This window comes from Vigna unguiculata, chromosome 8, assembly GCF_037176805.1.
Source record: "Vigna unguiculata cultivar grain cowpea cultivar isolate G323 ecotype 2 chromosome 8, ASM3717680v1, whole genome shotgun sequence".
Taxonomy (NCBI): domain Eukaryota; kingdom Viridiplantae; phylum Streptophyta; class Magnoliopsida; order Fabales; family Fabaceae; genus Vigna; species Vigna unguiculata.
Window position 1 is genome coordinate 5,613,955 of NC_140799.1, and position 72,089 is coordinate 5,686,043.

The following is a 72,089-nucleotide window of genomic DNA, read 5'->3' on the forward strand; positions in this document are numbered from 1 at the left end:
AAAATTTACCTTCACAAATGATGGGAAGGAGGAGAATGATGCTAAGAATTGTCAAACGAGCCATTGCAGAGATACACAAAATGCAAGCTTTGATATTGAAATTCTTTTTGGATTTGTTTGACACTGATAAGCTGCATTATTTATAGGTCACAAATTACACTCAAAGCAACATATAGAGTCATAATAAAGAAAAAACGTACAAGTTTTTATGATTCCGTGGAAAGCAATCACAATTAATGCGAATTGATTGTTGTAAAGAAAAATCCAATGGATTTGTGTGTCTAATATTAATATTGATAGTGCATTAATAGAAAAATTATTTATATAAATTTAAAGCCTAATTAATGTACACAAATAATACCATGTTCTAATTTGTGGCTCTTTATTGTTTCATATAAGTTAAATAAACGTACCAACTAAAATCAATTTTAACTGATATCAATATAGAAAAATCCTTATTAATATGAATTCAAAAATTTGATGAACTTCAACAGATAAATGACACTAATTAAAATCAATTATAACATTATTGATATTAATATTTTTAATTTATTAATAATTATTTCATATTTAAATAATTTTTTTACGTTTAATGGTAATAAATATATTTTTAATTGACAAAAAAAAAATTAAAGTATTTCATTTAAATAAAATATTTTAAAAACTAAATAAGATTAACATAAATCAATACATTTAAATATCATTTATTATCATAATACAAGGTTAGTTTCTAATATATTCATATATTTTTTTTGTGTAGAATAACATTATCAGTTTTAGATGCTATAATGCAGAATTTCTTAGTTGATGATAACTGAGGCACGATTAAAATTATAAGTTTGAGAAGTCAAAGATCATTATAAATGAAATTTTTGACAGCTTTAAAATTATCGGTGAGACTTACATATGTCAAAAATAATTTATGGCAAAAAAATATTTGATTGTCAATAATATTGAACAAGAAAATAAATCACTAACGACTAAAAATAGTTACAAAATTTTATTTTATTTTACGATATTTTATTATATTTTGATGGTTAAAAACATAATTTCATTGCATCAACAAATATTGAAAAAAATATTTTGTGCAACTCAAATGCTATTTTTGATGCATTTTTATCTCACAAGGCCACCATTGTGATTTGGCCTTATTTTGAAGATGTTTTGTAATTTCTTTATTTTCATATCTTATATAAGATTAACATAACTTCAATTAAATTAATAAACATTAAAATATCCAAAAAAATATTTTGTGCAACTCAAATGTTATTTTCAATGCATTTTATCTTATGAGGCCACCATTAGAATTTGGAGCACTTGTTAAGTCAGTTGTCAAAGCAATGGAAAACATATTTTTGACACTAATTATTTATCAAATTTGAATAAAACATAGTTAATGAAATAAATAAAGTGTCAAGATAACATTCTTACAAGGCATTGCAAAATTATGACCATAAATATTAATGGTAGCTAATTATGAGCAGTTATGGACAATCTTCAACATTAATCTTAATAATGAGTTATGCCATTATGCAAGGATTGTATAAAGTGTAGAGGCAAATGTTCTTACCAGGATTCAACCTGTAAATTTTTGGACAAGTGGCAAGATCTGAATGGATTGGAGATGTATGCTACGGAGGACTGAAACACAAGGAAAGATCTACCAACAAAAAACTCTCTGACGCTCAAATGAGTACGAGAGTTTGGATCTTTAAGAGTAAGATCGAATGAGTATGAAAGGATGTGTTCCTTGGAGAATACTATATGTATTTATAGGGTCTTTGGGGCTTTGATCCATGTGATAAAACAGGTAATGTAATATCAAGCAATATCAATAAAATAACGACTTACCTCAAATAAAAAATAATAATATATAATAGTAATGTGACACCTTACCTGATATAAAATTATGTTGTAAATATTTGGTATAGAGGAATATCAAGACGTAATCAAACTATCAAAATTTTTCATAATTACTATTAATATGTGAATATTTACCCCGATAAATATATCTTAGAATATTTTGTAGTCTTTTTAGTGACAAGGCTAATTGGACCTTATTAGACAGCATTACTTAGCATCTTTTATTGGGCCGGGTAGATCCAATACTTACTTTTAGTAGTGTTTTATATGTTATAACTTTTTACTTCATATAAAAATATATAAATATGTCAACTACAAAATTTGAATCAAGTTATTCAGAAATCGAGCATAAGAGAAGTTGAAGGTTTAATTGCATAACAAAGAGGAGTTATGAATAGATTTATAAAATAGATAAGAAAAATGAATTAGAAACACGAGTGAATACTCTTTGAATGAAGATAAGTTTGATTCACAAACTCGTGATAACAACTAAAAATATATAAAAAAGATTAAACAGATTAGTTTTATTATATTTTAAAAAATATTAAATAAAATTAATTTCGACAATTTAATAAATAATTTTATATAACAAAAATTTGAAAAATAAATTTTAAGTAAAAAGTCTTATTCTTAATTTTATTTCAGCTTCCCAAATTTTTAAATCGTCCAAAAAATAAAAGAGAGATCATGAAAAAAACGAAACCAACAATGCAAGTTTTGCGTAAGGGTCTTCATTGATCTATGGTGGAAGGACGAAGGAGTGTATTAATTGACCATTAACATCAACTTTATTCATAATATCGGTTAAATTAATGATATTTAAACATTTAAAAAAAAATACTTATCCAATTAACTTATCTTCTTTTTCCCTCTTGTAATGTTTGAGTTTGAATCAAACATTGTGTCATCTGTTATATAAATAACACTGTATAACTGAAAACCAAAATAGTAGATTTTTTTCATGAGCATAACCCTACAAATTCTTGGGATGGTGCCCTTCGTTAAAGTTGGTTCTCCCTTTATCAGAATGGAATTTCTGTCACTGCTTTGGTTGTGTTTTGTTGTTGAATCAGGTGGACCCATTTAGTAACAGTCTGAGTCTGCAAAAGTTAGCACATGTTTTACCTTTTTTATATCAGTCTATGTATACTCATGCCATGAATCCATTCAACAAATGAATGTACACGCTGAAGAAGAAACAAAATTATTTCTGCTGTTTTTCACCAATGCATTATTCTGGTCTAACATTGCAGCTAGCTGAAAGCAATAACAGAACTGTATTTTAATTCAAGTTGCTTACACTTTCTTTCAACAAATTCAAATGATAGTTAAATCCCAAATTCGTGTTCTGAGTTTAATTTCCCACTAACAATTTGGTGATATAAAAAGTAAAGGTTGAAAAATTGTGGATTTAATTTTTCTATTAACGAGTACTAATAGGGATGTTAAAAAGATATGTATCTGCGGATAAAATCTGCAATGGGTAGGAAATGGATATTGAAAATGTATACTCGTAGATAACGGGTACGAGTATTTTTTGTACCCGCATGTTAACGGAACATGTACAGGTATCATAATATACGTTCCCGTAGATATCTTTACCCACTATACTCTAATTTAAATTAAAAAATGATTAAAACATTAATACATTGATTTTAAATAGGTCATTTTTTATCAATTGATTTTAAAATATCTTCATTTATTTGTTAATTGTCATTCAACACTATTTATTAAATGATTTATTTGCACTTTGTTTGATGTTATGTATTGTATTTTTATTTGAAATTATAATTAGAAGTTGTGGTTAAATATTATTTTTTTTTATAAATACTCGTGAATATTCGTAAATATTCGTAGATGTTAAAAAATTATGCAAATACTCTCATAACGAATACCCAAACATATATGAAACATATATGGTAGGGAGCGATTTTTGTATGGCAAGTAAAATACTAACATTATAAGAGAAAATTACAGTTAAATCCTAAATTCGTGTTGAAGTTGTTAGTTTCTTGTAATATAAAATCCTCGTATTAAGTGCATTTTTTTAAGATCTATATAACACTTAAAAAAAACATGCTGCGACCCTCTAAAAAATTATCATTGGTATTTTTTAGGAACTTAGGAATTACTGTAATTAATATTTTGATTCTTAAAACTAGAATTTAGTAAATCTCATTGATGTTTACATTTATTTCTTTTTCAAAGATAACTTTTAGTGTTTATTTCAAATAAAAATACACAAATTTTATATTAGCTAATAATCAATTTATCATCTTCCGTGGATACTAAAAGTTAAAAGTTAACATTTTTTTAACAGAGATATCCTAGTAACATTATTTGTTTATATATATAAATGCAATCTTTGCTTTTACGTTGAAATTGGTACAAAAATGAGACATTTGAGGTTGTCGTAATCACATTTGAGATAGTCTAACTTAAATTGAGAGTGTTAAATATTCTGATGTGAAAAGAAAATATACAATAAATAAAAATATTAAAAAATAATAGAAATATTCAAATGTGAGACATAAATATTAGATTGACATACATCATTTTAACATAATTACATAAAGGTTAAGATGAAAAATATATTGGAGATGCGAATGAATTTCATTGACAAACCAAATAATTAGAAGAAAAATAATAGAATATATATATATATATATATATATATATATAAGGTTAATTAATTAACTGTGAATATTTTAATAATTTAAACAGAGACGGAAATATAGCCGGGACGGGTATTATGGCGGATATGAAGACGGGGACGAAACGGATATGTACATCCCTATACCCAATCAAAAAAGGCCAATAAAAATGTGTCTCTTTATATATTTAGTTAGTGGATTATTATTATTATTACTATAATTATTATTATTACTATAATTATTATTATTATTATCACTACAGGATATTATTATAATGGTATTATTATTATTATTATAACTACAGGATATTATTATTATTATAATATTATTATTACTATTATAGTTAGACACACATCTTAATTTTATTTACTACAAGACCATATTTCAATTAGTTGTCATTATTAATTGTTTTGTTGCTGATGTATATCTTTATATATAATTATAGATTATTAGTATGTGAACATTAATCTTGATATTTGCATTGACATTAATATTTATAGCATAAAAATTATTATCATTATCATTTGTTTGTTATTATTAGTATCATTATTATTTTTATTATTATTATTACTATTCATAGTGATATTATTAGTATAATTGCTTTTTTTAATTATAAAAAACGTTATTATGCTAAATACTTTTGCTAAATAGACTTTTAATTTTTTTAAAATTTTAAAATTTTATAATTTATAATTTATATTAATATTATTATTATTATTAATGGTAAATAAATATAATAACAATAATATTATTATTCTAAACATATTTGAAATAAATAAAAAAATGGGTCATATACTGTTATAATTATTTTGTAAAATCAATTAACTGCACCATATTGTGATATTAATTTTATTTATTATATTTTAAACTGAATGTACAACTTCATTTCATTAATAATAACATTTACAAAAATATAATCTAATTTTCATGATATTTATTATTTTATTTTTATATTATTTTTATTATTATCAGTTATAACTCTAATTATTGTTATTATTATTATTATCAACTCTAATTATAATAATAATTATTATTATTAACTATAATTGTTGTTATGAAAAATAATTATTACGATTAGTATTACTACCAAATATAAGTATTATTATTATCATTATTAACTACAATTATTTCTATTATTATATTACTATTATTATTACTACTACTATTATTAATTAGAACTATAATTAGTATAATATTTATTATTATTTTTATTATTATGGTTACATACACATTTTATTTTTACTTATTATGTATGAATATGTTTCAATTACTTAACCCTTTTATTTGTTTTGTTGTTTAGTTATCTTTTAATTCAAAAAAATAGTTACTAAAATTAGTAAAATAATAAAAATGAAAAATATTTTTTTATTTTAAATAATTATTTAAGTTTAAAATATAACAATTAAGAGGATAAAATTGAAAAAACAAAAAAGGACACCAAAAATGTTTATCTCTTTATATATGTAGTTGTATTATTATTATTATTATTATTATTATTATTATTATTATTATTATTATTTTTATCACTACGCGATATTATTTTAGTGTTATTATTATTATTATTATAGTTAAACACACCTTTTACATTTATTTACTACGAGATTATATCTCAATTACTTGGACTTTTTATTTACTTTGTTGTTCATTTTATTTTTATATTTGTGTAATTATTTGAATTAAAAAAATAGTTACTAAAATTATTAAAATGACAAAATGGACAAATATTTTTTATTATGAATCATTATTTTAATTCAACAAATAATAATTAAGAGGATAAAATTGTATAAACAACAAATGTATATCTCTTTATATATGTAGTTATTATATTATTATTATTTTTATCACTACGAGATATTATTATAATGGTATTATTATTATAGTTAGACACACATCTTAAACTAATTTACTACGTGATTGTATTTCAATTACTTTTTATTTTTATTTGTTTTGTTGTTAATGTATATCTTTATATATATAATTATATATTATTATAGTTGACATTAGCCTTAGTGTTAGCATTAATATTGATATTTATAGTATAAATATTATTATTATTGGTATCATTATTATTTTTATTATTATTATTACTATTCATAATGGCGTTATTATTATAAGTATGCTTTTTTTAATTATAGAAAATGTTGTTATACTAAATACTTGCTAAATAGAGTTTTAATCTTTTAAAATTTTTATAATTTATATTAATATTATTGTAAGCCCCTTTTCTGTGCTTTAGAGTTTTGGGCCTGGCCTTTTCGGAGGCCCAAGGCCAGCCCTTCAGTAGGACCTTATACCCTTTCAGTTGTCTCATTGGCTCTTGTCTCCCTTACAGAAGCAGGTTCCCTCCCTCAAAACACTCTAATCTCCAGCAAAGTGCTCTGCTAGGGCACAACTTCCGTTCGTCTCCGAGCTACCAAAACCCTTCCTTTTCCCAGGTAAGCGGAGTCTTGGAGGTTCTGTCCCATTCCTTCCTCAGTTCTCACAGTTGTGCGCGTTGGTCACGTTAGGGTTTTAGTTTCCTGACCTCGCTCTATACCAAATCTGCAGGTTCCAGCTCTTTCCTAACTCCGGGAGCTGTGGTGCCTTAGTTCGAATCTGTTGTTTTGGTTGTTCTCCTGAACAGGTAAGGGAAGCTAGATTCGCCAGTCCGAGTCATTGTATGTTTCTTTTTGGGTTGATCTGTGTTTATAAGCTTGAGTAGTGTGTTTTATCAAATGAAACTGAGTTGCATGTGCTCTTGGATGTTGGTAGTATTGTTTTTCTGCCTTGCATGCGTAAAACAGTGGTGAGATCTGTTATTCTCGCCCAAGCGAGCTCGTCTCGCCTAGGCGAGAGAAGCAGAGTGCTCACTGCCACGAGAACTCGCCTAGGCGACCAGTCCACGTTCTGAGCGACGCCATGTCTCGCTCAGGCGAGGAGGTCTCGCCTGAGCGAGAATTCGTGAAAATCCCACGTTGCTCATCTCGCCTGGGCGAGAATCCGCTGCGTCAGTGAGGCCAGCGTCTCGCCTGAGCGAGTTTGCGAATGTGTGACATGTTTTCTTAACTGTTTGGGTGATTTGTTGTAATTATTGGTTAGACTTTTTCCTCCTAAAAATGATGTACGTGATTATACTTGGGTGTTTGGGTCTTTATGAACGAAATTGGCATGCTTAGTATGAGATTGGTCATGATTTTGTGGCTTCGTGATGTTTTAACATAAAAATTGGATGAATGACCAAAAAGAGGTGAGAATTGTATGAGAAACATGATTCTGATTGTGAGATAGGCGTAATTCCATGAGTTTCGTGGGGAGACTCTATGGTGGCGTGTAGTGTATATATTAAGATAAGGATTCAAGTAAGGATCGCATCCCGAAACTCTAAAGGGTCAGTGAGTCTCAAGTAGAGCAAACTGACCCAAGTGGTGAGAGTAGCGGGAGGCCCTAGTCTTTGGCAGGATAATGGCCTTAGACGCTTAAAGGCTAACCTTGTGTGTGGTAGGGTGAAACCCATTGGCAATGGCTCTGCAGAGCAGTAGAGGCCACCACAAGTGCAAGCGTCCAATGAATCCGATCTTAGTATATGTATCCGGATAATTGAGTCATAGTGTCCTGCTTGTTTGCCATAACATGACTTATGTGCCTCTGTGTTGTATGCCTGAGAATGTTTATGTACTTGTTCTTTTACACTATGATAAGTTTCCTATTATATTAGCTTACCCTTGCGTTTTGTGTATGTTCCTGTTGTGTTTCTCTTTTGCGATGATCACCATTGGTGGGAGCAGATGGGAATACTTTTGGAGGTAGGCCTGAGGGTGGTAGCAGTGCAGCCTAGTGGGCCCGTTGCTATGATTTCCGAAGAAGTTCTATGGCCCTAGTGCCTTGTAATTCCATGCTCCTAGAGCATTTCTTTTGCACAACTGTTAAACTTTAGAATTGTGTTGTTTATGGCATGGTTGTATGCCCAAGTTTTCCTCTAGGTACTCCTATGGATGACTGTTAAAGTACACTCCTTAACTCTGGTTTCTTTTGTCAGCGTTGCTCTTAAATATTATAACTATGCGACGTTTTGTTTAGTAGATTAATCTATTTAAATGGGATGTCACAATTATTATTAGTATTTTTAATGGTTAAATAAATATAATAACAATTATATTATTATTCTAAAAAAATTTAGAATAAAAAAAATAAAAAAAAAATATTCGCACGGATCATAGACTATTATAATTATTTCATAAATCAATTAACTATATTATATTGTGATATCAATTCTATTTATTATATTTAAAATTGAAATTACTATTCCATCACTTAGATTTACTAATTACTTTAATAACATCATTTACAACAATATAATTTAATTTTCATAATATTTTATTACATAATACTTTCACTATTTTATTATTTTAATATACAAAATAAAACAAATATGTCACCTGCGTACGCATGGGTCAATATACTACTTATATATATAAAAAAAAACATCACATAACTAAGAAGTTTTAATCTAAGAACTAGACAATTGCATCAACATCTCCCTCCTGAGTACCTCACTATCTACTTCTTCATCTGCTTCTACCAATAAAGGTGATCATCGCAAAAGAAATACAACAAACACAAGACAAAAGGACAAGAGAGAGTAAGTTAGTATACAAAAGAAGTGTCATAAATCATGAACCGAATCATATTAGGAAACTAAGTAATTCACACCATTAAAATCACAAATCACATTGTAAAAGACTCATTAGATTTAGTTATCCGGATAACAAGTATTGAGGTAGAACTACTTGGAAGTTTTGGCACTTGTGATGGATAACTTTCACCCACAAGGTTAATCCTGTACAGATTCCTAGAATTACAAATGGTTCTTCCAACCAGGACCTCCTGCTACTCTCCACTCCTAATTCATTCTCCTCTACATGAGTTTGAATGATTAGTAGAGTGTCAGGATAAACTTCCAAATTCTGAGTCCCTACATCAATGCACGCCATATATACTTTATAAGGATTTTAACTATTTAGTGACTGATTTCATTGGTGGCTAATTTTTTTTCTAGTAGTGAAATAATTATAATTCAGTAAGTTAAGCTTCAATTTTAAATTTATGTATTAAAACCTATCAATAAATTTGATAAAATGAAATTGGATCATTTTAAGAAAATCCTTAAAAAATGACCAATTTTAGTGATGAAAAATAAGTAATCATTATAGTGACCAATTTAGATTTCAATTTATAAACTAAAAATTATTGGTAATTAAAATAGTTTCGAAAAAATTATAATTGGTTTTTAATTGGTAACTAAAATAGTTTATATTATGAATTGATTTATAAATTAGTTACTAACATTAGCCATCAAGATTTTGACTACCAAAATAATTGATCTCTAATTATGAAATTGTCCTCTAAACATATTTTTTGTCATTAAAATTAGTCATTATTTAAGAATTTTATTATAGTGGCTTAATTAGTTATTTGATTCCTATATTTAAACTTTTGATTGGTTTTGGTATCTATATCTTTTTTTTACTCAATTGAATTCTTATTAAAAAAAATTAACTAAGTCTCTATTTTTGTAAAAAGAGTCAGATCCCTTTTGTTAGATTTCCTTAATATCATTTGTAAATATTACGTGTCAAAATTTTGGTTTAGCATGTTTTAAAATCTAAGTAAATCTTGTAATATGAATGTATAACATGTCAAAATCAAATGAATTTCAAGATAAAAGATGAACCATATTTTGACACTTATCAAACCTAGATTTTAACAACTGAAACTTCCTAATAATTAAAAATCAATCTAACAAGAGGAATTACAATGAATCATTTTATAAAAATAAGGATTCTATTGAGTCATCAAATATAAAAATCAAAACGAATCAAATATTGTGACAAAGAATTCAATTTTAAAAAATAAAATTGAAAAAAAACTAGAGAATAAAAGAGAAGAACCACATATTGTTTTAAGCCAATGGAGTTAAGTGGGTACATTAGGGGTAAAATGGTCCCCTTCCTGAGAACTAAAAGAGGCCTTCGACTGGTGTGCATCCTGCCTAGCTATTTGACCAATAAGCTCAAGAGAGGATCACATTCCAAGTCCTTCATGGCGGTGGATTTCTTAGGTGAGGAAAAGGATGTGCTTTTATGGTTAATTAAGTTCATAAAAGATTTTCTTTACCATTTTCTCTATTGCTATTACTATTATCATAATAGGTGTTCTTGGCCTTATATCAATGCCAATATTCATAAACAATGAAAAATAGAATCTTGTGTTTTTTCAATGGTCAAATCTTGGTGGGGAAAAAATGGAAACATGTCGGATATATTTATTGCACACACCAAACTTTTCGGGTTACTTAATGTTCATATACACGTGTCGGTTTCGTTTCACATAGAAACATGTGTGTAAGGTTAACTTCATAGTCTCTGAGACAATGGCTTCAACTTTCTACTTTTTTTCACAACATGTATTTTGTGTTTGGCTTCAAAACAACCACATCAAACACCTCCTTCAATGATTGGCACCGACATGTAGTTTTACTTCAACTACTCTCCTTTTTTAACTACACTAATTTTTTTCTCTGTTCAATGCAACCATTACAACAATGTTTTTTAAACCATGATATTGTTTAAAAACCAGAAGTAAGATTAAATGCTTGTTTTTTTGGACTATAAGAAATCAGGGTTCAATAATTTTCTGGCCTTGTGTCCTTACATGGTCCATGAAACGCGGGTTGATAATTGTCACCGTGAGTGGTGTTCAAAAAATTGCAGTTATTGAGTACAGTAATTATAGCAAAAGTAAATGTGGAATTGATGAGTTTAGAAAAAAAATTAGTTTATGAATGAGTTATGAATAAAAATGTGCTTAATTGACGGTTTTGCCCTTTGAAATCTTATTAGCTAGTTTTATTAAACATATCATAAAATGTTTAGTGTGATTTGAAGTGTTTTTTTTAGAAAGGGATTACACTAGCTTAGGGAAATTAAAAAAAAAATCTAAAATAAGAATAAGAATGTATCATATAAGAGTATTCCAATCAAAAATAGTATGGTATAAAATAATCAAAATAACTTATATAGCTTACCCTACAAACTCCATGATGTGATTGTGTGTTGCTAGCTGTAATCAATCAATGGCTGTCATGTATACCAATTTGAGGAGATGATGTGTACATGGAAGAGATGCATAACAAGATTTTTTGTCAAACATTCTTCCATTGACAATGTAACTTTCATTATATAAAGGTGGAAGCTGAAGGTAGTGATTGATACCCCCAGTCTGTGTGTAAAATGTAACATAATTTAAGGGTAGGTTAGTACTTACATAGCTCTTGGGGGTAGTCTCTCTTAACAAAGAAAAGTTATGCCACACATTTGATGTAGGGTCTAAATAGCTGCAACATTGATTATGGAATGGGGCACCTGCAACACTTATCTAACCTTTTCTATTAAAGGCGTGCCCTTTTCTTTTCCATTTGCAGAATTTTACTTTTAGTTTAATTCAACAAGAAAATAAAAAAATTATCACTCTAAGGTAAGATAATCAAATCACTTTTATTATACTATTACCACTGTAATCTCCCACAATTGTCTTTACCTTGATTCTCTTCTTTTGCTTCTTTCTGTTGATGTTGTATTCAACGTTTGTGTGTGGAAAGAGCAATCATATGCATCTAATAAATTTTCACTTTACAAAAAGAGGAAAAAGAGTGATCATGTGCCACTATGAAGACCTGATATCACAAATGTTTTGCCTTGAAGTCAGAGAAAGTTGGGACCATTAGCACAATAAATTTTCCATATACTCCTGCATCAAGGAATTATATATAGGTTTAAGTCATTAATATAATAGCATTAACTGAGACAGCTCCTGAAAGCAAATAGAGAACTTAACATGTTAAAAAGAGGCTAGTGCAGTAGTGCTGCTGCTGGCTTCATATATGCATCAAATTTTAATTTGGTTAGTGCGGTTGTTGGAAGACCTAAGTTCCTAATAATGGTTTGACAATAGCACATAAAGAAACAGTAACATTAGATTGAGTTTATAAGTATTTTCTTTTTCTTCTGAAAAACATAATGTTAGTAAAAACAGGTATGTTAATTAGTGTTATTAAAGTTGTGAGAATATTACCAATTTACATACAATCAGATTATGCACAATCTAAAAGGCAATTAAACATTACTTTTGCTTTTAGGTAAGAAAATAATGATTCACCTGCAAAATTATCAAACACTCTGGTGACACAAATTTTTAACCACATTGGTATACTGAAACATGATTTTACAGGCTCCTAAAGGTTTCTGGCATGCCACCACAAACTCCTGGTGCTATAGTAAGTACTGAAAAATTAACCAGAAAAATTGAAACCACTAGTCTTGCCTACCCCACTAGGAAAGTTTGTTTGTTGTGTAAATAAAAGATCTGTAGATGATATTAGCCAACATGTGCTCACGCTTTGGCTGGTTAAACTGACTTGGTAGTAAAATGGGCAGGCAAACCCAGCCACCTGCAACTGCCAATGAATGATCAATTGTGGAAGTGCATTTTCTCTTCCTACCATTACTTCCTCATCTGTGTGTATCTCATTCACATTGCATCAAACCACCAATAGTTGACATTCATTTCTATGAGGCACAGGTACAAGATTATTAATCATAAATCATAACCCACAGAGGAATGAGAAGTGGACTTGCTCTACTGTATATGTAAGGAATAAGTACATGTTTGGATAAAAAATTATGTATTTAGTAAATAAAATTGATTTTTTTTTTAAGATTGAATTAGGTTGAAAACATAGTTTTACAGATAACAAAAGTCGTTATGAAACAAACATCCCAAAATGAAAACTAGCCTCGTACCTTAGCTTGTGAGACAACCTCGTACAACCGAAGCTCAACAAAAGTATAAACTAGATTAACAGTCATGACAAACTGTTCCGCTGTTTTAAGTTTTTGGCCTCTCCTCAATTCATAATCACCTTCATGACTCCTGAGACTTTGCTGCCAAGGTTGGAGCACGGGGATCAGAGGTGGTGGTCACGACCATGTTGTTTAGATCTTAAACATGTCACGTTTACGCAATACCCTAGCCAGAAGACAAATTGGCGATATACAAAGTACTAAGCTTAAGAGCATATGTCTACCACTGAACATGAGATTGTCAACGAAGGTATATTGTTCAGTTTAACAATGAAAATTACCTTTGTCATTTTGTCGACTTTTGTGCAAAGCTACTGAGCAGGGTATCAGTATTATTACAAGCACATGCATGGGTGCTTCTCGAAACCTGACCTCTGATTTTGTTATTATTATTAAAAATAATGATGGTTAATACATCTTGTACTCGAAATCTATTGAAATGAAAATCAAGTTCAAAATAGTAAGTGCAATTAATATATCTAAATGTGCTCCCTAATTTAGTGTGAATTAGTCGACATATCATTGTCTGTGCTCTAAATTCTTATTTTCCTTGCCGTCCAAAAGCAGGAAAAATAGTGTGCCTAAAACCAATAACTGATCACCGTTTGGGACAGTGTCTTCCACAAGAAGTAAATTTGAGAAGCTTGGACCCAGGCAAAAAGAAGAAAATAAATGAAAATTCTACACTTAATTGGTACATGATGGGAGCACAACTCAATTAATTAAGACCAAAACTACATTGACAATAAAATATTTACACTAAAGTCAACAAAATTAAAGCCACCAGCAGGAGATAACATTACAAATGAGCGTACCCCACAAGCACAAGGGCATCATGAAACATTTACATAATGGGAACAAAATGACCCTTCATACTTATTTGCGACGAACAGCTCAGCTTTTCATCCCAATCAGAGATCTATATTGTAATCTTTCTTCCACGCCATTTGGATCTGCGTCTGGTTGAAAGAGAAACAATTCATTAGACTAGTTCATGTGGGCATTAAATAAACAGAGAGGTAATTTATCAATTCTTTAACCAAAAAATTTAAGGGGTTAACAGCTAAGAATATCACTGCAAATGCATGACAACAAAGAACAACGTATATTCAACTCTTAATCCAAAGATTCCTGAAATAACCAAACACATGAAATTGACAAACTAACGGGATAAAGATTCTCAAATAGAGAACTACTGTGAATAGTCCCTGTTGTATATATAAAAATACGAAAAAGATGACCACACTTCCCACTTATCCAGCAAGATTAATTTATATAAAACATATGGTAGGGGCCAGTAGGGAGACAAACATGTACTGTGGTTTGAAAGTGACTCCTTGAAGGTAGGGACGCTTGTAACGATGGCCTGACTGAAGCAACCCTAAGATTAGCCAATTTTGCAGACCATACCCTTGATTGGGAGGCACCCCATCATACAACTTATGCAGCACCGTGATAATTGTCCATTTGTATAGTTTGGAGGGTCTCATTTTCAGTTCAAAAACACTGGGTTTACTCGCATAGATGTAAGATCTGAAAAACATACCAAAAAAGGATGCAACCTTAAAAGGAACTTAAATTTATAATTATATATCAAGATTTTGACATGCAATTGCTACTTTAGCAGATCTAGAAAATAACTACAACCTAAAATCTCAATATTCAACAAAACTATGATTTGAACACTAACTTCACTCAAGGTTTATTCTCTTTAACCTACTCTCTTCCCTGCTGCATTTCTTCAAAATGGTAGGCTCTTCGAAGTAGAACTTGATGTGAGTGACTTAAAATGATCCGATGGTACAATATCGTGAGGCAAATTGGCCCTTTTCACAATTTTCCTCATGTTGTTCTGCAAACTCTGTTGGACTAGTTGCTTCACTGCTTTCTTTTCCTCACTCATCATATCTTCCTCCTCGTCATAACACTCCCTCCCTCCGTCATCCGGCTTCGCGGACGAAGAGCCGCAAATAGGGGCAGAGACGGCAGCACCCAAGCCATAGCTCCCAGAAATCTGTTTCCCTTTGTCAACCCTCAAAATTTCTAGTATCCTTGAAGCCCTTTTCTGAGCCAATGTGGAACCCAAAAGGGACAACTCAAGCAGTGATGACGCAACCCCTGCCTCAATCATGGCCTGTTTGTCCCCATAAGACTTGTGTGCCATAACCATCAAAATGTAGGACGCCTTCTCCTGGCATTCTGGCGAATCTGTCCAATTCAACACATCCACCAGGATCGGAATCGAATCTTGCACTGCGCTAATCGCCTTCCTACCCTCTCGGGTCGACACCAAGTTGCTGAGAATCGCAAGGGCTCTTTCAGTTACCTCCATGTCCCCTATTGAGTTCACCAGAAACAGAACTAAATCTGTTTCCAAAACGAATGCAACATTGGCTGGGTAGATCGAAAGATTGTACAATGCCCGTAGAGCATCTTGCTTGGCTTGGGAACTACTCTTGTCATCTAAACTCTGAAGGGTTCTAACTAAGAAAGAAATTGAAGCCGAAGACCCAATTATGGGCTTATTCGAATCCAACGCACTAAGTCCAAGGAAATTCGCAACAATTGCTTCAGAAACCGAAGAATCTACACCATCTGGAGACTCAATCAGCTTCAGCATCTTCTCAACTGACCCAACTTTCACAATAGCTGCTTTATTCCTGTTAAAACACACCCAAAAGAATTAAAAACAAATCAATAACTTTACCGTTAATCACGAATAGAACGGCAACAACATCATGTGTAAAAAACCACAAATAAATCATAAACCATTTATATATGTATATAAATACACCCAACATTAAACAGAAGAAAAAAGGATTGTCGAACTTATATTGTTAATCACATAAAGTTACAGTCAAAGAATTCAAGAAATAACTCAAAGGCAACATCATGTGCAGAACGGAAAAACGAACAAGAAATATCTATACAGCTAAAAAAAATTAATAATCAGAATTAGTCTAACATATTCAAGAAACAGTGAAAGGCCACACAATGTGCAGAACTGGAAAGTAAGGAAAAAATATTTTTAAATACTCGTGTAAAGAAAATGTTTGATTCATGCAAAGTAGAAATGTAAAACAGAAAATAAAAAAATAAAATGAGTAAAGAGCAAGGAAGGATTTACAGGCAAAGACGACGTTTAAAGAAAATGAATAATAATCAGACGTTTAAAGAAAATTAATAATAATCAGAAAAGAAGAGAGAGGATCAAATGAAATGAGAAGCGACGTATCAATCATCAATGAATAAGCTAACCACAAACAAAAAAGAATGTTAATGGAAAATGACACCTCGTAACTCGTAATGATTCATCCAAGTAAAGATGAAAAAACAAAACCTTAGGAAAACAAAGCAAAAAAAAAAAAGAGAACAGGAAGAGAAACCCACGCGTCGTTTCCAATTCCGAGGTTGAGCAGCGCGTAGAGAGAAGCAACGAGCAAATCGACGTCGTTTTTGGATTCATCAAGCATTGCGACGAGAGGAGGAATAGCTCCAAGCATCGCGAGCGTCCCTCTAACTTCCAAATCCTCTTTGGCTAGCAACCTCACCTTCCAAGCAGCTTCTCTTCTCCGCGTCATTGATTCTTCTTCTTTCTCTTCCTCCTCATGAAGCTCCTTCACTAGGCTTTTCAGCTCCTCGAGTTTGTCCTCTTTCTTCCTCGTTTCCGCATCAGCTTCGACCTCCGCGAGGTTCAGCAGATCCGAGAGCTTCTCCGACTTTGCGTTATTCAGCTTCGTCTTGTGCCGGTGCTGTTGTTTCGCTTGGTGGTGGTGTTTCTCGGAGGACGTGTCCGATCTCTCTGCGTAGCGGGAGCTAGCGCCGCAGCTGACGGCATCGAAGACCAGGCGGCGGAAGGAGGCGGTGGAGAGGGAGTGCCATAGGCGGAAGTGGCCACCGGCGACGGAGGTGCTCTTGGAACGGTGGTGACCGAGGACCACGTTCTCGACGTTGTTACGGTGGAAGTTTGCCATCTCCGGCGACCTACATTGCAGAGAGAGAAAAAAAAAAACTAGAGAGAAGAGAGTGTGTTTTTTTTTTCTTGTTTTTGTTTCTGAATGGGAACTTTGTAGAGAGAGAAGGGACCGTTGAGTCCACGTTTCTGCCTTCTCTTCAATATTTATAGTTGCCCCAAAGAACGTGTTTGTGTGAAAAAGCGTGACTGTTAGCATGCTTCTCACGCACACTAACACTGATTTTGTTAAACTAGTTTCCAAATACATTATTTTAACGGATAAGAAACTTATCATCTACTTTTATTAATTTTTATAAAAGTATCTTAAAATAGGTTTTATCGTATTATAAAAATTTTCTCCTAATTTAATGGTTGTACAAGGAAGTTAACTTTTTAAATGAAATTACTCTTTTTTTTTTCTATTTTAAGATCAATTATAAAAGCTTTTCGCCTTATTATAAGTTATTGAGTGTAAAATTTGGTGGTTATAATCTACCATACAAATAATTAAATTAAAAGAAAATACATGTCCCATAATTGGTGAATATTAAATTTTAGATTAATTCGCTTTACTTATTTACATAAATGATAACAGCGACAATAAATAATTCTTACAAGATATAATGAGATTCATTGATCTTCGTTGCACACAATAAATTTATTATCAGTAACAGTTTTTAAAACAATAATTTCCTTTATTCTTTCTATGTTTCTTTCTATGTACAGAAACAATTAAATTTGTTACTTTCTCTACGTGCTCATCTATTTTATGCAAGCAATTTATGTTTTTATTTTGAAGAAAAACAATCTTCGCTGATATGTATATATTTTGGTAAAGAGAAATAACTCTTTATAAAGACTCGTCAGTGTTTAAGATAATATATTATCTTATTATATTGTTTTAAGAAAATACAATCTTTCAAAAGATACATGTTTTCCACGAAAGAATACAATCTTTCACAATTTCCTGAATAAATACACCTTTTCATTAAAAAAAAATCATATTTATATTTTTAACGGAAAACATACATTTTCATAAAAAAATTACAATCTTTTATTTATTTGAAATTTTCTAAAAAAAAAAGTAAAGCCTTTCATTAGCTTTAAAATCTCTCACAAAACGTTATTTAAGGTATTATGTTAGTGCAGGAGACATAACAAAAACAGAAAAAATATATCAACGAAAATAAGAAAAAAATATTAAAATTAACAAAAATGTTTAAAATATTTACACAGAAAATTTAGTAGTCAGAATTTTTCAATAAATAATATTAAAACTTAAAATTAATCTATTGGACAGATTTATAACTTAACTTTAAATTTCTTTAACAAAAATTCGACATTTATTTAATCATCATTAATATAACAAAGACTGGATCGTTACTTTTCATTAATGTATGGATTTTATTAGTGGACAATTCATAATTCATAAATATTTAAATAGACTTATTGTCTATTAACTTTTTTTAATTCTGTAAGAAATATGTTATCTCCACTCTTTCTTGTAAATTTTATTTATTGAAGTTTAAAACTATTTTAGTTCCTACATAATAAACATACTTTTTTGTTTATTTGTTTTATTATTATTATTATTATTATTATTATTATTTATTTCTAATATAATATAATATTTATTCATTACTTGCTAAACCAAAAATAAATAAAATAATATTTTTAAATGCTTTTTACAAATGTTAATATAGTATCAACAGATATTCTCAAAAGTAAATTTAATAAATATAAATATATATTATTTACTTATCCTAAAATACACATTAAAAATTAAAGTTAATGATTTTAAATTTTTTAAAATTAAAATTTTCTGACTATGGAGAAAATAAATAGATGTTTAAAAGGTAAAAGAAAAGTACTGGAGCTAGAGAAAATGAATGAGATTGAAACATAATAAAAAATAGGGACAAATTCGAAACGTAGATAAAAGACGCCACGTGGAGTGTACTATTGTGTGCGTTGTACAAACGTTGTGGCCCTTGCAGGCCAGGTAATCGTGTGGAGCAAGGAAGTTTCCTGTGGGCCCCATAGTTTTATCAGCGTGGGGCCCACACAATTGTGTAGATCTGCGACTCTGATTGGAGGGTACATTTACGTTATGGTGGAGATATGCTCACAAGAAACATGATAGGCGAAATCTGAAAGGGTGAACTAAAGCCGCATCATAAGACTACGTGTTAAAAGCTGTGCATGCATTCACCGGTTCAATAAAGTGAATCAAATTCCAACAACTACAATACAAAACTTGTTTCATGGTCTGTGCTTAAACTAAAGTTGTTGGTTATGTCTGAATAAAAATATTTTATTAAAAATAATAATTACAATAAGAATTTAATAATAGTATTATTAATAGGTTTTCTTTTTGCAGTCTTTTTAACTTTTTTTTCTAGTCAAACTTCCCTTTTTGGTCCAAGAAATTTTGCAAATGTAGACCTTTGATTTCTATAAAATTTTAGTAACATATTTCACCTTCTAATTTTCTAAAATTATCTAAAATTAAGCAATTGATGAAATAATAACAGTGAATCAAAATTTTATGTTAGAGGGTGATAATAACGTATGTATTAATATACTATTTTGTATCATTCTCTATATTATTAACTAAAATTTATTTTAAAAAATTATTAATTTCACTCATAAACCGAGAAATAAAATCCATATAATTTTATGATTTTTAACAAATTTTTCTAGGGTAGAAATGGACTTTTTATATAAATTAATTTAGATATGATATATTACTCAACCTATGTAAATAATATTAATTTAGAAAGAGTGGTACTTTTTATATTAATATTGACTACTAATTACCATCATCATATTCTTAATTTCACAATTGCATTATTGCATCCTATTTGTCAAGATTATTAATTCATCATCTATTAACTTCGTGCACACGTGCGTCATTTTCTTGTGAACACAAATACTATAACCCTAACCGATGGAAATATATATATATTTTGAATAGTTAATAGTTATGACATGTGAAGTTCTAAATTATGATTAAGATACTGAAAGTGTTGCCTAACTACAAGCATGTCATTATTCGTTTGGACCTTTCATCACTTTTAATGGATTCTCCTTTTGGATAATCATTTCTTCACAGTGAATTTTAATTCTCTTTTCCGTGATTGCCTGTAATTGTTCTAATAATGAAAAATTAATCAACACTTAGAAATATATGATTCTCTTTTTCGATGGTATGAATAGAATTTTTATTTTTTTTATTTTTTGTAATGCTCACTTAGTTTTGGCACATAATGAAAACACTCACTACAACAAAAATCACTTTAGACAACAACATAAAATTATGATATAAATTATAAAAACCGTGGTCTAAAGATTAGACCACCATTTTTTAGGCGTGGTATAGGTGAGTGTAGCTATAGGTAATAGACAACGGTTTTTAGTATGACAATATTTTTAAAATCGTTGCTTAAAATTCTCACAATAAACAACAATTTTACATGTTGATTTTATACCTTACCTATATTTTTAGACCACATTTTTACTAATTTTGCCCACATAGTTTAAAGCAACAATTATATAATCATGGACTTTCATGATATGATATTTATACATCATTTATAAAAATGTTGTTTATTATATGTTTAGGCTACATTTATTTAGCCGTTATCTATTTTAGTGTGGTCTAAACTATAAATTGTTGTAGTGACTTTAAATCACTAATTACTAAAAATTTATGGACCGATTCACATATTAGAAACAAAATTATAGCGAATTTAAGGTAAGCGAAAGATATTTATTTTCGTAATCTTTTAAGAAAAATAAATTTATATAATTCAATTAAAACGTCATTTAAACTTCAAATTATTTGTTTAGTTACCATGTTTTGTATGTGAAAGGTAACGTCCAATTTAATAAGATTCACTTACTAATTTAAAGCGTTATATAATTGATAAAAAAAACATAAACCAACTATTACAAAATGTATTTGCAAATCTTCCATGAAAAAAAAATAAAAAAATAAACTTTTGAACTTGATTAAGGATGGTAGGGGACCCGTTTTCTTATACTTCAATATTAATTTTAATTAATTTTTATAAAGTAATAAAAAAAATACGTAAAGGAAACATAATATTATCAAATATTCAATATTAGGAGGATGATGGTTTCTTCGATATCAAATACTTTGAAATAAATTATAATTATTTACATTTTAGATTAAAATCCCAAATAAAATTTCATGAGAACCAAAACATCTATTAAATTTGCAAACATTAATGAAACCTAGATGATAAAATTTAAAATTATTTTTTCAAAAATATAAAAGGAAAACAAATATTCAAATTAAAATATATTTTAAATGTTTGTTTACTTCAATTTTTTAAATTCTAATAAATCTCTTTTTTATACATTAATAAAAGTTATAATACATCACTTGATCAAAATGACGCAAAAAATAAATAATAAACATAATAATAAAATTTTGACATAGATTTTGTATCTTTTGAACTCCGATATATGTTGGATGGTGATAAAAAAATATCCATGACAATTACATTAAATTTTTATATTGTAGTCAATAAAAGTTATTTGTAGAATTATAGTGAAAAAATAAATTACAGTATGATTGATAATGAGTTAGAAAATAAAAAAATAATTAGATAAAATATATCGAAATAGTATTCTATATGATGAAAATAAACAACAAATAAAAATATATAAAAAATTAACAAATGTGTGTCTTAAATACAATTTGAGAGACTATTGAAAGAAATCACACAAAGAAAAACAAATATATAATTAAGGGTACGATAAGATAAAAAAAATACCTTAGAGATTTAAGAAAACTTTTCAAATATCAACATATCATATATACTCGATGGTTGAGAAATAACGAAAATTGTTTTAGTGAAATAAAAGAGTTCTTCAAAAGAAACAAAAATGAATAATAATAAGTAAATAATATTTTTTTTCCAATATTACTAGTAGATGAAAGGTTTACGCTATTAAACACTTAAATTGAGAGTATTCAACATTCTCATGTTAAAGAAAAATATATAATAAATAAAAATATTAAAAAATAATAGAAATATTCAAACATGAGACATAATTTTTTTTTAATTAACATACATCATTTTAACATAATTACATAAATGTTATGATAAGATGAAAAATATATTGGAAATGCGAATGAATTTTATGACAAACCAAATAATTAAAAGAAATAAAAAATAGAAAGTATATATATATATATATATATATATATATGGTTACTTAATTAATTGTTTAATAATTTAAATGAGGAGGGAGATGTGGCAGGGACGAGTATTATGGCGGGGATGAGTATTATGACGGGGATATGTACATCCCCATACCCATCTCTATACCTAATTGAAAAAGTCAGAGATTCTTCATACTCATATCCATACCTAGTCAATGCTGGGATTCTCCGACAAAACAGGGACGAGTTCGGACAATACCCACGGGGCCAGATTTATTTGCCATATCTATACTTTATCAACTATGAGATTTATATAATACAATAATTATATACCTAAGCAATAACTACTTTCTCTAGGAAGAGCATCACCAGTCTTATTGTTTCACACTCTCATACCTACACTATCATGTGCTCATGTATAACATATGATCATAGCATGTGTATAAACCATAACACAACAGACAATAGGATAAACTAGTGTAATTATAAGAGACCATACAAATTCTAAGTTTTCTCATAATCGTAATAATTTCTCATTATCATAACCAACTAAACATATATACAATAATCAAATATCTACACCGAAACTTGCCCTCCCTAGCATAGATATGAAATCACAATCCACTGGCTCTCAAGACTTAGACATTTACTTTGAGTAGATTCAAAGATTCCACATTTATCATCTCTCACCCCTGCCTCACAACATCTCTTCCACTCAGCATGATAGGGTAAATTCTATATTTGAGAGTTTGATCTATCGAAACTCCATATATAAACCTCATATATTCTCACAACTAGATATTTTCCTCTATGTGAGTAGGATGCTAGTAAAGTCAAGATAATCTCTATACGAAATTTCTCTCAATACACCACCTAACATCACATCAATGTAGTACTCCTTCTTTAGGAGTCACTGCATTCACTACATTACAACATAGCTCAATATCACATTTTTATATAAACTTAAATCACCACACCTTGTCTCATATATATATATATATATATATATGTATATATATATATATATGTATATATATATACATATATATATATATATATACATATATATATATATATGTGTGTGTGTGTGTGTGTGTGTATTTTACCTCAATCTATACTCATCACATATCATCAATCACATATTTTTTATTTCAATTGAAATGTTAATAGTTCATAATTTATTTTTTATTGAAAATCACTTGTTTCTTCTATGTGTTTCTTCCATATACGACTAATATCTTTCCGAGAAAAACTTATATGTTTTTCATGTCTTCATATACTTATGATCTACTTAAGGTCTTCAAAGTTAGTTCATTTTCTATAGATCTATTAGTTTATTTTCCTTGATATGTGAAAATGATAGTTTGAACTAAGAAAATTCCTATTTTGAAGGTATATTATTTCATTCCATGTTGTAGTTGATGGTGACATATGTACTCTATTCACATATAAGGCATGATTTGTGGTTAATAATATTGTACCCACTCAAGTTATCATATGTTTGGAAAGTCATTAATGTATAAAATAACATGATCATAACTTAAAAAGAGTCACATGTGTACCATCAAATACATCAGCACATTTCTCCGATAACATCTCCAAATCTTCAACCAATAGGCTTAAATATGCATTAATGTTATCTATTGGTTGTCCCAAACTCGAGATCATAAAAGATAACATCACAAGGTTATGCTTCATGCAAAACCATTGATAATATTAATTTTCACCATTATATAAGTCATTTTAACTTATAAAACCAACTTTTCTTCAGTTTTTATCTTACTTTAGTCCTCATTTTTATATTTGTAAGTAGTTGGATATTGGTTATTCTCATCTAATTATATCATTAACCCTATTATTTTTTGTTTGATAATTGAACAACACGCCCTTGGCCAAGCGAAGCAAATTGGAATACAAGTAAGTGCTGGTAGAAGGTCAAATTGGAATTTTTAAATAATCACCTACATTGTGTACCACTTGAATCCAGCCCAACGCTATAAAGCCAAAGAGGAAAATTCACCATTAGGACTAAGCACCACTAATCTAGACTTAGATAAAGACCTCATTTCTTGCCTTTGAGTGCATGCGTCCAACATAGGATGACTTGCATTGAGCACTAGTTGAACAAAGAATTATGTTTGTATTGAGGCACCAAGTTTAGAGTATTTGACACTAGGCATTGCTTTTGCTTATGCGACACTTTTGGCTTACTTCTTATCACTTTTCGAAAGTAATAAGGCTTTTTATGTGGTTCTAAAGAGGTAAACAAGTTTTGGAGGTTGTGGGCAGTCAAGGTTCCTTAAAGAGCTCCATTCTCTTCCTTGGATCTTCATCTTCTTTCATTGTTCACCTTTTTCTTTCAAGCTCATGACAACGAATAACATAAAATCATTTTGTTGGAGTTAAATGTAACAAATTAAACTCTCGTGTAATTGCTATTGTTTATCTTTATATATATGTTTCCATTCAATGTTAATATTTTGTTTCTATGCTTAATCCTTAAAACTTGATCATCCATAACTTGATATTTGATTTATTGGGAAGTGGGAAATATCTTTTGCAATTTAGAACCAAAGAAAAGTATATGAAGCTAAGCTTACATCTAGGAATGAAGTTTGACTCATTAGTTGTTTTAAACCCTTGTTGTGAAAACAAGTTTTTTTTATTAAGTGTTCAAGGAATTGACTTTAATAAGGAAATATAAGCTTATTTTACTAAGAAATTAGGGTTGGAGCAAACTTCTAGGTTAACTAACATTAAATGGAGAGAAGTTGAGTGATTATATGAAGTTTAACCTAAATAATAACTTATCATTTCTAATTTATTATGCATTCTAAGTATTCAACAAAATCCAAAAACGAGATTTATTTGTTTTTACATACTTTTAATTCCTTAAACATCAACACAATTTATTGAAATATTATTTTATCTAAATTATTTGTTGATTGCAATTATTGTCATATATTGCACAAGTTCTTTGGGAGAACAATAATTACTTTCTACTTGCTATGTGATTGGCACACTATCATTGAACAAATCGTACTAACAACCACAAAGGTAAGTTGTGAATCACTAACAATAAAGATCATGGACTATGTTTATTGCATAAGTTTTCATATGAAGTCATTCCATCTATAGTAAGTCCAAGCCTATTGTTTTTTCATTCATTGTCAAAATTTAGGAGCATGAAATCAATTGTCTTCCATTGCAAACAATCTTTTGAATACCTTAAATGACCATTACAATTATGTCATTTACATATCATCTAATCAGTTTTGTATCATTTTCATTGCTGAACAATTGTTTCAACCCCTAAACTATAGGAAGATACCATAGCACTTTTACAAGATACCTTTCCTAACATCAAATTCCAAATCACCATTGTAAAATCCCACACTATGGATGTTGATGTAATTTATCACATTTTTTCCTCTACAATGTATAATTGTTTAACATGCATGGATTCTTTTACGCTTCATACCATCAAACACACTATCTTTTTTGTCTCATAATTGTCTATCAACATGTTGCATTTAAGAAGCATACCAGTCCCAAAGATTTTATCAATCCATTAATTTCTTGTCTTCACATTCAACATTTTTAATATTGTTGACAAACACTAGAGATTAGGGATCTTACATATTGAGGTTTCTTTACATCAGTGCATAAATTATCATATATACATGAAGTTAGAAAACATAATATATATTCAACATTATGAATTATTTCTTTTAGTCGATTATTCATGTTTAAATCAACTTATTATTCTTTATTTGAGACACATGTACATTTGAAATGTCTATTAATTCATGATGTCATGCTCAATTTGTGTGACATTTTAAGAAATTATAACATGGAACATGCCCTTGTATAACCTAAATGAGTAGTCTTAACTCATTCAAACAATTAGCATGATATAATAAAATGTTCTATTATTATTAGCATTATTATTATTATTATTATTATTATTATTATTATTATTATTATTATTATTATTATTATTATTATTATCTAACAGGTTATTTTTGCAAATTTGAGAATTTTTTTCTTTTCTATCCTATGAGTATCAATTGCATCAATTGTGTGTATATATAATTGATCCATGAATATATATATATATATATATATATATATATATATATATATATATATATTATAAGACATAACAAAACATATAAGAATATTTATACATTAATAAATATACTTATATACACTTGAAATATATGAAGTTACTTAATTTTGTTAGATTAGGTAAATTGAGATTTTGATACTTTATCTTATATTCTTATTTGGAGAAACTTATTTAACACTACTAGATTTTTTTTCATATTATTTGAGATTTTTTTTTATAAATTTATTAAAAGAAATTGCAAGAAAAAACTTTGTTTTTGCATTTTTTTTCTAAAAATTTTAATTAACAGATAATTCCTTCGTGTATAATTATTTTTTACAAAATTATAAAATTTATAAGTATTTTCTACAATTTTTTCTCTAAAAGTGTTATATACAAAATATTTTAAAAAATAGTTAGTAACAATTTCTTATAAATTTTTTTTCATAACAAAATTGCAAGTATTTCTTAGGAAAAAAAAAATCCCAAAGCCAATTGACAAAAAAGTGAGTTTTTTTAGTGTGAATGATAAATTAATGATACATTACTTTAATTTTTAAAAGTGCATATCTTCTATCCTTGTCTATTTCATTTCATTTTATTTTTGCTATTTATTTTTCTTAACTTAATAGATTCCTTCAATATTCTTGGTTGATTTGTTCAGTTCAAATCTTTCTTAAAAATTAATAGATCTTTCGAATCTTAAAGAAAAACTCATTAAATTATCTTATACTAAAACAAATATTTAATTTAAATTGAAAAACACAAATATTAAAACTTCCCAACCATTTAAAATGGTACTATTACATTAATCCAATCTAATCCATCCCATGGTTTCATAAAAGTTATAATATAAGAATTAAAATAAACTTTTGATTGCAGACTAAACTAATCAGACCGTCACTTAAGGATATCATAAAGCACTTAACAATTGACACTGTTATTTTCCCATTAACTACTATTAAAGACTAATTGGCTTTCCAAAATCTAATTTGATATTTTATTTTTCTCAATACAAAAATTAATAGAAATCAAAATAGAAAAGCAAAACATAAAAAAATTATCATAATGTCGTAAAATGTCAGATAAGAAACAGCAAAATAAGAAGCTGTTCTTATTTTAAAGTGATGGCAGACTATGTTAGAAGAATAGCAGGCATGCAGTGATGATGGTGCCCAGCTAACACTTGACAGATACATCAAGTTTGTTTGGATTCTCCATAAAACATTTTAAAAAATATTTTTTCATGATAGTTTAAATTATTTTATCTACAAATTAATACATAAAAATAGAGAAATTATGTGATTGTTTTTACAAATTAACTTATATATATATATATATATATATATATATATATATATATAAATTGTTTCAAGAAAATTCTCCATAAACATTTCTAGAAAAAAAAATAAAAGCTATAAAGTAAAAAATAAAATTGCCTTTTTTATAACTAAAACGAGTTTTTTCAAGTTAAAAATTAGAGTTTTAGAGAAATTAAGAGGGCTTAATTATGGAATTTTAATTTTTTTAAAAATAAAAATAAAAATTTATTGTTTTAGTTATTTGAAATAATTTTTTATTTTTTAAAATTTTTTCATCTCACATTACTAAAATTTTTCATATTACATGAGATTTTTCTTATAAATTTATTAAAAAAATTTGTAAGAAAATATCTTTTCCTGCTATTCTTTCTAAGAATCTTAATTGACATATAATTTCTTGGTGAGTAATTACTTTTCAAAAAATTATAAAATTCATAAGTATTTCTTACAAAATTTGTTACGAAAAGTGATTTATAAAAAATATTTTGAAAAAAAAATCAACAATAATTTCCTGTAAATTTTTTTTCATAACAAAATTTATAAGTATTTTTTTAACAAAATTTTAAAATAAAATTGACGAACAATATAAGATTTTTTTAGTATTGTAACTATTTATTTTATTCTAGAAAAAATTTAATTCACCAAAATAAATAAATAATTTATTTTAAATTATTTCATTAAAATACAAATAAAAGTATTTGCATTAATTTTTTCAATAAGGCCTAACCCATCTCACTAATCCTAACTCTTTCGGTTTATGAAGCTGGAAAGAAGTATGCAAATTGAGATGAAACACTTTGGGCCATATCTGATAAAAGGGTTCAGCTTTTCTTTGGCACTTACCATGATTTTCTATGGAACTTTTTTATATGGTAGGATATCAGAAAAGAATTTTGGATGAATTTCAATACAATGTTTGTCACTGATTTATTCTATTTTTTGTTTTCTTTTTCCACTGCAATTCTTTTCTCACACTTTTTTCATATAGGTCTATTTTTTTTCCATAAATATACATCATTGCTCAAAGTAACAATAAACTAATTAAAAAACTACAACATATCAAAGTAAAGTATATGTGGTACGTTTTGTTACAGAGTAACATGTATATTTAAAAGGATTCCCTAATTAATGTATTTCTAAAAGTGAATTATTGGAAAATATTGATCTGAAATCTTGATATCCAAGGCAGCACAAACCAAAGAGTAGCAATAAAAGCAGGGTAGAAATAAGTAATTTGAGAAATAGGGTGGTACAATAAGAAAATAAGGACGTGAAAAAAGAAATTGGCTATATTATAGCCTGCTTGAACTTAGCCCATTGTGAAAAGCCTTTTTCAGATCACCAAGAGGATGGTTCCCATCATTTTTAGGTAGCTTCTTCTTGCACCCTACATTTTCCTTCCTGCACCCTCACATTTTTCATAATCCCCATAATTCCCCATTTGACCTTGACTCGGATAATCACTTTTCCCTTTGCACAGCCTCTTACACCTCCTTCCCTGCAATTTCTCCTCTCCACCTGTGTTGAGTGTGGACCTCCCTTCCTATAGGTCCATTGTTCGTGACCTCCATTGACGTTTCTGCACCTCCACTGTTCGTCCACCTCCATTGTTCTGGTCTATCGGAATCTGCGGCAGGGGGTGTTGATAGGATCAAGAGAGGCATTCTGGAAATGGTCTTTAAGTGGAAATAAAAAAGGAAATTTTTTTTGGTTTGGTCCTTATCTAGTTTCAATATTTAATTAGATCACAATTTTTTGTTAATTTTGATAAATTTGGTCTTTTTTACTAACGACATCTGAATAGCTAATGTCTCTTAATAGAGCTGTCGAGATGGGTTGGAACTCGCGAGTCAAACCGGCTCACCATAGGTTTGGGTTGAACTAAAAATTTTGTACAAATTTTAATATGGGTTAATTTTTGACTTAACCCACTTAGAACTTGACTCATCCGGGTTAAATCTGTGATGAGCCGAGTTGGCTCACCAACCCACAAATACAGGATCCCACAAGTGTTTTTTATTATGTTGGGCTTTGCATTTGAGTCAGGTTAGGTTGCTTTTTTTAGCCAGCACATTGATATTTTTGTGATTTTGGTTTGTAGATGGAGTTTAACATCTTTTTTTGGATTGCATTTGGATTCTATTGAAGTTGACTTATATTTTAATCAAAATTATAATTTAGTTTTGTTGAGATTGAAAAAAAAATTATTTTTTTTTAATTAAGTGAGCTACTAAGTCAACCTGTTTAACCCATCAACCCGTTGTGGGCCGAGCCGTATTCAAATTTTTTGGCTTGCTAATAAGTGAGTAGGGTTGGGTTGGCTCACTAAGTAGCCAACCCGTGGTGGGTCGAGTCGGATCAGACTAGGTTATCTATTTTGACAACTCTACCTTTGAACTTTGCACGTGATTTTTTTTATTTTTATAATTTTTACTATTTTTTTAATTTAAAACAAATTGTTTATGTGTCGATATCAATTTCACATGTCAGCTCGTGATTGTGTCATTTTCTTTTGTTCAGTTCGATCTATGTATTCATTATTTTTGTTTAATTCAGTACCATTTTTTGTTAAAAAAAAATAGTTTTATCATTTTCAAATCAAGACCAAATTTAATTTTTATATAAATGTTATATTAATATTTTTATTAATTATTTTTTAAATTCAATTATAAATTAATAGATTTAATTATAAATTTAGTATAGTTCTTATATTCAATTATTAAATAGAATATACTTTACAAATTAGAAACATTAAATTTAAGTTTTACTTGAAATTTAAAAATATTAAAAATATTACATTTGTGTTTTACTAATAGCTATATTCTATTAAATAATCGAATATAAGAATTATATTTAATTTGTAAATAAATCTAATAATTTATAATTGGATTTCATAAATAATCAATAAAAATGTTAATTTTAATAAAAATATTTGTATAATATTTATATAAAAATTGTTCTATTTTAATAAAAGTTGAGACTGAATTTAATAAAAATAACGAATATATGAAAATAAGGGACCAAGAAAGCATTTAAACCTAAAAAAAAAGCATTTTTGAGTGTGTATTCCGATATAGTAGTCCTAGATCTGGTGAGTCTCGTTCAAACATTTTGTTCGGTTGATGAGGAAATATACTAGATTGTCCAATTCGTTTTTGTTTTCTCAGATTCAATGGTAAGTTTTAGAGTTTCTATTTCGACATAGTGAATGGTGTCATCACCAAAGTGACGAATCCAGTTAAGTTTCCTCGGATCAGGGAGTATGTTCCGGAGTTTATGTTCTAGCTTAGTAAAAGATGTCATTAACAGTGTAATGAATCTAGTTAGGCTTCTCCAGATCCTTTACCCTCTTCACCTAACATTGATGGAAGAAACCCATTGTTTTTGCCCAAATTCGTTTAGAAGACAAATTGGCATTACCAAGGTTCTTAAGCCACAAACAAACAAATAAACACATTGGTAACATCCAAGAACTAAGGTCCCCAAGCCACACAATTGTGAGGAAGGATTGAAGGGTTTAAAAAGCCTTGATGATCTCTTAAGCACTACAGATAGTGAAATCTCCTCCATTTTCAACATTGGCAACCTTCACCTTAATTTCTTCCATCGTAGAGCAAACCTCCAAGACCTAACACCAAGCCCCTTCTCTAAGAGGTCAAGCTCAAGCCAAAGGCGTTGGTGTACTTGGCAACACCATCTGCAAGTAACTTCACAAGCTTATTCTCTAAGAAAGTTTTGGCCCATGAGTTTACCATAAAGGGTTCATTCACTGCAAAAATCAAAGCAAACTTCAAATTAGCCACTTAATAAATTGTTTATCTTCAACACTTTGGTTACTTGCATCATGAACACAATTTAAATCATTATTTACCAAGTCCTTGTGATAAAGTACTCTACAATTCAATCTATATAATAGAAGAAGAAGAGTAAATAACCAAGGTCATTTGTTCATCATAGATGTAATGTTCTTTAAATTTTAGTTATTGAATGTAATGTGTGAATTGTGACAATATGTATGATATACTTCTACTTAGCATTTAGGAATAGTAGTGTGATCGGTGTCGTATCCGAACAAATAAATAGTTTTAAATGTAGTACTTATGAGATCTTCTCAAGGTTGTATCCTAGTGACCAATGTTCTCAATCAAAGGTTCTAAACACAACACAAAGGGAGTGTTTTATGGCAAATTCAAAAAGTAACTCAGATTCAATACAATAGCAAAAACATAATCGATCAAACATGATTAAAAATGTATTGACTCCCTACTTTCACTACAAGAAAACCAAGAAACAGTGACCAAAAATTCAGTCACTAAATGAATAAAACCGGTCACTGTTTTGTTCGTCATTGATTTATAGTGACCGAATTAGCGACTAAATAAGTGACAGAAATAGTGACTGAATCTATGATCGAATTTGTGACCGAATCTATAACCAAATCTGTGACCGAATCTGCAAAACACAGATACTCAATCTGCAAATCATGCATTAACAGAATAGTTCAGTAAAACACAAATTGAAGACGAAGAGCAAGAACCCATAATCTGAACACAACAAAACCTCAAAGCTTACGCATTATTTTTGGGGAATCAATACATAGTTCTCCATGAATGTGGAAGTGCAACTCAATACAAAATGAAAATACATGATAAAAGCAAGAGAAAGAAATGGATGAACTAGTGATGAAGAACATACATAAATAGGTATTGTTCTGGAATACAAAAAACATGAATACAATATATCAAGTTAGAGAATGTTTTCTGTTTTCAAAAGTAAAACCCTATATGGGAGCTCTCTCCATGTGGTCACATCAACCACACAACTAAACCCTGAGTTTCTGATCTTGAGCCCCTTCAAATGTGCAGATATTGGCCAATATAACAAAAAAAAAAAAGAAAAGGCACTCTTCTTCAGTAAAGCTAATGTGGAAAAAGAGTTCAAGCAACAATGCTGACGTGGCAAAACTTCTTCAGTCCAAGAAACTGTCCAAGCCCAATTTCACACTAATCTTGAAAAATAATAATTAAGCAAAAATTAGACAAGTAAATTCAAAATAATTAAAATTTGAATTACTAGCTTAATAAAGCCCAATTAATGAAAATGCACTAATAAAAGACAATTAGGCACGAATGGACACTCAAGATCGGTATAGAAAACTAAGAAAATAAATAATAGCTCATCAATTTATCCGCCTGCAATGATCATATGTTATATGTAAGCAAAGGATAGTACATGTAAGAGGGTTGAGAATTACTGAGATTGTAGATGGATGGTTAGAGTAGTCTTGCATAGGTATATAGTTTTTGTATTGTATAGATCTACTCTATTTGTTGAAAAATTTATATATTATAAGAAATTTATCTTGAGTTTCAAGGGGACCATAAATACATATTATATGCTTATGGGTTTGTTATTTCTTAATACCTAATTTGAATATTTGAGTTAGTAGTGTAAATATGTTAAATTGGGATGTTATAAACTTCACTATAGAAGTCAATTTTGTGAGGTTGAATATGCATATACTCACTAACTAAGATGGTATTAGAGCTTATTCTATTAACATTCATGGGATTACTGTGTCACTCACAACTAGGGTTTCAATTATATCATCTAAAAGTATTTAATTTCACACCCAAGTTGTTCATTCTTTAGTGTGAAGGAATATATTGAAGATCCCGCGTTAACTAGATATATGATCAAAATTATAGTATATCAATGCAAATATTAATTTACAAACCGATTTTAGAAGCACTACAAGAAAATTCTTAATTAGAAACTAATTTTATAAACAAAAATTGTTAGTCACTATAGTGACTAATTTATATACCAATTTACAAAATTAAAAATTATTGGTTACTAAAATAATCACTATTATAAATAAAAAATTATAATTAGTCACTAAATTGATAACTAATTAATTAGAGACTAATTTAAAAACTAATTCATTTTGGTAGTCAAAACCTAGGTAGCTAATTTCTAGTGACCAATTTTTTTTGATAGTCAAACCATGTAACTAATTTTAAAGATCAATTTAGTGACCAATTATAATTTTTTATTCATAATAGTGACTATTTTAATAACCAATAACTTTTAGTTCTGCAAATTGATATCTAAATTGGTTACTATAGTTATTAATAATTATTGGTCACTAAAATGGAGCACTATTTAGAAGTTTTTTTTTATAGTGAAAGTTGAGTTAGACATAAATTCATTTATTTATTAGGATAAGTATTTTTGTGACCCTTAGTTAACAAGAGGAAGAGTAACTTGAGCATTGATCCAACTAAACTAGGCATCACAATTCAGAACATGCAGCTGTTACATGGTGGGTTATTTACACAACTTTAAGAAGTGCCCTCATTTTGGGCTTCTTCCAAGGATGCATTTCAGTTTCGATTTGAAAGTTCAGCACTTGCGTGTGAAATTTTGCAAACTCCTTGATGCATTAAAGAAGCTTGTCAAGTTTATAGAAGTGGACATTGAACTGAGTTAATCCAAGTCCAAAAATAGGGTTATTTGGACTCACTCATTTACTATGTTTTTAAAGCTAATTGGGTTTGAGTTATTAGTGATTATTACAGTCAAATACATGCTAGGGAGGCTTTATATGGTGTAGGTGATGACAATAGATGAACAGGTTTATCATCCCTAAATCACTTCAGTAATTAATCAACTACTTCTTGGATAAAACTAATTTTTATAACATATAGTACTCACAAAGCCTTCTTGTGGTGTTACATGTGCTATAAATGCAATAATGATAAGCTTAGTTAATTTAATTACTTCCAAAATCACTATGTCTAAATTTTATGTCTTCCACGAATTTTAGATCCAGCTTGAGTTTACTGCCTAAATTATTAATTTGCAAAATTAGCTTAGCAAAAATCTGCTTCAAGACTTGAGGGTTTATTATTTATTATGAGCTAAATTTAAATAACTCAATGAAAACTTGCTTGAAAATTAAATACATTTCAACTTTCAACACAACTTGAAGCTCTCCTTTTTAATTAAAAAAAAAATCAACTAAAAGAGCAAATGATTAAAAAATAAAGCACTAATTATATTAATTTAAAAATAAGAATAATAATATTAAGACAGATTTCCATTTTCAACATAATTTCAAAGTTAAATTTATAATTGAGGAAAATAACAAGCGATTAAAAAGGGAAAAATAGATTCAAAATATATACATTAACTTTTTTTGTATCATCACACAAATTACGTGGTGGTCGGTGACCGTTAGAAAACTTCATTGTGTCTGGAAAAAAACATGCCCTAGTCATTACAAGGAAAGTTTTATGATATCAATTAAAGTCCTGTTTTTCTAAACTGAAAATTTATGACAACTATTATAAACAATAATGCTGACTCATGATGTCTTAATCAATATTTTGCATATAAATATGAACCGATTGTGCTTGGAGCAGTCACATCTGGTCACTGTTTCTAATACCAAACCATTCACTCTGCACTTTTTCTTTGTCTCGTTTTTTCTCTTTCTTTTTTTCTTCGTCACCTTCTCTCAAATTCGCAAGCTCTCTCCGGCTGGCACCACCATTTTCACTTCACACCCTTCTCGCTCTCCGCAGTTTGCTTTGCTACTCTGCAGTACGGTTTTTTCTTCTTCAAATAACTGATCTTCTTTTTTACTTTCATTAGTAAAACCAGTTTTGCTACCACTTCACACAAATTCTTGTTGCTCAAAGTACGATAACGTTAACGTAAACGGTGCATGGCTTCTGATTCGGTTCTAGGGCTTCGTTCTCGTTCTTGAAACCTGAACATGGAAGCATTCACCCGACAACATTCTTAATCACCATCGAATTGGCAGCTTGGTGGTGTTATGATTTCGTAGTTTTGCCTGAATCCTCATGTTTTGCTTGTTTTCAATGGTTTTGACCGTTTTTGTTGATGTTATTGATTGGTTATCTGTGATTGTAGGAACGTACGTAGTCAATGCTGTTTATTTGCCGTTTTGTTTTGGGTTTCTTTTAGTAAGGTTTATCTAAAATAAAAATGAAAATTTCGTTCTGTTTGACCAATTATACACACATCTCCAATAACAGCATTTTTTTCAGTGAATTGTTGTCACTATTCTCAAAATTTGTTTCTGACAACAGCACTGCATTCCTAGGATTCATTTAAGGAATGCAGAAGCAGTCCAGCATCTGCATTTATTCAGTTTAAAAATTATTCTAGCTTGTTGGTTTATCTCTTAAAGTTGTTCTTTTGTTGAGAACATAAACATCATAGGGTAATGATTTGATCTCTGTGACTTGATCCTGTGCTTGAGATTATAAGCTTATATCGTAGTTAACTTGCTAGAGTTGTAAATTCCTTTGATGAATTTTGGTTTCTGTGTGGTGTACTTTGGTTACGAATTTATGTGATGTTCTTTCTTCTAGCTTACGAAATCTCTTTGGCAGAACATGAGTTGTGCAAGATCGAATAAGAGACCCCTTCGAACTGAAGATTCAAAAGCTGATTCAAAGATTTTGCTCGCGAAACCTGAGAAACATCATAAGAAAATGAAGGAAAACGATGGAATCGATACTGTAAGTTACTTCTTTTCCGTTTTTTTTCACTGACAATTTTAATTTGATTTAAGTCACACGTTTTCCTTGTCCTAATTTCCCTAAACTGTGTTTTCATTTTCTGCATTAAGCCACTGTGATGTTCGGGGTCACTGACAGTTCATGCTATTTTGTTGTTTCAACTCCTGCTCAAACTTTGATATGATTTTTATAAATTTTGAAGAACTTTTTACAATTGTATTTTTTAAGCAAAAGATGCGTGGCATGGTGGAGGGACGTGGTGAAAGATCCGATTGCAGCAAGCGAAATTGTATCATGAAGGAGAAAATTTCTGAACTTTTGGCGATAACAGGTGGAAAAGCTCAAGAAAAAATTGAGAAAACTCATACCAGTGATGCTGTAAGTTAATTTCTATTAGTTCCTTTTCTTATGAGAATTATTACAGCACTTTGTGTTCTCCTTTTTTGTTGAATTTACTTTTGGTTCTTCACTATTTATTCTTAGTCTTTCTGTTTCCTGACTCTTACGTCCATAACATCATCTCAGCCACTAAGGAAACCATTAAGGTTTGGAAAGGCTTCATCAACAATGGCAAGGCCTAAAGGTGGGCGGGTTCTTGATATGGCTTGGGAATGGAATTCTTTGAGAGATGTAAACAACAAGAGTGTTGTGACATGTGACTTTTGTCTGAAAACAACAACAGGGGGAATAACAAGGGCGAAAGAACATCAAATGGGGCTGAAGGGTGATATTAATTCTTGTAAGAAAATTCCACCCGAAATCAGGCTCAAACTTAGGGGAGCTTATGAAAACCAAAAAACCAGTAAAAGAGATGCTTGTGCTAAGAAGGTAAGGGTTAGCATTGCCAAGTTCTTCTGTGAAAATGGAATTTCATTTAAGGCTGCACGCTCTAAAAGCTTCAAGAAAATGATTGAAGCTATTGGAGATTATGGAAAAGAGTTGAGTGCTCCAGAATACCCTGAGTTGAAGGTTCGTTTACTGAAAAAGGAATTAGAGGAAACTGAGAATAAATGTTCTGTGAAGAAGTCTGATGCATCTGGAGTCAACACACCACACACAGTACCCACTGTCACTGCTCCTATTGAAGAGAAGAAGGAGGAAAAACATGAAGAGAAGTTAGTGAATGAAATGACCAAGCCTAAGGTGACTAAGGTGTATGTAAGGAGGAAAAACATGGTGAAAACGTTGGATGATACAACCAACCAAGTTCAGGTGAGAGAGATTGGTAATAAAGTTGCAAGCTAGTGATAATGGTGGTGGAGGAAATCATTGGCCAGGTTGGCTAGAATATGAAACTGGGATCGTAGGAGATACCATGAATGATAACAAGTTTGTGTTTTGTCTTGTTGTTTTCTTTTTGTTTCTAGGTCGTGTATCCTTGTTTAGGTCCATTTGTGCGTAAATTAATGTTGTTTAGTGTCTTTTGTCATTCAACTTCGAAGTTTAAAGCTTTCTTTAATGTGTAATGTGTAAGAATTTAGTTTAGACGTGGCATATGGAAAGTTTAATCTGTCATCAATGTCAAATTTGGTAATTATATGTCTTAAATTCTCTATCACAATGACCTTTATATACATGTTATGCATTAACATAGATGAGAAAATAAAAATTAAAACTATTTTGTAACTACCGAACTTTGAAAAATTCCATTCAACATATAATGTTGAAACCACCACAAATTTATAAGCCAAATTTATAAGCCCTGTATCGTTCTTCAAGATTATAAAACCACCAAAATCGCATTCTAATATAAATTAATTGAGCTTGACTTTCGCATATCTTATATTGAGAGAGAAATTTGGCCTTTTTTTCAATGCTACGAAGGTTTAACATTTTTGTACACTTCAACTTGTTTAGCGTACTCTTCCTTATTGTATTCTTTTAGCAATACTAAAAAATATATTAATTATAGAATAATGGAGTGCATCAACCTTTTAAACAGACTATACAAACCAAGACACAGAGATAAAAAAAAAAGAAAAGAAGACAAAAGTGTGTAGCCCTATATACCACGAGAATATATAAGTAAATCGGAGTTATGAGACACATTCATCCAAAATCCGCATATTTATTTTCGTTTTTCTGTCTTGTCTTAGGTCTAAATAGATAGAATACCAAATATTTTTTTATTTCTCCCTTGGAAGAATCTTTCTAATAATCAAAAGTGACAGTACGCACTGCAAGAATTTGTATAAGTAGCGATGGATTTTTACCTATGAGAATAAATTTGTTAATATATTCAAATTTATTGAAGATTTACGATAAGCTTTAGAATTTAATTATTGATAAATATTTTCGTGGATAATTAATTCATCGATAAAATTCGTTAATAAAACTTGTTGCTAAATTAGAATTTGTATTATAGAAAAATATTTTTCATCGATAATGTATCCGACGACCAATCTTGTTGATAAACTTTGTCTCTAATTTTTAAATCCTATTATCAACATTTTTTTTGTTTGTAAATTTGTTAGTGAAATGAGTGAAAAAAATTTCATCAAGTCTAGAGATTCTTTTTATATATTAAAGGGAGATCAATGAGAAGAAGAAAAGAAGGGGAGGAGAAAGAGGGGAAGGAGGAAAAATATTAAGAGAAAGAGGAAGAGGAGGTGTGGCGGTGGAGATACATTAATTGGTAGTGGTGGTGCGGCAGTAATGGCTGCAACGGTGTGGTGGTGGCTTGACGATAGTGACGACCAAAGTTGGACGACAAGGAAGAGGAGAAGGAAAAGGAAGAGGAAGAGGAGGAAGAAGAAGAGCTGGAGACAATTGATAATGTCCCTTTTTACATATTTTTTTGTGTTTATTGTCATTAATAAATAACTCTTTCCTAACTTTTATCTCGTTATATTATCAAGTTTAGTATGTTTTGTATTGTTTTGTGTTTTAGTTATTTTATGCTTATTTTTTCCTCTAATATCTATTTTGAGTGTGTTAAATAAGTTAATAGAAAGCATTTGTGATGGAGTAAAACAAACAAAAACTTAAGGGAGCATGTTTTGGACAACAAAAAATTGATTTTGAGCCAAATAGCCACGCCGAGCATCAAGGAATTGTACCTACCGCTACAAAGTCAGAAATGGAAATTAGCTGCAGAGCATCAGAGCGCCTGGCGATGGAGGAGTGCCGCCAAGCAGCGACTCTCTAGAGTTGCCAGTTTTGAAATTTTATTGATAGTGCTTGGCAGCACTAAGATGGTGCTAAGCATTGACCACGCGGACATGTAGAAAATGGGTATTTAAACATATTTATCATGAGGGTTTGGAAGATTCCTCATTTAGCACAATAGAAAAACACTTTTGGGTGCTTGGAGACCCTCTTTGAGGTTGTTAGGGGTGTTGGGAAGCTCTCTCACTCCTCTTTAAGTATTCTCCTCCGTTCATGGTGGTTTTCCCCCTTTTGGGGTTGGAGAGAAAGATGGGTTACGAATTGGAGATGGAAACGCGAATGGGAGGCGCAATTGGAGGATGGAGGAGTTGCCGAGAACCTTGGGGTTTGGTTTCCATCTCTTTCCTATTTCTTCTATTTGTAAACCCTATGTTCTCACCCATGGAGAGCTAGAACTTGTTGTTGAGATTAGATGTAATGAACATATTTCTCGTGTATTTTTGTGTTGTTAATATACATATGTTTTTCCACTTTATGGTTTTTGAGGTGTGGAAAATGTCTTTTGAACCTAAAACTGAAATTGAATACCTAATGGGCTAGGGATAGAACATGATTCATTAGTAATATTAAGACTTTTGAACTTAATGCATGATTTCACTTGTTAGGATTCAAGGAATTGAAACTTGATGAGTTAGCATAGGCTCAAAGTCTTTAGGAATATGATTTGAGTAATCTTGTGAGTTAATTTTGACTTGAATATGGAATTGAGATGTTAGTGAATGCATGAGAATGAAGTGAGTGAAATCTATAAGACTCGTGGAATTTAATTAATTAAATAATTAATTAATTAATAAATGCAGGTGGGAAAATCATTTATGACATTAAATTATGATTGGGATGATGTGGAAAAGTGCTAGCTCATGTGGTTGAGAGTACTTTGATTGTGTGAGAGGACTTGGGTTCGAGTCCTATGTCTACCAAGTTTATGTTATTATTCGTTATTATTTTAAATATATGATAATCATGCTGTGAAATAATATGATAATTGGATGATGATTGTTAGCATGAAACATGATTTGGCATGATGGTTTGATATTGATTTGGCATGGTTCTAGATTCAAGTCTTGGAGAACTCACATTAAACTTTATTTTTTGGTATTTTTGGCTGTGGCTTGAATATGGAAAGGTTGAAGGAAAACCCTAGTAGTATGGCAGCTGAGGGGTGGCTGGAAAATAGCCATAATGAGTTGGTAAATGACATTAAACACCACTTAATACCCAATTTTCGTTCTAGGATGTTCACCTAGTTTTTAGGCATACTTTAAAAGGAAAAAATGGGTTAATAGAGAAGGTTTGGCAAGCTGGAAAATATACCCAGAGAGAGAGCACGAAAATCTGAGATTTTGTGAGGTCTGAGTGAGACTTTTGGTGCTGAATTGAGAGAAGGCTAAGGAGGCAATTGGTTTGGGGAGAAATCTTAATCGTCAAAGCTTTAATTGAAGGAAAATCAGGTTAGGGGAGCTGGACTCTGATTTACTTGTTCGTTTTAATGAATACATGAAATGTATGATAATATGACTGCATGATCATTGTTTAAATTGTAAATTTCTGATTTCTGGAGATTTTTCTAGAAATCGCCTAGCGGGTTGTTCATAGCCGCCAGGTGGCACATACCCACTTAGTGTATTTCTGGGTTCTTTGAGGAACTGCCTGGCGGTACACCGCCAGGCGACGTAAGTTACAACCCATTTTCTGAGTTCCTCTGATGAACTGCCTGGTGGTGATGAATTTCCGCCAGGCGATACGAGTTTGTTGGGTCTGAATTTGGTGATTTTGTGATTCTGGGTTGTTTCTGATGGTAAGGAAATCCTGTGATAGTGTTAAGTAATGAGATAATGTGGTATTTATATGAACTAAGTATATTTGAGGGACGAATTTGAATGGAACAATGGGAAAGGTGCTGTAAGGTTGAAATTGGGGTTTTGCTAGCATAAGGAAATTAGGCGTAAGTGAAGGTTTAACAAGAGTAATAATCGTAAGTAAATGAGAGAGTGGAATTGAGTGAAAGAACAGAGGAACTGGGATGAGAAAATTGGAGAGGTTGAATTGTACAGAGTGACAAAATTCTGGAAAATTCCCAGAAAGGCAAGCACCGCCTGGCGGCACGGGAATGGCCGCTAGGCGCCAACGCAGTGGACATGGATCTGAGTGGTTGTTCCGGACTGTAATAGTGTTTTGGGATATTAGGCGTTTGGTCCTTTGGTAAATCAGTTTCTAGTTTATCTGCGAGGGGATAGTGTATAGCGATCCCACTAAGGTACTGATATTTTCCCTCTTACTTTATAAGCGAACTTGTGGGTGTATAAAGTAGTTGAGTGAATGGTAATTAGAAGCATGGGGAGTATGTTAGCTCATGGAATATTCTAGTATTGTCAGGGCCTTAATAACATGCGTATCAGTATTGATTTGGAAAAACATGAATGAAACCCAACCATTGTTGAGTCTCTTGGCGTGTAATTATTTTGTAGAGAGTTGTTGTAGAGAGGGATGTTGACAAAAAGAAGAAGATGAACATCTTCCTCCAATAAGGAGTTTTGATGATGATGATGATGATAACTTATGAAGAAGTATGGAAGACTTGATGATGATGCATGGAAAAATGTTGAAGACTTAAAAGAATGCTTCGATTCAAGAGATACATTGAAGACTTATGGGTTTAGTTATTTAGGTTTTGTAATATGTGTATGTTATTTGAAATAGTTAAATTAGTATGTCAAGAGTCAAAAGGCAAAACCCATGTAGTAGAACACTAAGAGAATTTTATATATTTGCAAAACTCACTGGAATAATCGATTATTCTTAGTGATAATCGATTATCTCAATTAAAACTGATTTTTGAGAAAAGCCTCTGGAATAATCGATTATCACTGCTGATAATCGATTATCACTTGCTGATAATAGATTATCCTGACTGATAATAGATTATCACAGCAAGAAAAATATTTTCATAAAAGTTTCTGTGATAATCGATTATCACTTATGATAATCGATTATTTATGGCAGTTGCGATTTAACTTTTCATATTCTTAACCTAATTTCTAAATAGGCTTCTATAAATAGAGTGGTAGGCTTTCATTATCAAACACAGAAATTAGAGAAGTTTGAGTACTTGAGAACTCTCTGTGGGAAGGCTTTGAAAAACCTAGTGTGGGCAGAGCGGTAACTTTCATCAAGTGAGATCTTGAGGGATTGAGTGCTGCTGCTGTTGCTAGGAGAAGCCGATCATCCTTTGTGTGATTCAAAGGAGGTGTTCATTCCTTGTGTGATTCAAGGAAGGTGTTTTCATCCCTTGTGGATTTCAAGGGAGGTGTCTTCATCTCTTGTGTGATTCAAGAGAGGTGTTTTCTAAACCCTAATCTTTCTTATCATTGATTGTAAGTTTGGTTTATTTTAGTGATTTAGTTAATCTCGTTTTTGAAAGATTAACAACTGGACGTAGGGTCTTTTGATCCGAACCAGTATAAATATCAGTGTGCATCTTCTTCCCTTAAACTCCTTATTTATCTGCACTTGCATTTAAAGTAACTATTACCTTAAGTTAATTAATTAAATTTTGAGAAAAATTTTAAAACCTGTCAAAATTTTTAAAAATCCAATTCACCCCCCTCTTGATTTTTTGACCATTTTTTAGTCATTCCGCTGCACGATATCAACAAGGGAGAGTGGTAAATGTTCATACAAGTAAACAATACCATGCACTGAATTAGGAGGATAATGGATTGAGGATGGGTGCGAGTGTAAGATGCGAAGATTATCTGACCAAAACCAGTACTGCATAAGTATTGATACGGCGCCTGGCGATAGAGTTAGGTCTGTCAGGCGGTAGCGTGACAACAGTGAGGTTCTGGTGCAGGAGGCGCCTGGCGGCAGGGAGGTCCCGCCAGGCGATAATGATAGAAATCGTAGTTCCTGGAACAGCGTCCGCCTGGTGGTGGGAACGGTCCCGCCGGGCGGTAGTTGCAGACTCTATGATTCTTAAGGCACTTGGCGCCTGGCGGTACGTGTCCCCCACCAAGCGGTCTGGAAGTTGTAGCGCCTAGCGGTACGTGTCCCCCGCTAGGCGATTTGGCTGCTGTAAGTCCTAGTTATTAGACTTTGTAGGGTGATCTACAAGGCTTTTGGTGGTGCTTCAAAGGTAAGATTGCTGGGTTCCTTGAGTTGAGCTCGGAACGTATCCCTTGAGTTGAGCTCAGGATAGGGGTTAAGCACGTACATTCCTCGAGTTGAGCTCGGAATGGCATCCCTCGAGTTGAGCTCGTGATTGCGGATGAATACGAGGAACCCTTGAGTTGAGCTCGGGTTGGCGAGTGTTGCCGGTGTGAGTGTGCTGGTTGTGGCCAGTACGGATGGGTCCAGATAGATTGCCCTCCTCAGTAAATCGCTGACGAGTTTGGTAGTCTTGGAACATTACGGACTATGTTCGTAAATGGGAACTCCACCTGGCGTTACGGTGTATGATCCATGGCATTGGTTCCCGCACGTTCTCTGTCGGTTGTGGCCGATAGGTTTGGTAGCAAATTATCTTAGAGTAATCACTAGAAGAGGTAGAACATGAATGGTCTGGTGGTGGCCAGACGATAGAGACTAGAGAAAGAGATTGTATATTGGTTATTTGCAGAAAATCTAGTTATATGGTTGGTTATATATTTACTGTTATGATGTATGTTGATTGCATAAGCTCACCCTATCTGCTTGTGTTTGGCGATGATCGTATACGCGGTACACGTGAGCAGAGGATGTTGATGCAGGTGGTGTCGGTGACGCTTAGATACAGAACGAGGGATAGCATGGGAGATTTTTTTATGGCTTTATGTTATTTGTATTTTGAAATAAAATGTAAAAGTCTATGAGACCGTTCTGCATTATTCAATTTTGTGTAATCTTGGATTTGGAATTAAATCTTGAAATTATAAAAGTTTAAATTTTTCGTGCTTCTGGGAAATGAAGTTTATTTATAATTGCGATATCTGTATGATATTATTAGTTTTATTTATTTAAATCAGTAATATCCTGACGGGATGTTACAAAATCTACTTTTGAAAATTGTAAATACTCTTATGTTAAATTTTTGTTGCACACCAACTGTTTGATAAAATACCAAAAATAGTTTCTTTGTGTTTTTGTGATCTTTGTTGTCTACTGGAGTTATCAATTGTGAGAGTTGTCATGTGATGCACAAGTCCGTTTGGAGAGAACGATATTTATTATTTGTTGTGTGCGGTAAGTGCATTTGTCATTTTTCACTAATAAGCGACAACGAGTTAAACAGCGACACAATAGTGTTGGAGGCACAACAAGGAGGAGAATGACAAGAGGAAGAAAAAGGAAAATAAAGGAAAGGAATAGGAAAGGGAGGAGGAAGAAGAAGAAGACCTAATCACAACTTTTACCAGCGAATTTTACCAATGGCTAGAATCCTACCGACAAATGTTCATAGACGAATTTGCGGTAGTTGGTAATTATCAACATATTTCATGATCTATCAGTAAATAGAGGAGGAAAAGGGTAATGGTGAGATTCAAAGGAGGAAAAGATGTTGGGGAAGGGAGGAAAAATGTGGTTAAAAACTAGTGAGGTTAAGTACGGAGAAAACCAAAAAATAAGGTGTGAGAAAAAGAAAGATAAGGTCTAAGGAGTGAAAACAAAGAAATGAAATCACTACAAGCAAACTAATTATCAACGCTAAAGAGAAAATCGACTTTGCATCTCATAAGAGAGAGACGCTAAAAGGGTGGACACTAACATAATAGCATAGGTTACTGCTGGCAGACACTAATAGCATGGGCTAAGCAAATGCTAACAGCACCAATGAACACTTATAACCACAATTACTTAAAAATAAGTATAATATGACCAAAATAATACAAAATTGTGAGCAAAATGAGAAGAAAAAAAAATTAGCAAAAAATAATGAACGCAAAAATATAAAAAGAATGTAATGGATGAAGAAGATAAGTGTAGATGAAGAATATGAATGTGAATGAAAAAGATAAATGTGGATGAAGAATATTAGTATAAATTATGGAGATGAAGAGAATAATGTGGATGAAGCATATGAGAGAAACAATCTAAATGAAATATATGTATAGATAAAGAAGACAAGTTTTGATGAAGGAGATGAATATGAAAAATATTAATGTAAATAGAGCAAATGAGTAGAGGAGATTTATGAATATTAATGAAAAAAATGAGTGTGATTGGACATACACACACACACACATATATATATATATATATATATGTATATGTATATATATATATATATGTATATGTACATATACATATATATATATATATACATATACATATATATATATACATATACATATACATATATATATATATATATATATATATATATATATGTGTGTGTGTGCGTATGTGTATATGTGTGTGTGTATAATATATATTGAGAGAAAAAGAATTTGTAGGTGAGGACATATATTTCAATCTAGGTCTATAAATTAAAAATAACCTATCGTTGATATTGATTGTGAAGAACGCACAAAGATTCAAAACATATAACTTCGCTTTGGTTAATCCAACACTAACTTAAACAAATATAAATTTTAAAAACAACATAAGGTTAGTGTTTGTTTAGTCCACCCTAACCTTATTTATTCTTAAAATACTTTTATAGTTAGGGTCCACTAAGCCAACTTATATTAAAACACTACAAGAAACTCTTAAATATTGATAAATTTTAGAGACAAAAATTATGTTTAAAGACCAAGTTAGAGATCAATTTCTTAATTAAAGACCAATTTAGACACAAATTTCTTTGATAGTCAAAATCTCAGTAGCTAATGTCAATGACTAATTTAAAGACCAATTCATGATAATAACTATTTAATAACCAATTTAAAGATTAATTATAATTTTTTAAAACTATTTTAGTTGTCAATAATTTTTAGTTTATAAATTGGTATCTAAATTGGACATTACAGTGACTAATTATTCTTTGTCAATTAATCATTATTTAAGAATTTTTTTTCAGTGAAAATAAATATAGTAGCATATGCTAAAGCGATGAACTTTAATTTTAATTTTAAACTGATTTAATTTTAATAGTTTTTTTATAATTAGCGTTTGTTGAAGTAACGATAACTTTAATAAATAAAATATTTAAAATAGATACAATTAGCATCTTTAAACTGACATTAACGTTATTTAATTTTTATGTTCTTTTATAGTTAGTGTTTGTGAAATTGATGCTAACTTAAATAAAGTATATTAGAAATAAATAATATTAACATTCACTAAACTCACACTAACACAAATATTTATTTAATAAAAATTCAAAAAAGTAATTTTATTTATTTTTATTTAATATTTATCGTTACATTAAAATTTGCTAAGTCGAAGCTAATAACATTACAATTTGGCCGACGTTAACGCTTAGAAGCTAAATCAATATTTCATATAGTGAACAAAGAATATACACGGTCTATTTTCTATTTTGATCAAAGATAAGAAAATATAAATGGATAAACAATTGTATATGATTTAAAATATAATAAAAATATGTATAGTTTCTATTATCGTCTATGAAATTAATTAGTTATAGCTTACGTTCTTAGGGTTTAAATAAAGTCGTTAAAAAACTCAGTTCAAAGCAAGTTTTTGTATGGGTATCCGAGTGAGGAATTAATAATGTTTTGAATTTGAAAATAAGTTTACCATTGTTTTTGTAAATATGAAGTCGTAGTTGAAGTAATCACTAAAATAAGATTCATAAATATTATTATAAAAACCTGACAATATTTCTTTTAATTAAAACTAGCATAAATATATCGACACAAACGATGATAATATTATAGAAAGAAATATTGTAGGTTATAATTTTGTAAATAAATTATTTTTTAGAAATAGTTGTCTCTAAATTGCCATCCAAAATAAAGTTCACTAGATGATAAGTGAGTTAGCAGAAATTAATTTACATTCCTTTTATATTATATTTTAAGTTATAACTAAAAGTGGTATTAAGCATAGATTAAAACTTGACGCTAACAAAATATAAATTGATGTTAATTAGTTAATAGTGTCGAATTTTCATTAATTAAACAAACTCCAAAACAATGATCATACTAATTTATTAATATTGACTTTTAAAAATAAACTCTAAGTAAATTAAGTCAAAGTTAATTTATCACAAATTTTTAGATTTTATTTTTAATTAAAACAGTTTAGCATAGATTAAGTCTAGATTAAGTCGACACATATATATTATTACAAAAGCAAAAATACAATTTAACAATCGAAATTAGCAATTGCAAAAATTTGGTTGCAAATTATAACTGAAATAGTCACCGAATAGTAATAATCGCAAATTAGAAATTGAAATAGTGACCAAATTAGTGCATAGTAATATTTATTTTAATAGCTACCGAAATAGCAATCCAACATTTTTTGTTATTATGTAATTTTTAGTTATCAAATTAACAATTGAAAACATATTTTATTAACACCGAAATTATAATGCTCACTTGAATATATATATATATATATATATATATATATATATATATATATATATATATATATATATATATATATATATATAAGGCTTAATTATTGATTTAGTCTTATAATTTGTTGCTTTAGTTTATTTTGGTTCCTTTATTTTTTTTGGTTCAATTTAGTCTTCTAATTTTTTAAAAATGTTCAATTTGGTTCCCTTATTATTTTTCATTCAATTTAGTTCTAATTTTTTTTAAAACGATCGAATTTTGTCGTTTCCAATTTAAGACCAAATTAGTAATTAAGCTTAATTACAACTTATATATACATGTTAAAATATTTTTTTAGAATGTATACATCAAATCACTCCACCTAAGTGTAAAAAGCTTGAGTATTTAGGTGGAATGCAAAAAATAAAATAATTTAAGGGAAGATGGGTGAAAAGAATAAGCAAAGAAGAAATAAGGATGAGGAGGGGGAGGAAGATGAGGAGAAGTTAAGTCGTAGTGGTGATGGCCAAAGTTGGAGGAGAAGGAAGACGAGGAGGAGAAAAAGGAGGGGGAACTAAGGCGGTAGACGAGATGGTGGTAGCGACGACGATGGAAAGGGAGGAGGGCAAGAAGCATAGGAGGAAAAAGAGGAAAAAGAAGAAGGAAAAAGAAAAAAAGGAAAAAAGAAAAGGAGGAAGAAGAAAAACATAAATTGCAACGTTTATCGACAAATTTTACTAATGGATATGTACTAACAGATTTCGCGATTCGTTAGTAACATCTACCCACAACAATTTTACTAATGAAATTTTGGCTATCGGTAGTCCGTCGATAAACTCAAATTACTAATGGATTTTTGGGATTATTGACGGGCGATTTTCCTATAGTGTGATGACAAAGCTTTAGTTTTCCAAAACACACCATATCTATAACCACTTGAACATTGTTTTTTATATTTAACTTTCCGTAAGTCGATTTGACTGTGCATTCTTGTGTTTCATCCCTTCATTTTGACTCATCTTCCTTTCTTGTATATAAATTTTCCTTATCAGGTTCATTCAAAAAATCAGTCACCAAAGTTTTCTCCAACTCAAATCACACTCTTCTCTAGGTATAAACCAATGCCATTAAACTTCATTCCAAAAATTGAATTCACTTAATGTGTTTTCCTTCATAACTGTGTTTATAAATAACTTAGATACTCTCCTTTATTATCATTTCATCAATCAACATGTCTTCTTAAAACATTATTTTATTTCCTAACAACAACTTTTGTAACATCTCAAAATTTATACTACAATGTTTTGAATATGTTAACACCTAAAATTTTATAATACATTACTTTTTGTGTATGTTTTATTTAGTCTAATAAATTATGAACATAGAAATATAAAGATTATAAATATCCAAAGGATAAAAAAAATTGATTAAATATTTACAATTAAAATAATTATAATAAAAATATTACTATAAAATAATATACTTCAAATAATAAAATAAGTTATAATATTTATAACATAATGTACGTATAAACTACAATAAAATAATTTGTTTTTCAGTTATAATAGTATATATATATATATATATATATATATATATATATATATATATATATATATATATATATATATCTCGATTAGTGTTAATCATTAAATTAAGTAATAATAGTAATATAAAATAATTGTATTAATTGCAAAGAATATGGTTGTACTTACATATTATGTATTCATGTATAAACCATTCTTATTTTATTTATTTTTTAATAAATACTAACACAAGGAGAACTGCTTACATAGGACAGATAAATATTATTATTCTGGTGATAAGAAGAAAACAAAATATCTTCTAAGAATAATCCGTGAGCAACTAAATGAAAAACAACAACACAAAGCCTAGTTTAATTTAAACTAAAAGTAATGATTACATTACCTCTATAAATACCAAAGCAGGTGATGAAAGAAGGGAGAAAGAAGTGGAAAGGAGGCAGTGGTGAACAAAAGAATCAGTGGAGAAAGAAGAGAGAGAGAGAGTGGGAGATAAGTAGTAGCAACAAAGAAAAGAAATTTATATATCATCAAAGTCTCAATACAACCTTGGTATATTTTCCACAATAACTAAGGTAAGGGGAAAAAACATTTATCATCTTATCCTTTTACTTTTACGATCTTTTATCTATTCATAATTATTTTTATTTCTATCACTACAAGAATGTCATATATTAGCGTCGAAAGAGAATTGTCGGACTGTCTTTTGACGCTGCATGCTTCGGCTTATACGACTTAAAATAGGACGCTAAAGCAAAAAGAAAAAGAAAAAAAATTTGGCATTTGAGTCGCTCTTTCGTCGATACTAAAACGATGCAGCGAGAGAAATCGAATAGAAATGAAAAAAATACCATTTTCAGACTTTTTAAATAATGATTTATTAAATAAAATTTAATCTGCGTCGGTTAAACGACTCTACACCGATGATAGAGAAAGAAAATAAAATAAAAAATAAAAAATAATAGTTTCTCCTTTACACCACCACGCTAAGGAACTGAAATTAGAAAAAAAAGAAATTAGTTAATATAAGTTAAGGTGGGAAAACTAAATATTTCCCTTTGCCTTTTTCTCTTCTCATCGGGTGCCACAGGGTTAACTTTTCCCTTTCTCCTCTCATCGAGCACCACAAGGCTAACTTTTCCCCTTTCTCTTTCTCGAGCTTGTGCATCTTGAGTGGACTTTGTGCATTCTGTGAGTTGTAAGCCATGGGACACATTGCAAAGCTTAGTGCGATCGATTGGGATGCGAGATTGAAAATATTGTGAAGGCCATTTCCCCTTTTCTTTCTGGAACTCTAAGAGGGTGAGAATCCCCAATTTGTTTTTGCATTTTTCGTGGAAGATTGACAACCTGTTTGAAGGGATTTAGATGCCATTGAGAAACTTAGTGGAAGGTGAGGGTTGGGACATTACGAGGCGTGGCCATTTCATGCACGGTTTGTGACAATCAATCTGTATATGTGAAGTGAGCTGGTAAACTATATTGCACTATTGATTAATGTGAACTTATAAACCCTAATGAAAGGTTATTATTTTGTTAATAGGTACAGGTCTCTGTGAGTAGACATGTTTGGTGGTGTTGTGGAGTTGAAACCTTAAGCGTAAAGGTTAGTTCCGTCACTTTTGGAGTGGAATTAGTGGGTGTTGGGGTGAAGCAGAAGCATTTGGTGTGGAGGAGAAACTTGTGTTAGAAGTACACTAAAGGTAAGTTTTTATGTTCAGATTGGTAATCAAATAAGATAGATGAATGGTATAATTGATTTCTTTGTTGTTGGCATGTGTAAAAATTTGTTTAGCTTTTGGATAATTAAATATGCATTATAAGGTCACCAATTTATACTACTTCTTTGTTCTTTGCTCTTACTTATGGATGTGCTCAGAGCCTAATTAGTTCAACTATCCTTTTTCTTAGGAATTTTTGGGAGATATTAGGGATGAACATAAATTTCCACATGAATATGGGAGGTTGGGATTGGTCAACTGCTTGAAAATTTGTTCTTCCTTTTAAATTCTTCTACTTCTATGGTGTGGTCTATTTTTCTACAAAAACATTCTTCCACATTAATGTTCTGTTTGAAATTTCAATTCTAAATGAATGAAATGATATCTGAATTGTTGGAAATGTGTAAGGATACAAGTTCTTGGATTGGATGCAGGTTCAGGATGTGCCTGGGCATAAACTTTTCATACCAAAAATTTCTAGTATTTGCGTCAGCCAAGCCCACGCTAAGCTGACGCCAACTATTGAATTTCAAATTGTTTGTGTCGGCTAAACCCACACAAAACCCACTCGAAAATTGTTTCAGATTGTTTTATTATTTAAGTAGTTCGTTGGCTTGACCCACGCATAGAAAATTATTATTATTTTTTTTATTTTTTTGCGACGGCTTAGCTGACGATAAATAAGCATTAAATCCTCATCCCCATTTAGCCAACGCAAACGAACTTTACATCGAAGAAATGGGTGTGGTACACTTGACCGTCACTAGACCGACGCGATCCTCATTTTATCGTAGATTTTTGGCTGGTGGCGTCCATCTACGACCGATGCAAACGACCTACATTCTTGTAGTGTATATTTATCTTAAGTGAGGTGTTCCTAACCTCATTCTACTTTATATTTAGCTCTCTTTCTTATTTATTTATTTATTTATATCCATTTTCAGTTGTGCAGTAGTCTTATTTATTCAATTTATATCTACTCTCATTTATTCATTTATATTTATCTACAGTCACGTATTGGTTCCTTTGTTTATTATATTTATTTTTAGTTATGCATTAATCTTATTTATTTATACAAGTACATGTATTAAAATAAAACTTATCATTTATTTGTCATGATGAAATTCATTCATTATAGGATTTATTAGATTTAGTAACATTTTTTTGTTACATTTTGATAACTCTTTGGCAAGTGTACCAATTCGTTACAAGTAGTAAAAATGGAAGTCCAAGTATCGTTTTTCCAAGGAATTTGTGTTTGTTTGTCTAAGTGTGATTATTTACTAATTTTAGCAATAATGTCAACGTAAAAGATTGGTTTAATTTAAGAACAATATGCAAAATTAATAAACACTAAAGTTATAAAAGGATTTAAGAAACACTTCATCAAGGTTGGATTTCATGAACCATACTAACGCAATATTTTCTACACAATTTCTCTATCGTGCTCAAACATCCTAATCATAAGCTTACTAACCCCTAATTCCTTAGAAGTAAGTTCTAAGTCAAATATGTCAAAATATTAATTCCTTAACTATTTTAACACATGACTTGCATTAAGATTTGATGTATAGAATGACCTAGAGATTACGTCTATTCCTAGAACCTAATCTCATGGTTGTTCTATCCAAGGTTAAGTTCCAATTCATTTTCCAATAATTAGATACAACCAAATAGCAAAGATTTCCATCAAGCACATTTCTAATTGAGATAAAACATATGAACAACGAAAGAGAATACATTGCATAGGAAAATTACAAAGAGTATAGGTCCATTACATCCAACCCCAATGAAGGAGGAGTTTAGTCACTCCTAAGCATCTAGAACAAAGGATGGATGAATTTGATGGAATGGATGAATTGTTGTGAAGTCTCCTTGCCCTAGAATGGCGCTTTTTCGTCTCCTTTCTGGTTCTGTCGCGTTCCCACACTCCAGCACACAGTTTCGTGTAACTTTTCGAAACTATAACCACTTCAGAAAACCGTCTTCTCGCTGGGCGAGATGACTTACTCGCTGGGCGACAAGTGATTACTCGTTGGGCGAAAGAGCACACTCGCTGGGCGACTGGTCCATTTCGCTGGGCGACTGGTCCTGACAGAATAACCTCACTTCTTCTCCAATCCTTCACTTTCCTATACAATAATCTCAAAGATAACACAAAATATATCTAACCTAAAAGAACCTAAAAACAACCTAAAACTTCCCACAAAACACATGATTAAGTACAATTAAGAGGTCCAATAAAATAAGAATAATAAGTATTTTTCATACTTATCACATTTATTGTAAATGTTATCTTATGAATAACTATAGTGATTTTTGTTGAAAATGTTTCCATAAGTAATTAAAAATGTTACCATAAATAATGTTAACAATGATATTGTAATAAATAAATGTTACTATAGATAAATAAATTTTCATTTTTCATCTTAATTCTAAATTTTTAATATGAGAACATTAAATCTATAATTATTTAATTTTATTATAACATTAAAATAATTAATATTAATTTAAAATTTATATTTAACATAATATTTTAATTTATTTAAAAATATATTTAAAGTAATATTTAATTTATTTACAAATAAATAAATTAACAATATGTTATTTGTTTTAACAACAAACATTAAACATGTTTTCATAATTTTAGGGTCTTTAACCCAACATTCCAACCCAAATCCTGTTATCCTCAAACTCTCTAACATTCTTTCTCTCTTCAAACTTTACGATTCAGGGTTTTCCTTTTTTCTTTAAGTCCTGTGAGGTGCGTTCCTTCTGTCACCGTTGAATCATTTTTTCAGAACTGCTTATACGTCATTCACTTTGTATCGTCGCCATTGTTATCTTTAAGTAATATTATTCTGCGCAAAAATTTTCTTCTGATACATCTTTCTTAGTTTTGAAAGACCTAATGCTTCTTCCTAAATTTCTCTCAAATTTTTTCCTTTTAATTTCAATATATCTTTTTATTACTAACAAGGCAAATTGGTGAAGGCAATGAAGGGAGCTATATCTGCTTATATGAATAATGTATTTCCTTTTGTGCTTTTCGGAACCCACACTGATTGTATTTAATTCTGTGTGTTTGTTTATATGTGGAGTCTTTATTTTCCTATTTTACTATTTTTTCCTAAATATTCCTTCTCGTTTCTTTTCTTTTTCTTCTTGTGTTTATGTTTAGCTTAGACTAAATATTTCATAATTAATTCTAATTTCACATTAAAAGCCAAAATAACTAATTATGTATAAAACTTAATAAAAATACAATACTAGTGAGGGATTAATAGATAATTTTATTTTAATTTTATACTTTCTTTTAAACAATGAAATTGAAGTTGAATTCGAGTTTTAAGTTGTGTTGATTGCAAATACACAATTTATGATTCAAAATGAGTCCAACTCTGACATTTGTTTTTTCTTATAGTAACTCAATATATAATGCTAAATTTCATCATCCAAATTAGCTTAATTTTTGTGGATATTAAGAGGGTTTCTTTTTATGATCCAACAATCTATACACCCCTACATCTTTGTTTTGTATGTTTACAATCTAGTTGATAGGATATAACATAAAATAAGGTGATTGGTATCTTAATTTTCTTTGCTTTTATCATGTAATTTGCAGAGTTGCTTTAATGATCTAAATCAATTGTGGCAACCTCTTGGCAAGGAGAAGGTTGAATATTTCATTCTGCAAGATCTTTGGGACTGCTACTATGAATGGAGTGGTCACCGACAGAATCCTCTATGCAATCAACTACCATATTGAAAAAAAAGGAAGATATAATCTCAGTACTCAATAACCCGACTTTGTTTTTCTTAATATATCTATTGTACTAAGAGAAATTCATAATAACTGAGTATTTGTAGAGAGTAGAAGGTGATGATGACAACAAAAGTAGTGGCAAATTGTAAAACACATTAAGAAAAAGTTGAACTGTAATGAATAAAAAGGTGGAAAACTCTGGTGATAAAAAGTTTGTTAGGGGCATGGGACACGTGGAGGCTGATTCAGTAAGTAAGGGTGGGAAAAAAAGCAATAGGCACCGCAAGAAGAACGTGCTTTTAAGAGATTTTGAACATTGAGTGAGGGCATGTTGTCAGTACGTTTCTTTTTGCATAATTCTTCTTCTTTTCTGAGCATATTCTCTCTACCATACCCATCCCTTCTAATCTTTAATTCTTACACCTTGTTTCAGGTGGATTCTTGTGATTGCACGTGGACCCTGTTCAACTTCCATTAACTGATATACCATTTTGCTTTACCTTTCAGTACACTCCTATTGTAGTGCTTCTATTCTGTTATTGGAATATATATATATATATATATATATATATATATATATATATATATATATATATCACTGTTTTATTGGTGTTTTCATTGATATCAATGGCTAACAACAACGATCGTACACATCTTCAAACTATGCAGACCTAGATTAATGCTCTAACAACTTGGATGGAAAAACAATGCAAGTACCAACAGAATAATCAGGATAGTTTTGAGAAAATCCATAAAACGATGGAGTTGATGCTTAGGAATCAAGGTCACATTGTTGGTGGTTCAGACTCAACTAGGGTACTCCAGGTTCTTCGATTACTTTTGTCATTTCTTCTGTGCGCGACATTTCCTTGGGATTTCCACATTTTGATGGTCATACTCTGGTGTTAGAATGGATTTTTAAGGCGGAGAAGTTCTTCAGCTATCATCATACATCTGATGCGGATCGAGTAGAGATTGCGACTATTCATTTTGAAAAGGACGTCATTTCGTGGTTCCAAATGCTTTAACGTATTGAATCGGTGCGTTTCTGGTCAGAGTTCACTCATGCCTTAGAATCCCAGTTTGGTCCCTCTCTTTTTGATTGTCCTATGGGGGAATTGTTTAAACTCCAACAAACGGGGTCAGTTTCAAATTATTGCTTGAAATTCATGAGTTTAGCTAATAGATCTGAAGGTCTTTCTAAGAATGTACTTTTAAATTGCTTCATGAGTGGGTTAGATTTTGATATTCGTAGAGATGTTGTGGTTTAGAGTCCTTCAACCTTGATTAGAGTTGTCTTTGGCAAAATTATATGAAGAAAAATATGCACCCAAAGTTTCAACTCGTAATAACAATTATGTGTATAAATATACTCCACTTTCTGCAATTACTCATGCAAATTCTATGTTTTCCAATGTTGTCAAACATATTACTAAGTCTTCTTTACCTCCGTTATTACCCACTCCTAATACTCCTCCTCTAAAAAATGGGACTGTTAAGAAAATCTCTCCTGCTGAGATGGAATTGATACGTGAAAAAGGCTTGTGCTACTTTTGTGATAAGAAGTTTACATTCATCCACAGATGCCCTAACAGAAAAATGCATATGTTACAATTTGATGATGATGAAGTTGAATCCGAGACAATTGTTGATATTCATCAGGGAGATATTCCTAGTAAACCTGAAAATGGAATTGAAAGTTCACCTCATCTATCTTTGAATGCTCTAAAAGGTGGTCCAAGGGTGGGGACTATCAGATTTGTTGCCCATATTAATACATTGCCAGTAAAGGTCTTGGTTGATGGCGAGAGTTCAAATAATTTTCTACAACCAAGGGTGGCCAATTTTTTGATATTTGCATAGTCAGAAAGATGAAATTGAAAGATTAGTACAAATTATGTTGGAAGAAGGCATCATACAACCTAGTAAGAGTCCTTTCTCTTCTCTAGTAATCTTGGTCAAGAAAAAGGATGGATCTTGGAGATTATGTACAGATTATAGGACATTGAATGTTGTCATGGTGAAGGATACCTTCTCAATTCCAACTGTTGATGAATTAATTGATGAGTTATTTAGAGCTGAGTTTTTTTCTAAGTTGGACTTAAAATCTGGGTATCACCAGATTTTGTTGAAACCTGAAGATAGGTACAAAACTGCCTTCCACACACATCATGGACACTATGAATGGTTGGTTATGCCATTTGGGCTCACTAATGCCCTAGCAACGTTTCAGTGTCTTATGAATGAGGTCTTCAAAGGAGTTTTGAGGAAATTTGTGTTAGTGTTTTTTGATGATATATTGGTGTATAGTCCTACATGGCAAGACCATTTACACCATTTAGAGTTTGTCTTGAAGACTTTACAGCAACAAAAACTATATGGTCGACTCTCAAAATGCTCTTTTAGAGTCAAACAAATTGGTTACTTGGGCCATGTCTTATCTGAAGCAGGTGTTGTTATGGAAACTTCAAAATTGGAAACAAATATTCACACTTTATCAAATATTCTCCAAAAAGGGAAACAAAATGCCTCATTTCCACAAACATCAACAAATACCACGAATTTGTTGTAGTGGGTAAACTCAATACTTTTTTTGCTCCACCAATAGGGAAATGACGAACCCTGTCGAAAAATAACTTCGAAAACGAAGGAACAACAAACTTGGGGAATGGAGAAAGAAGAAACTTAGGGGGATGGACGAAGAAGACACTTTAGAGATGGAGGAATTAAAAACTTGGGGGAAGGAGGAAGAACAAACATGAGGACGGAGAAATAAGAAATTGCTCTCCACTTCTTTCACGACTTCCATTCCTCTCTTTCTCCTTGCCCTTCACCCACTTCTGTCACGAATCAACCTCCCTTTCTCTCTCACTCTCAAGCATGGCCAACGTGAAAATTGTGCAAAAAAAATTTAAAATTTAAAAAACAGTGTCATGTCAGGTAGTAAGAGAAGTTGTGAAATAACGGTTGTCAATATATCATTTTCCTTCTCATTTACAATGTGTTTGATAACAAAGTTGTCATATTCCTCAATGAGTTTTTATTAGTCAAAAGATTGTTACCATCACCACCATCGTAGAATCATCCTTGTTCTATCACATTTTCATTGAAAAAATAAAAGATTTTTATTGTTTTATATAAAATATTATTTTATATTAAAATCATGTAACCTTACATATTTTAGTACGTAAAAACAAGTAAGATGACAGATAAAATGTCAATCACATTACCTATTTTAATAAAAAACTAAATATTAAAATTTAATTAAAAATATATAAAAACTTAACATTTAAAAATATGTAAATTTATGATCACTTTAAAACTTAATTAGGATAATATTAAAATATGACGTTATGACTCATAAACCTAACTATAATTAAACGTACATATAAAAATATTAAAATTTAAGTACACATTTGTTCTTATCTTCGTCTATTTTGTTCAATTTGATTTTTTTTTTCAATAAGATTCTCATTTTTGTCAATTTTGTTCAATTTGGTCATTTTTTGTAATAATGTTTAAATCATTGATGGAAGGTGAATAGTGTATGTCACATGTTAGTTTGTGATTTTTTTTTTAATTTTTCTAAATTTTTTAATTCTATTTTTAATTTAAAAAAAGTTGTTCATGTGTCAAGTTTACAGTGTGTCATGTGACTATGTTAGTGTCACGTGTCAAGTTAGTATTGGTGCCATGTGTTGAGTCAATATCAGTGTCACATGTCAAGTCATTTCAATGTCACTTGTCAGTCAGTATGAGTGTCACGTCTCAGTCAATATAAGTGTACATATATTATATTCTATTGAGTCTCAATTTTCGTTAAGTTTGTTTAACTTAGTCACAATTTTTGTTAATTTTGTTCTTTTCAATCTAAATTGGTCTCTCTCCAAATTGAAACCAAATTTAATTCTTACATAAATGTTATACTGAAATTTTTATTAAAATTCTTATTTTTATTAATTTTTTTTTCATTATTTTAGAATAAACTCTAACTATATTATTGGAATATAATTATTAGATTTATGCTTGATTTTTACTACTTGTAAAAAATAAGGTTAAAGTTGGTTTAAAAATAATAAAGAATTTTCCTTCTAATGTTAAAAATAATGAAAAATTTTCCTTATAATTTCAAAAATAAATTAGAATTTTCCTTATAAATTTAGAAATGATCATTCTAATTTTAAAAATAATGAAGAATTTTCCTTATAATTCTAAAAATAATGAAGAATTTGGGAATGGATTAAAAAAAATAATGAAAATTGAAATTAGATTGAACAAAATTAACAAAAATTAAGACTAAATTGAATATAAAACACATGACACTTATACAAACTTACGGATGACACTGATATTGACTCGATGCGTCGCACTAACACTAACTTGATATGTGACACTGACATTGTTACGTGATACAATGTTAACTTAACACATAAACAATTTTTTTTTTCTAATTAAAAAATAATAAAAGAAACTACAAACTGAAATGTAAGACTAACTGTTCATCTTTAATTAACGATCCAAATGACGTTACTAAAAAAAATAAAATTGAACAAAATTAAAAAAAAATTAGAACCTATTGAACATAAAAATATTATCAAATTCAACAAAGTAGAAAAAAAAATTGTATTTAAGTCTAAAACCTGACGCGGAGTATTTATGAGAGCAGTTTAAAGCATTAATTTCCAATTAAATGTTTATGACAACTATTAACTAAGTAATTAATGTAATTAAATGATATTTATATATAAATATGTAATGGAGCTTTGGCCTATCACATCATTTTTCTTAACACAATTTTCTTTCTCCACCAAATTTCGAATTCTCCAACCTCTTCTTCACACACCACACCTTAGTTGCTTTTTATTCCTCTTGAAAATTCTGTTAATATTCTCCGTCACTTTTTCAAAAACCACTACACTGTCATGGTGTTATGGATCTGTCATTTTTCCTTTTTATTTCTTTGTCATTTCAAAGTTTTATATTTGTACATGCTTTTATCTTTTATATTTACTGCTAAAAAACACATTTTTTTATTAATTTTATTTTAAAACTTATTCTGTAAAAAAAATTTACAAACTTTGTTATAAAAAATAATTTACAAGAAATTGATACTAATTTTTTGCAAAATCTTTTATATAAAACATTGTTCACATAAATTTTTAGAAATAGTTACGAATATTATAGTTTTGTAAATTATCTATGAAGAAATTACCTACTAATTAAATTTTTTATAAAAAATGACAATAGAATCCAAAATTGTTATATATAAATTATTTTTTCTAGTTAAAAAAAATTCATTTCTTGACATCATTTTCTCTATTCAAAACAAGCACTCATACTAATAGAATCCAAAAATTATGACAATAATATAAAGAGTAACATAAAATTTATCATCAACAATAATATATTAAAAAAAGAAAGCAAAAGTTACCTTCCCAGGATCACGTTCTAAATCATTTTCAAATTCATTATATATAGCTTTAAGAACCTTAGAGAGTTGTTGTTCATTTTCTTCAATTTTTGGATTCTTATAAAGTTTCTCAAGTTTATATGACATATATGCACTTTTTTCATCTTCATCACAAACCTTCCACTTCAAAAAGAAAGAATCAATTCTTTTACTCTTTATCATAAATTTTCTAATATAAATTTGTCACCTCTCCCCTATTTAGAAAGATATTAAATTATAAATATATCAAATTAAATCTTAAAAACAAGACTCAATATTCTAAGAAAACTAATAACTTCTAGATGATTTCCTTCCCTTACCTTGGAGATTTCTAATCTTGTTCTTCCCTTACACAACTTCAAAGCCTAAAATAGCTCTATCTACACAAAGAAGAGTTTAATCAACAATTAGAGCATGATTTTATGATCTCTAACAGATAAAGATATGTTTAGAGCGTAGAAAAGTCATGTACAAGAAGAAAACACATTGCTTCAAAATAAAAAGATAAAAAATGAACTTACTCAAAAGAAGAAATTGTTCAATCCAAAATATTTCTTAACTCCTCAATTTTGTCCTAATGCAGTTTGATTTTGAAAATAATAAAGAAATGATGATGAGAATTGAGATTGAAATAAAAAAAAAAGAAAAAGATGGAGACACGAAAAAAAACTAAATAAAGAAGTAAAAAAAACTATAATAAAAAAGAAAAATATGATTTTTAATTTTTTTTTTAAAAACTAAATTAATATAAATAAATATATTTTTAAAAATATATAAAAAATTAAAAAAAAATTGGGAGAGCCATGATTCCTCTCTCCCAACATTATATTCCGCCTCTAAATATTGTACATATATAGGCTTAGAAATCCTAAATACTTTTATTATAATTATAAATTTTACTTTTTCAGATAAAAGAAAATCTAGCATTAAGAATAAAAAGAGCAAAGATTTGCTTAAATATTAAAAGTGGGTCAGGATTCCTGTTATGTTCGTTTATCAACCTATCATAATTTGATAGATTAGATTGGTATTTTTAATCCAGTACACTTTAATTGATCTAGTGGACTAATAAAAGTGAGATAAATAGGCTAACTTACCAACTCTTTTTAATTAAAAATAAATAATCAAAATATTAATCTTTTTATATTCTATTATTCAAATTATGTAAATAAATAATGATTTTTTTAATTTGAATAATTAATAATTAAAATTAAATTTTAATTATTAATTATAATTGAATAATTCAATATATAAAAATAATAATAAGATGGGACAGTTGAACTCAAGCCCAAACCAAGATTTTGAGTATAGCGTCTGCATTACTAAATTTATATATTAATTTATAAATTAGAATAATATAATTATTGAACATTGGTATTTTGACATTACACCTTCTTTTACTACCATTTAATACTGTTTCTCCTTACTATTTTCTCTCTCTTTCTTCTAAATATGTAAAAATTAACTTTTGTTAATATTGTTTTTTTCTTTTAAGAATTGTTAAATGATTTTCAAATGATATAAAAAACCTTTTCTATAATCATTTTACTATTATTACTGTATTTGGAAAATTAAAAAAATTTGATTTAATTTCTACAGTAATTTTTTCTTTGAATAAAAAATGCCACTTTTGTTACCAGGTAATAGTTTTATAAACTTGTATTTGGTATTTGTATTATACAATGAGTGTCAGACGTAGTTGTATATATTTTCCTACTCTTAAGACTGTAATTTAGTTATATATATATTCCCTAAAACAAACAAGTTAATAGACAAAATGTACAACAGGTTAGTTTGAGCAGTGTTGTAGGAATTTGTGAATGTAACCAGACCTGTGAGATGTGTTAATAATTAGTATTATAAGAGATGATTTTTGTCCAATAAAAGTCACCATATTATTTTATTTTGAGTATCACATCTCATTGTAACGTATACAGAAAACAATTTATGTAGTGGTATGAGAATTTGCATAATTTTTATTCAGAAAAGAAATAATAAGAAAGTGAAAACCAACATTAATAAACTTGAATAATAGAAATATATAAAAAGATGGTTTGAAAGTTGACTTTGGAAACAGTGATTGCAATAAAAGTAGTGAGGTTGATTGGGAAATAGAAAAGGAGATAAGAAACATAATCTGTTTGTGTTGAAGTTGGTTTGCGTGAAGCATTAAATAAGTTGATTTTGGAATGAGAGAGAGAGAGAGCAATGAAAGCTTAAGAACTTAGATTACTCTTCATTTCAAGTTGGGACGCGTGATCACTCTTTATTTCATGTCGGGACTCTTCTTTTTCCTTTTCTACTACTATCTCTTCTTATGCTTATTAAATCAACACCAAACAACCATAATTTAATTCAGATTTAATGAGTAGATGATACTCACTTTTATTCTGATATATCAATTTAGTATTTATTTTAAAAAAATTAGGTTGATCTAGTCTTAATTTTTAAAAAGTGTCATAATCAAATATTTTTCAGACAAAATTTATTAAAGTCGTTAACTTAGTTCATGACTTTTATCATTAAATTTTAATATAAATTTCAATACTTAATTTTGTAAATCATATTAAATATTAATACGTTAACGGTGTTAATAATTTTTTGCTAAAACATCTCTTTAAATATTAGGACTTAATTGATACCTTTTAAAAAACAAATACCAAACTGACATATTTAAATAAAAATAGTATCTTTCGACTAATCAAACCTTTAATTAATTAAGACATTATAATATAATATCTCTCCTAGAAGTACAAGTTTTTACATCATATATATTATAACAATAATATTAACACTATAACCAAAGTAATTTTCTGTCTTCCGTTAAGAACCCTCGTAAAACGTAAACTTCTTTTCTCTTGTTGAGAGGATATAAATTTCTTCTCCTTCTACATCAGACACGTCTATATTTGCATGTGCGTTAATTGGTCACGCCATGTCACTTTAATAACTTTTCAAAAAATCATTGGATACACCACTCTCTTTTATGACGTTTGATAACCTTTTTCGAAAAATTAACAACTTTAAATTTGATTTATTCCTAGACTTGGTTTTGTGCAGATAAATTTGGAATTTATAGAAAAAAAAAAGGTTCTTTGCAGCATACGAGACAAAGTTTTGATCTGTTTTATCTATATAGCTGTTTTGCAGGTCTGTGATCCAATGGCTCCAAGGTGCTCTGCACAATACCACAAGGTGCTCTGCACCATACATAGAAAAAAGCACAAGCGCTCTGCACAATACCGAAAGAGCCAAGATTGATTTTTTCTCGTACCCAATGACCACAAAACATGGTTTTTTAGGTTCCATAAAGGAAAATCGTTCAATCGTTGTCACGCATAAGAAGAAGATGAAGCCTTGTTGGAACGTAAATGGTGGCAACCTGTAACAGCATGAGGGCTGCAACAGCCGTGACAAAAAGATAAGTGATGACAGTGAAAAAAAACAACGATATGAAGAACACGACAACAACTGCAGGAAGAGGTCCAAGGAGAAGAAGAGTGAGAAGATGCTCAGAGTCTGGGCAAAAAACAGTGAAGGAGAAAGAGAACTTCGTTTTGAATTAGTCTTCACAGAAATACTTATTATCTCAATTTTAATTTTAACTGGCGTAAAATTTATTGACTGTGACTCATAAAGTTATGATTATGTTAGTAAATCGTCATCATTAATTATAAAAACCACTCATCGATAAAAATAAATCATGAAAGAATAAAGTACAGTTTATTGTAAAATAAATTTTCCATTATTGAAAATCAATTTTTATTAGAGTAAAAAAATAGTTGTCATAATGGAAATAAAATAAGGAGAACGGATTATGCAATTGGGTTGGTTATCTAACTAAGTGAGGTTAATGAAATTGTGGTGTTGCTGTGATTTAAATTAGAAAGATAAAGAGGGTGTGATTTTTTGCATGGGATGAGAGAAGAAGTGATATTAAGTAAGAAGTAATAGCTTTTGTAATCTGTCACTGTCACATGAATGAAAGTTCTGTGCTCTTTGTTTAACATAGGGGAGAGTGAGTGAGAGAATCTTATAAACGATTTAGAGTATTATTACTTTTATGTCCATAGAAAATTGTCATCATATTTTTTATTTAACGATCCATTAAAAAATTAAATATATTTTTGGTTCATAATCTTAAAAATAAAACTGAAATTCGTTTATGTCCCAAATTTTGATATATTTCAATTTTCAAATTTTAAAATTTAATAGATATAGTTCTTATAACATAAATACATTAATTTTTTTTTATATGTCAAATATCTTCATATGATGACTTTTGAATTGTTTACATCGTTTTAATATATTATACCTCAAATTTCACCCAAAAACACTACTTAATAAGTTCAAAAAAATTAATGTCAATGAGTTAAAAGAATTATATTCATTAACTTTTATTATTTAAGAATTAAAATGTACCAAAGTTTGTTATTGAGATTATTTCCAATTCGCGCTAGAATTTGAGTACTAAAAATATATTTAACTAAAAAACTAAAACTAACTCCATAAGTTTTTAAAAGAGTGGTTCAAAGAAAATATATTTTTAAGAAAACATTCTAAAATACAAAAAACAAAAATGTCTCGGTCTTCCTGTCTATTTTTTTTATTATTAAAAGTGAAAATATAAAATGGACAAAATATTACAAGAAATTTTTTAAATAATATCAATTTTCGTGATCAAACATAATTAGTCACTATAATAACTAATTCAGATACCAATTTATAAACTAAAAATTATTGATAACTAAAATAATTTTTATTATGAATAAAAAATTACAATTTATTTCTAGATTGATAAATAAAGTAGTTTCTATTGTAATTTATAATCTAAATTGATCACTGATATTAGTTACCAAAGTTTTGGATGTTAAAGAGAATGATGTTTAAATTGGTATATAATTAGAAAATTTGTCCTTAAATATATTTTTAATTACTAGAATTGATCATTATTTAACAATTTTTTTTGTAGTGAAAGTGTCTTTTTTAATTTTTTTAAGAATTTTTACTTTTATTAAGAATATTTCATATGTTATTTGTTGAAGAAAACACATAAAATGGATAAAGAGATGCATTATCTTCCAATCAATGATTTTCCTCCATCAGAATCATTCAAACTTAAGACAATCAATATTGAAACAATTTAAAACATGAACATACGAGTTCTAACCACACACCTATTCTTCTCTTTTCTTCATAAATATATAAAGTGATGAGGTTATGTCTTTTATTTTAGTTGTTTTTTGAGAGATCTTATTTACCATATGAATTGAGACATTTTTTTTCTCTTGAACTGATTTATACGGTCATGATATGAAAATTATACATCTTAAAAATTTGTTCTCAGAAGAGGAATACAAATTGTAAATTTATACTATAAAGTTAATATAATTTTTTCAAATACATAAACTTAAATGTAATTAACCTATGTGCTTGTATGTGCATAAATAATTTTAAAAAGTAATTTACATTTAATCTTTAAATTAAAAGAAATTATAATGTCAGAATAAAAAAACACTTAATGTTTATAACGTTTAGAATGGTCGAGGTCACTTGGTAATAAGTAGATGAAGTGTAAAGTTGACTTGCAGTATAATGGAGGTGATTATTTCATACACTAAAATCTTGTTAATAACTTGGCATTTTCTTACCAAAATTAAATTTTTTAATTTAATAAAATTATTATAATTCAATCTTAAGCATTTAATTAACTTTTAATTAAGTTTTTCATTACAGTAAGATGATAGGAAAAAAAATAATTAAGTGACCTAGTAATCTTGGGAACAAGCAACTGTTACCGGTCGAGTTATATAGTGTTCGTGTAATTTCCTCATTTGCGGCTTCTAACGAATAGTATATTCTATTCGGTTTGAAATCAGAGTCTTTTTAGTTTTAACAGTTAATTATACAAATTTGTCGAGTTGTTAGAAGCCACCAATAGTAACGAGAATATATTAGGGTTTTGTACGTGTGGGCGATAAAACCAATACACACGTTTATCGGTCATAAATCGACAAGAAAAAAATCTGCCAACAGTTAATTATTTACCGTTATATCTCAACAGTTAGTTATTTACCGTTATACCTCATTTTCATGTAACTATAATAACTAATAGACACTAGAGAGGTAACAGGAACTTACTTAGATAAACTTTTCTTTGTTATGTATTAACATACTTTTTTATGTTTTTTTTTTGGTAATTGTTGAAGATTAAATTAATTTTCATTATTGTAAGATTTTGAAAGTGTTAATTTTTATTTTTCAAAGATATTTTGATCATACGAATATTTTTAACAAGATCTATAACATATATTAATAGTATTATTTCTTAAAATAAATGTACTTGTCTACTATTTTTTTACATCTTTTATATACTTCAATTGTTTTCTTTTTTTTTTATCAGCAATTGTTTTTTATTAAAAAAAATACTAGCCTTGGATTTAGAAATTTAATTTATATAATTACTGTTACACTAATCAAACTAATATGTAACTAGATTTTCTTACTTTATCAACAGCAGTATATCATACCAGTATTATTTATGACATGAATCTATGGTTTTGTAATAAGAAATATAATTTAATAATTGGGGTCATTAAAATAAATATTTGTGGAAAATTTCAGAAAAAAAAATACAGTTTCAAAGTTATTGTTATGTATATTCTCCTAATAATAATAATAATAAATATTCAAAATTTCAACATAAATTGGAAGAAGATAATTATTTAACTTTAGACAGTTTAAAAATTCTCTTATAAAAATAATACTCGAGCAGGGAAGTCATTTATGGCAAACCCAAATTACTCGCTAGCTGTAAATAATGTTTTGAAAGATAAAAAAATATTATGTAATTATATATATATATATATATATATATATATATATATATATATTATTATATCCTAATAATTTATGATACACTGATATTTCGATTTAGATTATGTATTTGTGTATGACATGTATCCGTATTTGATATTTCAAATATTTGATTGATATTTATCGATGAAGTATTTAATATATAAATATCTATAAAACAGTAATATTTTTATCATGATAACAATTTATAATTTTTTTATAAAATTTATTATATATAATTTTAATTTGGATCCACACACTAATAATTATATAGTTATCATATTTTTAAGACTATTTTTACACCTTTCAATACATATATCACATCTCTTATCTTACTATTTTCAAAATAAATGTGTCCACGTTTCATTTTCAAAATAAATATATTTACATATTATATACGTGTCGAATTCGAGACACCTCAAAATAAATGTGTCCACGTTTCTTTTATGTGTCGAATTTTCAAAATAAATATATTCACGTATTACATACGTGTCGAATTCGATACACATCAAAATAAATGTGTCCACGTATCTTTTACGTGTTGAGTTCGATACACCTCAAAATAAATGTGTCCACGTATCTTTTACATGTCAAATTTTCAAAATAAATATATTCACGTATTACATACGTGTCGAATTCGATACACCTCAAAATAAATGTGTCCACGTATCTTTTACGTGTCGAGTTCGATACACCTCAAAATAAATGTGTTCACGTATCTTTTACGTGTCGAATTTTCAAAATAAATATATTCACGTATTACATACGTGTCGAATTCGATACACCTCAAAATAAATGTGTCCACGTATCTTTTACGTGTCGAGTTCGATACACCTCAAAATAAATGTGTCCATATCTTTTACGTGTCGAATTCGATACACCTCAAAATAAATGTGTTCACGTATCTTTTACGTGTCGAGTTCGATACACCTCAAAATAAATGTGTCCACGTATCTTTTACGTGTCGAATTTTCAAAATAAATATATTCACGTATTACATACGTGTCGAATTCAATACACCTCAAAATAAATGTGTCCACGTATTTTTAACGTGTCGAGTTCGATACACCTCAAAATAAATGTGTCCACGTATCTTTTACGTGTCGAATTTGATACAGGCATCAACTACACGTACATCATTGCTATTAACTGACTCCGGCTATTTAAACTCGTGAATGTTTCACTCTTTCTACTACATTTAAGCTCTCACTAAGAAGTGAACTTGCTTTGCCTTTTTCTTTCTATTCCTTCTCATATATTCAAATCCCTTTGTCTTCCAAATTCTGAAGTTCTCACCAGTTCATATTCAGTGTTCATTCTAGCTGGTTGCTGTTAGTTTAGCTACTGTACTAGCGTGGTTCAGTTGTTTCTTCCTCTTTTAATTTTGGTTTGTACTATTCTTTGTAACTTTTCAAGACCACTTTTATTGATGTGTTATGATTTTTTTTTTGTGTTCTTGAAACCATGACTACTGAACCGTGCATGGCTTCTGATGAGGTTCTGGTGTTGAATTCTCATTAGCGGTTTTTGAAACCGGAATGTTGAAGTGTTACCTCGGATAACATACTTGTTTTCGAAGAATCCTCAAATGGACACCTTGATGGTCTTCTGATGTGTTGTTTTTCCTTTTTATTTTTGGTTGTTTCGTAGTTTTATCTGAATCCTTCTGGTTTGCTTGTTTTCGATTGTTTTCTGTTTTTATATGAATTTATGAATGTATGTGGTCTCAAATGCTGTTTATTTGTGTAAGCAAATTTTTTTTTAAGATTTTTTCTTACTGAGATTTATCTGAAAATGAACTGATAATTTTTTTTATTGATTTACTTGGTGAAGATTATGCTGTGTGTATCAAAGTATTGATCAGGTATTTGGTTATGTGTTTGCATTTATGGTTGATCAGTGGATGCATGTGCTGTTTTATTTTCTCTATGGCACTTTTTGGCTAGAACGCAGATCTAGTTGAGGCTTTGACTAAATCTAAAATGAAGAAGTTTTTTTCTTTTGTTGCTTATCTTTGTGAGGCTTTATCTGAATCTAAAATAAAGAAGTTTTTTTATGCTGTTTACCTTTTTCAGTACCCATTGTGTGTATATAAAATAACATACTTTGGAGGGTGTATTTTGTTTCATGTGTTTGCATTTTTGATAGATCTATAGTTTCTCTAGCTGCATCTTGTGTTTTCTCTTTAAGAATTTTTATGTTATTCAGTTGTCAAGAATAAATATTTTCCCTTTTAGAAAGTTCAAATGCATACGAGGGTTGAGATATGATATTGAAATGGTTGAACTTGGTTATTCATTGATCTGGATATGATACCAAAATGCTAAATGTATTTTTTTTTTCTTCTTAGCAAGTTGTTTTAAATATTCTATTAATTAATTTGACGTTCTCTCTTAATCATGCATAAATTCTACATTTTTTTTTTCTTTCAGAAAATGAGTGGTTCGATTAGATTTCGTGAGAGATCGGGTTGTAGACCCTGCTACAACTTTCATGACTCAGATGATGACGATGTGAAATCTACAGAAAATTATGTGAGTATTGATGGAAATGATGGTGTAAGTCACTTCTCATTTCTGTGTTAATAATTTGAATCTGATTTAAAGCATTGTGGGAAACGTTGAATCAGTGATTGCTAGTTAATGATATTTTACTGCAAAGTTGTTGAGAAATGTAAAAGATGTTTATAATTCTCTGATATACTATTTTAAGCTCTTAACTTTTTTATAGGTATTATATAACTGAGATTGTGCTATATATTTCTGCATGCTTATGAGAAACTTCTATCTTAGCAGAATGTGGGTGGAAGCTCCACTCAACAAAAACGAAAAAATAGCGACGATTCAGTTGTTCTCCCGAGGAAACGAGGGAGACCTAGAAAAAACATCGCGAGAAGTGATACAACTGAGAGTGTAAGTTGCTTCTTTCCCTCTGTGTGTTATCAATTTTAATTTATTTAAGCCATACTTGTTTCCTTGATTTTTTTGTATAGAAGAAGTTTAACATTTTTTTATATACTTTTTGTTGGTTAATATAAAAAGTTGATCTGGTGTTCTTTCTGCTTGCTTATGAGAAAATTCTTTCATAGCAGAATGTGACCCCTTTTGCTGAGCGGCTTCGTGACAGATCAAGTATAAAGAAGCCGAACTATAATATTGACGAGTCTGATGAAGATTTTGATACTTTCCCCAGTAAATATGGGAACCAGGAAAAAGTTCTTAAAATCGAAAGCAGTGACACAGTAAGATGATTCTTTTTGTTTTTGGATTGACAATTTTAATCTGATTTAAGTTATACTCTTCTTTTGATATTATTAAAATGAATTTAAGATAGCAGCACAGTAATCTAAGAGTCAGTTTTTCTCTTTCATCTCATGTTTTGTCATTTCTTCCCTTCCCAATATATAGAAAGAGCTTTTGAGATGTCAAACATGCACATATTCATTCCATTCTAAGTGCATAATCTCACCACTTAAACAAATGTAATGCTTTGAGTGATGACTTTATGATTGTACTTAAACTATGTATTTCCTTTTGCAGGTTAGCCCACTCAAAGATATTGACAAGATATTAGATTGTGAGATGCGTTCTGTGGTGGCTGCTGAAAGTGATGCTCAAAAGTTGGAGTCAAAACGTATTTTGGTCAAGCAATATCTTGTTAAGTGGAAGGGACTCTCATATTTGCACTGCACATGGTAAATTCAATGATTATTTTGTTTGAATCTTGCAGTCTTGCTCTCTCTCATTCTATCACTACAGTTGTTAGTTTTGAATATTTGTTCATTAATTTCTCTTTCAAACCTGCATGCATGTTGAGTTTTTATATGATCTGAACTTGTTTATTTATTTATTTATTAGCTGTTTACCAGTTGCAACTTTTTTTTTTTTCCTTTAGGGTTCCAGAAGAAGAGTTTTTGAAGGCTTTCAAGACTCAGCCAGGTCTAAAGATCAGAGTAAACAGCTTCCATCGTCGTATGGAATCAGCCAAGAGTTTTGATGAAGATTTTGTTGCCATTAGACCCGAATGGACTATGGTTGATCGAATACTTGCTTGCAGGTTCATCCATAACAAACTTCATTTTCCAATTTCTTCAAATGAAAACTAAAACGAGATGAACACACTCAAAAGTGTGGACATTTCAAGAATTCAGACAAAGTGATGGAGCGTGTTGTTTAAATGGTGCAGGTGGGGTAACGATGATAAGAAGGAGTATCTGGTGAAGTGGAAAGAGCTTCCCTATGATGAGTGCCACTGGGAGCTGGAATCAAATATCTCTGCATTTCAGAAAGAAATAGAAAGATTCTACACATTTCAGTGTAGAACAAGGACAGTTTTGTCCAATAAGAAAAGTAGTATTGCAGAAGCTTCTGAATCTAATAATCTGCAGAGAGAATTTGTACAGTACGAAGCCAGCCCTGAGTTTCTTTCAGGGGGTATGCATTTTGATTTTTCCTACAACACTATGCATCTTATTGAGATTTGAACTAACTTGATCACTTGCTTCCATATTCATGCATAAATGAAGGTTCACTGTATCCGTATCAGCTTGAAGGATTGAACTTCTTACGATATTCATGGTCCA

At 29.7% G+C, this 72,089-nt stretch overlaps 4 protein-coding genes and 1 long non-coding RNA gene across 13 annotated transcripts in view; 3 read left to right on the forward strand and 2 right to left on the reverse strand.

Annotated features, from left to right (window-relative positions):
• Positions 1-125, reverse strand: part of LOC114193006 (uncharacterized protein At1g05835-like) — a 760-nt gene extending 635 nt beyond the window's left edge. Inside the window, exon 1 of the mRNA XM_028082688.1 lies at positions 10-125. Coding sequence (XP_027938489.1) covers positions 10-64 — 55 coding nt within the window. The 5' untranslated portion in view covers positions 65-125. The remainder of the gene's footprint in view (positions 1-9) is intronic.
• Positions 126-6,838: 6,713 nt separating this feature from the next.
• Positions 6,839-8,503, forward strand: LOC146884050 (uncharacterized). Its single transcript, XR_014984077.1, has 3 exons — positions 6,839-6,952; positions 7,065-7,140; positions 8,282-8,503. It is a non-coding gene; the product is annotated as an uncharacterized LOC146884050 (long non-coding RNA).
• Positions 8,504-14,132: 5,629 nt separating this feature from the next.
• LOC114194414 (ARM repeat superfamily protein) lies at positions 14,133-17,518 on the reverse strand. Of its 5 annotated transcripts, none has more exons than XR_003606390.2 (4): positions 16,805-17,518; positions 15,135-16,074; positions 14,726-14,947; positions 14,133-14,373 (listed from the first exon to the last, which is right to left on the reverse strand). XR_003606390.2 is itself a non-coding variant. In XM_028084609.2 (3 exons), exons 1-2 carry the CDS (start codon positions 17,386-17,388, stop codon positions 15,156-15,158), a joined length of 1,503 nt encoding a protein of 500 aa, XP_027940410.1. In that variant the 5' UTR covers positions 17,389-17,518; the 3' UTR covers positions 14,133-14,373; positions 15,135-15,155. The 5 variants fall into 5 exon arrangements, 1 of the variants encoding a protein (XP_027940410.1); XR_003606388.2 differs by having other exon boundaries at positions 15,105-16,074; XR_003606389.2 differs by lacking the exon at positions 14,726-14,947 and having other exon boundaries at positions 15,105-16,074.
• Positions 17,519-35,447: 17,929 nt separating this feature from the next.
• Positions 35,448-38,085, forward strand: LOC114195581 (uncharacterized). The gene is made up of 4 exons (XM_028086100.2): positions 35,448-35,607; positions 36,426-36,554; positions 36,783-36,932; positions 37,080-38,085. Exons 2-4 carry the CDS (start codon positions 36,429-36,431, stop codon positions 37,797-37,799), a joined length of 996 nt encoding a protein of 331 aa, XP_027941901.1. The 5' UTR covers positions 35,448-35,607; positions 36,426-36,428; the 3' UTR covers positions 37,800-38,085.
• A 30,619-nt stretch (positions 38,086-68,704) lies between these two features.
• Positions 68,705-72,089, forward strand: part of LOC114193560 (CHD3-type chromatin-remodeling factor PICKLE) — a 10,491-nt gene continuing 7,106 nt past the window's right edge. For 3 of the 5 annotated variants that reach the window (XR_014984293.1, XM_028083409.1, XM_028083410.1), the window contains exons 1-8: positions 68,705-68,894; positions 69,940-70,065; positions 70,303-70,419; positions 70,599-70,748; positions 71,047-71,201; positions 71,402-71,563; positions 71,693-71,940; positions 72,033-72,089. The exon at positions 72,033-72,089 is cut by the window's right edge and continues 39 nt beyond it. Coding sequence is in view for 4 of the 5 variants with exons in the window: in XM_028083409.1 (XP_027939210.1) it covers positions 69,943-70,065; positions 70,303-70,419; positions 70,599-70,748; positions 71,047-71,201; positions 71,402-71,563; positions 71,693-71,940; positions 72,033-72,089 (1,012 nt within the window). In the remaining variant the exon portion in view is untranslated. Of the gene's footprint in view, positions 68,895-69,939; positions 70,066-70,299; positions 70,420-70,598; positions 70,749-71,046; positions 71,202-71,401; positions 71,564-71,692; positions 71,941-72,032 lie in introns of all 5 variants that reach the window. The other 2 variants (XM_028083411.1, XM_028083412.1) reach the window with 2 other exon arrangements.

What these genes read in the sequence shown, in the direction of transcription:
- LOC114194414 (XM_028084609.2), bottom strand. Translation starts at nt 17,388, where the DNA reads ATGGCAAACTTCCACCGTAACAACGTCGAGAACGTGGTCCTCGGTCAC. An exon ending in CTCGGAATTGGAAACGACGC is followed by an intron (nt 16,075 to 16,804) that starts GTGGGTTTCTCT and finishes GTGTTTTAACAG; the next exon opens with GAATAAAGCAGCTATTGTGA.
- LOC114195581 (XM_028086100.2), top strand. Translation starts at nt 36,429, where the DNA reads ATGAGTTGTGCAAGATCGAATAAGAGACCCCTTCGAACTGAAGATTCA. An exon ending in AAAACGATGGAATCGATACT is followed by an intron (nt 36,555 to 36,782) that starts GTAAGTTACTTC and finishes GTATTTTTTAAG; the next exon opens with CAAAAGATGCGTGGCATGGT. An exon ending in AAACTCATACCAGTGATGCT is followed by an intron (nt 36,933 to 37,079) that starts GTAAGTTAATTT and finishes ACATCATCTCAG; the next exon opens with CCACTAAGGAAACCATTAAG.